At 36.1% G+C, this 66,574-nt stretch overlaps 1 long non-coding RNA gene across 1 annotated transcript; it reads left to right on the top strand.

Annotated features, from left to right (window-relative positions):
• Positions 1-16,265: 16,265 nt before the first annotated feature.
• Positions 16,266-32,498, top strand: LOC120876142. The gene is made up of 3 exons (XR_005724113.1): positions 16,266-16,424; positions 21,270-21,271; positions 32,483-32,498. It is a non-coding gene; the product is annotated as an uncharacterized LOC120876142 (long non-coding RNA).
• Positions 32,499-66,574: the final 34,076 nt, after the last annotated feature.

The following is a 66,574-nucleotide window of genomic DNA, read 5'->3' as shown; positions in this document are numbered from 1 at the left end:
AGCAGCAGCAGCAGCAGCAGCAGCAGCAGCAGCAGCAGCAGCAGCAGAGATCTCTTCAAGAAAATTAGAGATACCAAGGGAACATTTCATGCCAAGATAGGCACAGTTAAGGACAGAAACAGTATGGACCTAAAGGAGCAGAAGATATTAAGAAGAGGTGGCAAGCATACCCAGAAGAACTATACAAAAAAGATCTTAATGACACAGATAACCACAATAATGGTTATTTATCACTAACCTAGAGTTAGGCATCCAGGAATGTGAAATCAGTGGGCCTTAAGAAGCATCACTATGAAAATGCTAGTGGAGGTGATGGAATTCCAGTTGACCTATTTCAAATCCTAAAAGATGATGGTGTTAAAGTGCTACACTCAATATGCCAGCAAATTTGGAAAACTCAACAGTGGCCACAGGACTGAGAAATGTCAGTTTTCACTCCAATCCCAAAGGAGGGTAATGCCAAAGGATGTTCAACCTATTGCACAATTTCACTCATTTCACAGAGCAAAACAATGCTCAAAATTCTTCAAGCTACATGAACCAAGAGCTTATAGATGTTCAAGCTGGATTTAGAAAAGGCAAAGGAACCAGTGATCAAATTGCCAACATCCAATGGATCATTGAAAAATCAAGAAGAGAATTCCAGAAATACATCTGCCACTGCTGCTAAGTCGCTTCAGTCGTGCCCAACTCTGTGCGACCCTATAGACGGCAGCCCACCAGGCTCCCCCATCCCTGGGATTCTCTAGGCAAGAATACTGGAGTGGGTTGCTATTTCCTTCTCCAACGCATGAAAGTGAAAAGTGAAATCTACTTCTGTGTTATTAGGGCTTCCCTGGTGGCTCAGAGGTTAAAGCGTCTGCCTGGAATGCAGGAGACCTGTGTTCAATCCCTGGGTCAGGAAGATACCCTGGAGAAGGAAATGGCAACTCTCGCTTGGAGAATCCCATGGAGGGAGGAGCCTGGTAAGCTACAGTACATGGGGTCACAAAGAGAATCCTTTGACTTGTGGAATGACACAAACTGTGGAAAATTCTTAAAGATGTGGGAATACTAGTCCATCTTACCTGCCTCCTGAGAAATCTGAAAGCAGGTCAAGAAGCAGCAGTTAGAACCAGGCATAGAACAATGCACTGCCTCCAAATTGGGAAAAGAGTATGTCAAAGCTGTATATTGTTACCCTACTTATTTAATGTAAATGCAGAGTACATCATGCAAAATGCCACGTTGGATGAAACACAAGCTGGAATCAAGATTGCAGGGAGAAATATCAACAACCTCAGATATGCAGATGACATCACCCTATGACAGAAAGCAAAGAGGATCTAAAGTGCCTCTTGATGAAGGTGAAAGAGGAGAGTGAAAAAGCTGGCTTAAAGCTCAACACTCAAAAAACTAGGATCATGGCATCTGGTCCCATCACCTCATGGCAAATAGAAGGGTAAAGAATCGATACAGCGGCAGAATTTATTTTCATGGACTCCAAAATCACTTCAGATTGTGGCTGCAGCCGTGAAATCAAAGTATGCTTTGTCCTTGAATGTAAAGCTATGGTCAACCTAGACAGTGTATTAAAAAGAAGAGACATTACTTTGCCAACAAAAGTCCATCTTGTCAAAGCTATGTTTTTGCCAGTAGTCCTTTATGGATGTGATAGTTGGACCATAAAGAAAGCTGAACACTGAAGAAGTGATGCTTTGTAAGTGTGGTTTTGGAGAAGACTCTTGAGAGTCCCTTAGGCTTTAAGGAGATCCAAGCAGTCAATCCTAAAGGAAATCAGTCCTAAATATTCATTGGAAGGATTGATCCTGAGGCTGAAGCTTTAATACTTTGGCCATCTGATATGAAGAACTGACTCATTTGAAAAGACCCTGGTACTGGGAAAGATTGAAAGCAGGAGAAAGGGACACACAGGATGAGATGGTTGGATGGCATCATGGACTCAATGGACATTAGTTTAAGTAAGCTCTGGGAGTTTGTGAATGGACAGGGAAGGCTGGTGTGCTGCAATCCTTGGAGTTGCAATGAGTCAGACACGACTAAACCACTGAACTGAACTGAACAACTACATACAAATCAACCAATGAAACAGAATTATCTTTAAAGCAGGACAAGAAAATTTTTAAACATAAAATTATCTCTCTAGCCACTTCCCTGGTGGTTCTAGGAATGATATATATGAATTATTGAAGACTCGGGTTTCCACTGCAGGCAAAGTGATTTTGATCCTTGATGAGGGAAGTTCTGCATGCAATGATGTATGGCCAAGAAAAAAAAAAAAAGAATTGTCTCTCTGCCCATTTGAACTACTACTCCATCACCTCTAATGTGCTTGTGAATATTCATTATACATATATATTTATAAATTGAATCCCTTAGAAGACACAAGAACACCTATCCACTGGGGGGGGGGGGCAATTTCCTCTTGGTGTCAGTAAGGTTAACATTTCTTACTAAATCTTGTAGGAATCATGACAACCCACTACTTAACTTGCTGAATTATGTAACCTGTCAATACATCACTTTGATATATAACTCTTTGTCTTGGAAACTTAGATAACTGTGCCTTGTTCTCTAATACGTAGAACAGTGCTCAGAGCTTTCTTAAAGACTGTTTTACCAAGTATATTTCTCATGTTGGCTTATATAAAAATTTCCATGTCTTTCTTTGATTATTCATTAAATTATGTTGACACAGCTGTCACTGAAAATGATCTGAAGCAAAACAGCTCTTCTACAACAATGGCTGTATAGACAGAACCACATGGAGTCTGGTAGGAGGGGAGGAAAAGTCCTGTAGTTGACCTCAGTCCATGCAGGTGACCCTAAATAAGAGAGAGGTATCACAGCCTTGGGGGTTCTTCTCTGGGGAATGAAGGATTTGAGCCATGTCTTAGGCATCTCAGTCCTGAAGTCTGAAACTGGGAAGACAAACATCCTTACTTATTTGAAGTCCAGTGGGGCTTACTGGGGAGTTGTAAATAACCAAGACACTGCTCTTAAAGTGCATTCACAGAGTTGCTTCTCTTTGTCCCAGTGTAGAAACAGCAGACTGAAAACCACCCTGTGCTCTGCCTAACTTTCTAACATCACCCCAGCACATCCTCCAGAGTGCAACAGCTTCTGCTCCAGACTCTCCTGCTCAGGCACTGCTCCCTGCTAGTTCTGTGGCTACCATTGCCAGTGACAGTGTGAAAAATTGGAGAGAACAGAGCCAACTCCTGCCCCAGCCCTGTTTCTGACCAGAACAGAGGCAGTCATTGCCAACACATGCATTAGTACACACACACTGGAGGAAGCAAAACTAGCTTCAGGCAAAGGGTGCCATTATTGACTTACAGGTCCATGAAAAAACTTGGGAGGGAGTGGAAGCAGCTGCAGGGAAGAGCTTACCACATGTTCATGTCCTCACGTGGAAAATGGCAGAACTAGTTCAGTTCTATGGATCCAAATCTCTGGCCCCAATATAGCCTTTACCCAAGGTGTGTACATAGGGTAGCAAAAAACTGGACATAACTGAGCAACTAACACACACATACACACAAGCTGTGTATTCAAGGGAAACAGTGAAACAAACTAAGAAGTGCAGCCCCAAGACCACAGACCTGTCCATGATCTGAATCGAGGCAGACATTACCATCAGTTCAGTTCAGTCATTCAGTTATGTCCAACTGTTTGTGACCTCATGAATTGCAGCACGCCAGGCCTCCCTGTCCATCACCAATTCCCGGAGTTCACTCAGACTCACGTCCATCGAGTCAGTGATGCCATCCAGCCATCTCATCCTCTGTCGTCCCCTTCTCCTTCTGCCCCCAATCCTTCCCAGCATCAGAGTCTTTTCTAGTGAGTCAACTCTTCGTGTGAGGTGGCCAAAGTACTGGAGTTTCAGCTTTAGCATCATTCCTTCCAAAGAACATTCAGGACTGATCTCCTTTAGAATGGACTGGTTGTACCTCCTTGAAGTCCAAGGGACTCTCAAGAGTCTTCTCCAACACCACAGTTCAAAAGCATCAATTCTTCGGCGCTCAACTTTCTTCACACAGTCCAACTCTGACATCCATACATGACTATTGGAAAAACCATAGTCCTGACTAGATGGACCTTTGTTGGAGAAGTAATGTCTCTGCTTTTGAATATGCTATCTAGGTTGGTCATAACTTTCCTTCCAAGGAGTAAGGGTCTTTTAATTTCATGGCTGCAATCACCATCTGCATTTTGATTCCAGCTTATTTTTCTTGCAGCCCAGTGTTTCTCATGATGTACTCTGCATATAAGTTAAATAAGCAGGGTGACAATACTATAATACACTAAAAAAACTGAACTTCTTCAGAGATCCTGTTCTAGCACTTTGGGACCAATCTCTATGCCCAATAAGCCAATGAGCATATGATAAGCCCTCACTAGCACTGGTTCTGTCTACAGTTTCTCCAAACCATGCCCTCCAAGACAATAGCTGCAAGCACACCACAGGGAAAGATGCAGGCCATGCTCACTTTAGAATCAGCTTTCACATCAAGCCATAAGGCACACACAGATCACCTAGGGACACTCCAGGGCAAACCATCAAGACTAGCATAAGTAGCTATTCACCTAATTTCATAGAGACAGAGAAAGTTAAACAAAATGAGAAGACAGAGAAACATGTTTTAAAAGAAAGAACAAGAAAAAAACCCTAAGGAAAAAGAGATAATTTGCCTAGTGGAGAGTTAGTAATAATAATAAGACTGCTAACTGAATTAGAGAAAAGGATAGATAAACACAGGGTTTAAAGACAGAATTAGAAAATATAAAAATAAATGCATTCAGAGCTGAATAACACAATAACTAAAACAAAAAAATAAAACAGAAGAAAATAACAGCCTTAATAATACACATGTACTCATAAGAGATCTGGAAGATAAAATAGTGACAAACACCTAATAAAAATAACAAAAAGAAATATTTTTTTAAAAGATAATAGTTTATGGAACCACTGGGATAACAGCAAACATACTAATACATATTATAGAGTCCTGAGATAAAGAAGAACATTGAAAATATGTTTGATAAAATTATGGCAGAAAACTTTCTGAACCTGAAGAATGAAATAAAATGACTCCTAGTTTAAAACAAGTATAGTTACAAATGAACATTTATGAACTCAAATGTAATCACAAATCAAAAAGCTATAATATATACACAAAATTGATATAATATAAACATAATATTTTAGTAATAACATAATAGTAATATAAACATAACATACTAGTAATATAAACATAATATTAAAGAAAATAAACCACAAGGGAATAGATTAAAACAAGAAGAAAAATATAGAGAAGAGTTACATAAATAATCAGCAAACAAGTAGTAAAATGTCAATAAGTGCATATCTATTAAAACCTGTTTTAAATGTCAATGGAATAAATGCTCCAAACAAAAACACAGGTAATTCACAAGGAAAAAACAAAAAGCAAACAAAAACATTTTCTACATTCTGCCTACAAAAGACTCACTTAAGATCAAGAGAAACAGAAAGATTGTTAGTGAGGGAATAGAAAAAGTATTCTATCCAAATGGAAATTAAAGCAATTCTTATATCAGAAAATGTAGACTTTAAAACAAAGTATAAAAATTCAAATAGAATATTATAGGTGCTGGCTGACAGTAAGCTTTCATGCCTTGGTTCTTCTCCATAAGACCTTTAAATTTACTAGAGACTCAATGTGGAGAAGTAAGATATGATGGCAGGGAGTAAGGCCCTGAGATCACTTTTTCTTATGGGCACACCAAAATCACAATTATCTGCAAAATAATCATCATTCATGAAAAGAAACAGAACCTACCAAAAATATCTAAAAATTGTGATATAAAGAAGCTACCATAAATTGGGTAGGAGGGATACACTTGCAAAAGTCTTATATATCCAGGGACTAAATGAAAGTGAAGTCACTCAGTCGTGTCCAACTCTGTGACCCCGTCGACTGTAGCCTACCAGGCTCCACCGTCCATGGCATTCTCCAGGCAAGAATGCTGGAGTGGGTTGCCATTTCCTTCTCCAGGGGATCTTCCCTGACCCAGGGATCGAACCCAGGTCTCCCACATTGGAGGCAGACGCTTTAACCTCTGAGCCACCAGGGAAGTGATATATCCAGGGAAGTGACCAACAAAAAGGAGAAAAACTACACTGCAGAGCTCCAAAAGGTGTTAGAAATCTGAGCCCCAGGTTGGGGTCAGTTGGGGGTCCTGCATTCGGAAGATGAGCTGCCAGAGTGTTTGCCTTTGAAGACAAACAGGCTTACTTTTGAGAGTCCCAGTGGGCTCAGGGAAACAGAGATTTCACTTAAAGGATGCACACGAAATCTCACATGCTTTGGGAACCAGAGCAGAAAAAGTAATCTGAGAGGAATCCATATCAGACTTACCTCTTGATCTTCAAGAGTCATCTGGAAAAGCAGGAGTTGACTGCAGGTCACTGTGAGAATTAGACGTTAGTGGATGTTATTTCTGACAGCACCTTCTACCAAGTGAACACTGGAGCTAACAAGTGCCATTGTGTAATCCTCCCTCTAGCTTATTAACAGCAAGATCTGGCCCCACCCAACAGCCTGTAGGTGCCAGTGCTAGAATGTCTCAGCATAAAAATTTAATTGGGCAAGGATACAGCCCCACTGCATCATTAAGCAGGATGACTTAAGACCCCAGCGTCAACAGTTGTCTCTGCTTACCAGAGGGCTCAGGACCCAGTTCCATGCACCGTTGGGCAGGCACCAGTCTCAGAGTCTCATAAGCCGTAGGTACTGCCCCCCTTCCCAGGGAACCTGCTATAGCTTCTAGATGAGCCTCACCCAACAGAGGCAAACAACAGACTCAAGAAAATCACAAACCTGCAGACTGCTGACTCAGCCTGATATTTAGCAGGCCAGATCCTGCCTTGGGATGAGTTGGGCCTTGGCCCTGACAACAGAAGTTTTGGGACACCCCAGACCATTTATCCTATACTGAAAGAGGCAAACATATAGTAAATGTAGAAAATCATTCACAAAAAGCTATTAGGCCAAAAGTAGCTAAATCATTGATATCCAGAGTAAGAAATTAAGGGAGACACAAAACAATTAAATGTAAAATATGTTACCAAAAACAGTAATCAGGAGTGGAGGAGAGTACAAATGCAGGACTGTTAAAATGTGTTATAAAGTAAGAGAACAGCAACTTAAAAAAAAACGATATATGTGGTACATATTATATACCAATAATCTAAAATAGATACCCACACAAAAATGAAAAAGAAATCTAAACATAACCCAAAAGATTCATCAAATCACAAGATAATAAAATAAAAGAACAAAAAATAGCTAAGAAAACAACCCCCAAACAATTATCAAAATAACAATAAAAGGATAAATATCAATAATTACCTCAAATGTAGAGGGATCAAATGATCCAGTCAAAAAATATAAAGTGACTCAATGGATATAAAACATCTATATATTCACTGCCTACAAGAGACTCACTTCAGATCTACAAACATAGGCAAAATGAGAGAAAAATAATGAAAAAGGATATTTCATGCATATTGAAATTGAGAGAAAGCTGGAGTAGCAATATTTATCCCTAAGAAAATAGACATTAAAAAAAAAAAAAAACTGTTACAAGAGATAAAGAAGGGCATTATACAATGATTAAGGGATCAGTTCAAGAAGATGATAGAACTAATATAAATGTATATGCAGCAAACAAAGAAGCACTAAAATACATAAAACAAATATTAATAGACATAAAGGAAGAAACTAACAGTAATGCAATAATATTAATGGAATTTAACAATCTACTTTTATCAATAGACAGATCAACAATACAGAAATTCACTTAAAAAAAGAGAAGAAAAAAAAAAGAACATCAAAAGTTACATTAGACCAGATGAATTTAGTAGATATATATAGAATACTCCATGCAAAAGCACCAGAATACATATTTTTATAATGTGGACATAGAGCATCCTCCATGATAAATCACATGTTAGGCTGCAAAACAAACCTTGACAAATTTAAGATTTAATCAGATCAAGTACTTTGCCAACTATAATGCTCAGTTCAGTTCAGTTCAGTCGCTCAGTCATGTCAGACTGTTTGCGACCTCATGGATCTCAGCACGCCAGGCCTCCGTGTCCATCACCATCTCACGGAGTTCACTCAGACTCACGTCCATCGAGTCAGTGATGCCATCCAGCCATCTCATCCTCGGTCGTCCCCTTCTCCTCCTGCCCCCAATCCCTCCCAGCATCAGAGTCTTTTCCAATGAGTCAACTCTTCACAGGAGGTGGCCAAAGTACTGGACTTTCAGCTTTAGCATCATTCCCTCCAAAGAAATCCCAGGGCTGATCTCCTTCGGAATGGACTGGGTGGATCTCCTTGCAGTCCAAGGGACTCTCAAGAGTCTTCTCCAACACCACAGTTCAAAAGCATCAATTCTTCAGCACTCAGCCTTCTTCACAGTCCAACTCTCACATCCATACATGACCACAGGAAAAACCATAGCCTTGACTAGACAGACTCTAGTCGGCAAAGTAATGTCTCTGCTTTTGAATATATTATCTAGGTTGGTCATAACTTTTCTTCCAAGGTATAAGCGTCTAAGACTATAAATTGATATAAGAAAAGTAATTCAAAAATCACAAATATGTGGATGTTAAATAATATGCCACTTAAACTATCAATAGGTCACTGAAAAAAACTAAAGGGGAGATAATACCTGGAGAAAAATGAAAAGAAAACAATCCAAGTTCTATGGGGCATAGGAAAACAGTGTGTCTCCTAAGAGGAAACTTTATAGTTACATAAGCATACCTCAGGAAGCAAGATAATATTGAACAAATGACCTAACCTTACGCCTAGACTAATTAGATAAAAACAGTATCCAAAGTTAGAAGGAAAAAGTGAAAGTGAAGTCTCTCAGTTGTGTCCGACTATTTGCAACCCCATGGACCTAGCCTACCAGGCTCCTCTGTCCATGGGATTTTCCAGGCAAGAGTACTGGAGTGGGTTGTCATTTCCTTCTCCAGGGGATCTTCCCTACCCATGGAGTGGAACCAGGTCTCCTGCATTACAGATGGATGCTTTACCTTCTGAGTCACCAGGGAATCTGGTAGAAGAAAGAAATAAAAATCAGAGGAGAAATATGAAAAGGCAACTAAAAACAATAGAAATGATCAATGAAACTGTCATTTGACAAGATAAAATAGATAAACAGCCAGAAAAATGAAGAAAGAAAGAAAGGGGGCTCACAGCAATAAAATCAGAAATACAAAAGAAGTTTCATCTAACACCCCAGAAGTTGATTTAAAAGAGTATTATGAACAGCTATCTCCCAATAAAATGACAACCAAAAATAAATGGAAAAGTTTTTAGAAATGTTCACTTTCCCAAGAGTGAACCAGGGAGAAATAGAAAATATGAAAAAACCACAATTACAAGTAATGGTATTGAATCAATAATTTAAAAACTTCCTAGGACCAGATGGCTTCACAGTTGAATTATATTAAACAATTGGAGATAAATTAACATCTATTCTTCTCAAGCTATTCCAAAATATTGTTAAATAATGAACACTTCCAAATTGATTCAACTATGTCAGCATTACCCTGATACCAAAACCAGACAAAGATATCATAAAAGAATAAAATAACAGGCCAATATATTTGAAGAATATAGATGCAAAATCCTCAACAAATTATCAAACCAAATCTAACAATACATTAAAAGAATCATATACCTTAATCAAGTGAGATTTATCCCAGCAATAGAAGGATTTTGAAATATCTACAAATGAATTTATGTGATACATCACATTAATAAATTTAATAATACACATTATATGATCAATTCAATAAATATGAGAAAAGCTTTAGACAGAGTTCAATATCCATTTATATTAAAACTCTATCTAAAGGGAGTACTTTAAAAGGAGAGGGGCTGTTCTAAATCAAAGAAGAATTTATAAAAATTTTCAATATACCCAGATACAAAGAGTATGCCTGATTTAGATTCTAATTTATATAAACCAGTTATAAAAATGCATTTTTCAAAATAAATAATGAACTGACTATAAATTAAAGAATTGAATAAATATTTTTGAACTATAATGGCATAAATGATTAACTTTATACATTTATATAAATGTATAAACTTTACATCTACCTTATTTGAAAACTTCTATGGACTTTTAGACATTTACATACTTTGAAGGTTTACATTTGAATAACTGTAGTTATTGTTTTGACTATTTGTGCTTGTGTGTGTGTGTTAATGATAACACATTCTGACAATTAGCAACCTAATATACATACATATATTTTGTTTTCTTTTAAATAGTTTTGCTATCTCTAAAACCTCTTTGATAGAAACTCTTTTTTAAACCTAAAGATTTCCTAGATGATACTTATTTTCCCTACCTCAAACATGCAACCTGCAAGGAACTTTGATTTCTTTATGTAGAGACTAGTATTAGAGACAAAAATATTCCAGTTGTGGATTTATTATCAAACACCTGTTCAGACATTTGTTATAATGTTTTACATGATATTCAGGGTAGAATGAAGTATGGTATATCAACCATTTCTGAGATTAAATTTTCTTTTTCTTCAAAAGAGCCAAAATTTCACATTCATGTTCCAATTTAATCCTATTTCTTTTGATCTTGTTCTGATGTAAGAAGTAATTTCCTCTTTTTTGCTTTCTTTGATATATCAATTTACACTGATATCATACCATATTAAGGCATATATTTATGCTATTGCCTTCTCCCAAACTTAGGAGTATTGATTTATTTATTCACTGATTTCCTTATTTACTATTTTATATCAGGCTTAACCATCTCAGAAAATGCTAACAAATTTTATATATCCAGGTGATATTTTTTCCCTCATGATTGCTTAAATACTAATGCTTAAAAATAAAAATAGGTCTCAACTTCCCTCTTAGCTTAAAAAAATTTTCCAGAAACAGAAATCACCTAAATTGTTACAACAACTTCCAAACAGTTAAACCAAATCAATGGATAAGATGAAACAATCAAATACAAGACTTTGAGATTTTGTAGAAAACAGTCTTTTAAATGAGATTAACTCTCTGACTTTCTAGCTAGTTTGCCTGAATATTTCACTCCACTAAAATCAACTGGGTAAATGCATTTATATTTTATTTTATTATGTGTCCCACATATTAAAATCTACTTAATAATGACATAATGTATACCCAATGATAATAATAACAAGAAGGAAAACCATCTCAATCTTCTAGAATTTGACTAAAAATTTTCAACAAAATACTTTCTGTGATCTGAATATTCCATAAAGTCCAGTTCAAAAAAGAGAGCGTTATACATGGAAATAACATATTGATTAGGAAGCCAGTATGCCTTGCTCTCTGCCTGAGTCTATGTTGGGGAATGATCAATTATCCTTTTCAATTAAGAATACAGTATTTGGAAGTATTTCTCATATGGTATTTCTTATCTGGTATCATCTCTGTTGGGACTCATGTTTCCCTTTCCTTCTGGAAGTTAGCAGCACAATTTCTAACAGTTGTATACTTTATCCAATTCCTCAATGCTTTCTCTTAGCTTGAGTGTATCTGGACTGTCTGGGCAGAGTTTGGCCTAAGGGCTTCATCACCTTGACTCTAAGACCCACTCTCCTTACTTTCCCAATGCCAAAATTATTCCTATCACATTAATATTTTTATAAATAAATTTATATATGTAACTGAACATCTATTGTGCCATTTGGGTTTTCTGTCTTCAACTCTCATTAGAGATTGTCAGTTTCCCCACTCATTGTGCTAGTCAGATTATTAATAGAAGCCAAGACATTATGCTTGGGTTTGCTTGTCTTGGCTAAGCCATCTTCATTTGTCCAAGATCAACTGAATGGTATGTGTGAGCAGTTGTCAAATTCTGCTGATCCACTGATAACATTCCTTCAGAAACAACTTTCAGATTCTCAAGTCTCCCTCTGAACATCTCACTTTTTCACAGACTTTCAACAGCACTTCTAAAGTGAGTACTAAAAGGATTCTAAAGGGAGTGGCTTCATTATTATTACTCTGCTAGGGGCAATCTGTAGTGTTACTTTCTGAGAGAACTGTTCTAGACGAATGGAGAGAGATGAAACATGGGCTCTAGATATGAGGCCCATGAACTGAGTCAGAACTCCCTGGAAGTAGGGAGCTACAGAGCAGGCCTAATGCAGGATATCTCTGTGAATCCTTATTCTGGTCCCTCTTATCTGTGAATTTTCCCATGATGGTCTCTTCCAAATATCCTGTCAAGAGGTAAGAGAGATACTAAACTCCTATTAAACCACTGCCTCTCTTTTCTCAAACTTACATTACCATGTGTGAAGACTTTAAGCTGATAATCTAGAGACTTTTGTTGAGGGAATAATAAGACTGTGTAGGGAGACAGGCTTCAGTGGAAAACGAAAGGCAGCACAATTGTTCAGGGCTACCTGGCCTTGGCTTTGCTTTCTTATCCAGATTCAAGTTTGATTCAAACTATCAAGTACTTTTCTTATCTTTGCCATTGATTTCTGAGTGTATGTCTCCTTTGAACAATCTCAGGGGAAGGTGCGTGTGTATCTTCAACTTCATTCAGAGTCTTGCTTTCTCTCTATTGACATATTGCTGTCTTAAACTTGCAAAGAGAATTACAGTGCATACTAAAAGATATTAACAACAAGCTCTTTTTAAAAAGGTAGTTAAATATTTTTATTATTAATATTCTTTCCAGATAAGTACTTTCCGAGAGGAATACCAGGATGATTCTGATGCAGCCCTCTGTTTTGGAAACATCCTATGCCAGGAAACTTAACACTTCAGAAGTAGAATAATCTGTTGTTAAAATCTAATTGTAAGAAAGATACAAATCTGCATTCCATGTCTGTTAGCTTCTTAATTTCCATGTTTTTCAAATTGACACCATAATTTACAAATAATGTGTATGTTATGTATTATCGTCAGGAGTACTTAAAATATTTCAGATAACTAGTTTCTTTTTAGGCATTCTCTGTGTTAAGTAACCTGTCATGTTCAAGTTCACATGGTAAGTAAGATGTGAAAATGAAAGCAGAAACAATGGTCATCTGACTCCTGGTCAGTGTTTTTTCTACAATTCTAAGGTTTCCTTTAACATTCCCAGCCTCCCGATTTGTTAGTTTAGTAAAGATGCTCAGGTTTAAAAGGATTTCTCTTGTAAGAGCCACCATTATTTTTCAAGGATAAGTCACAGCTAAGACCATGATTGCTTCCTTTCTTGGGATTGAGAGCAAGAGAAATACTATAGGAGCTAGTTCTTGGTGACAATATTCAAGTTGTGACAGTGTTGCTGTTTTCCCACCTCAAACTCAGCCCTGAGATATAAACTAAACCTGAAAGTTATTGAGTAAACAGTTCTTAAAGTAGTTAAATTTGAATTATAAATGACCACAAATGGCTCTTTATTATTATTTTTTTCTAGAAACTTAAGGTACAGTTCAGAAAATGATCAGTAGCCTCTAATGAAGTATGCTTTCTGTTGGCTAATGAGCTGGAATTGGCTGACACCTCTCACTTAGTCCAAAAAGTACAGAAGGGAAGGAGTTAGGTCAGAGTTCTACCTCTCTCTGAGAGATGACTAAAGCAAATGCACCCTGTATCAATCAGAATACACACTGAGTGGATGGATAAAGTCCAAATATCATTGGCTTGAACAAACTAGAGTTTTATTTCTGTCTCAGTTAAGAGGCTAAGCAGTTTCAGATTAAGTATTCCAAAGCTGATATAGCAGGGTGTTCGGGATCCAGGCTAGCTCCATCTTGTCATGGTTGAAAATGATTGCTTCAGCTTATGTCAACTTACCTTCATTCCATTCTGAAGGAACAGAACAAGGTAAAAGGGAGAGTATATTTCATTCTTTTTAAGTATACAAACCAGAACTAGCTCATATAAATTTCACTAACTTCCCTTTGTATAAAACCTAATCATCTGGGCAAAGCTAAGTGCAAGAGGGCTGGCAAGAAAACTAATCAAACAAAAAATGCAAAGTTTAGTTGGACTGCCATGTGCTTAATTGAAAATTCCATTATTATTAAAGAATGAGAGATGGATATTGGAATGAGAATGAGAGATGGATATTGGAATGATCTCTTTCACAGCCTCTAAAAGTGCCTGAAAACTTACCCTTCACAATTTTAAGGGGTTTTAAGCTATGAAGCAGCCTTGTAACCCAAAGAAATCTTCCTATGTACTCTCATTATATCAGTTCTGGTCCCATTCCCATTTCCTGTAGGAACTAATAACTATGTCCTGTTAATCCATTATTTTGATGTCCTCCTAGAAAAGCATGAATTTTTCACTATCAAAAGTATCTCAGTTTGGCATATAAATTATATATTTACTTTATATTCCTGCCCTCCCTCCCCAGATCCCAAGCAGTGAAAGAAAACTAGATTAGCCATCTATAGAAAAAAAGAAAAAAAATGAGGCACACACTCCAGCTCCTACCAGAGAAGCATGACCTTTTTGTAAATAAAAATATCCTTTTATAGTTCTGGAATTAACAGAAGCCCTTGCACACATTAGTAGGGATCACAGGCCCCATCTTTAATTAATTTTTTTTATTGAGTTATAAAAATTGCCAAGTTTTAAGAAGGTAAGAATTACATTAAAACTTTTATTGTATTTCTTCTTTCAAGTTAAATAGCCAGTGTAGTACATTTCTTTCTGACATCTACATTCAGTGTTAAACCTGTGAACTGTCACCCATTTGATGAAATATTCTTTAAATACCAGACCAAAAGATTCTATATATGCCATTTATAACTGGCAGTTTGTTTCATTATAATCTTGCCATTACGGCTGTACCACCACAGGAAGCCTTTGAACTACCAAAGGTAGTCTGTTAACATCATCACCACTGAAACATTTTCTCATATAATGTTGGGAATCAATGTCAGAATAAAAGCCAACGCATATAACAGAAAAATTGGAAGGAAAAGATATATCCATCTTCCTGAACTCAGCCCTCAGCTTAGCAAAATGACCAATGTAAAAGTTGATATGTTTATCTTTTCTGCTAGGGTTATTGAAAACAACCAAGAAGAAGCCTCTGAAATATCCCCAAGACTTTGAAAATGGAGATATTCTGGGCAGAAAATAAATATTGATCTATAAAGCAAGAGAAAGAGATCTTAGAAGAATGTCACAGGAAAAAACCCCTGCATAGATCACTGCCTTGTCTGGGCAAAAAGGCTTGCATACCTTAATGAAGCTATGAGACATTCAGTGCAGGGCGAAGGTAAGCTTCCTAGGTCAGAAGGTGTCCTATATGCTACTGGAGCAGAAGGAAATTACTAATAACTCCAGCAGTAAGGAAGCAGATGAGCCAAGGCAGAAATGATGCTCAGTGTGGGTCTGTCTGGTGGTGAAAGTAGAGTCCAATGTAGTAAAAAACGATATTGCATAGAAACCTGGGACGTTAGTTCCATGAATCAAGGTAAATTGGATGTGATCAAACAGATGGCAAGAGTGAACATCAACATCACAGGAATAAGTAAAATAAAATGGGCAGGAATGAGAATGGGCAAATTTAATTCAGATGACCATTCTATCTACTACTTTGGGCAAGAATCCCTTAGAAGAAAGGGAGTAGCCCTCATAGTACAAAATGCAGTATTTAAGTGTAATCTCTAAAATGACATAATGATATCAGTTCATTTTCAATGCAAACCATTCACTATCACAGTAATCCAAGTCCATGCCCGAATCACTGATGCCAAAGAGGCTGCAATAGATAAATTCCATGAAGAATTGCAAGATCTCCTGTAACAAACATGAGGAAGATGTCCTTTTCATCATTGGGGATTGGAATGCAAAAGTAGGAAGTCAAGATATACCTAGAATAACAGACAAGTTTGGCCTTGGAGTACAAAATGAAGCAGGGCAAATGTTAACAGAGTTTTTGTTGTTGTTGTTGTTGTTATTGGTTTTTTGAGAGAACACACTGGTCATAGCAAACATCCTTTTCCAACAATGCAAGAGATGACTTTACACATGAACATCACCAAATGGTCAATACTGAAATCAGATGGATTATATTTTTTGCAACCAAAGTGGATAAGCTCTATATAGTAGGAAAAAACAAGAACTGTAGCTGGCTGTGGCTCAGATCATCAGTTCCTTGTTGCAAAATTCAGGCTTAAATAGAAGAAAGTAGGGAAAACCACTGGCCATGCAGGTATGGTCTAAATCAAATCCCTTATGATTATACAGTGGAGATGATGAAAAAATTCAGGGACTAAATTTGGTAGACACACTGCCTGAAAAACTGTAGACAGAGGTTCCTAACACTGTATAGGAAATAGTGATCAAAATCATCCCCAAGAAAAAGAAATGCAAGAAGGAAAAGTGGTTGTCTGATGAGGCTTTACAAATAGCTGCAGAAAGAAGAGAAGTGAAAAGAAAGGGAGAAAGGGAAAAATACAAACAACTGAAAGTAGAGTTCCAGAGAATAGCAAAGAGAGATAAGAAGTTCTTCTTAAATGAACAATATAAAGAAGTAGAGGAAAACAGTAGATTGGAAAGACTAAAGATCTCTGAGAAAATTGGAGATCAAGGGAATATTTTATGCAAGGATGGGCATGAAAAAGCACAGAAAGAGTAAGGGTCTAACAGAAACAGAAGAGATTAAAAAGAGTTGACAAGAATATACAGAAGAAATATACATAAAGATAATGACCTAGATAACCAAGATGTTGAGATAACTCACTTGTATCCAAACATCCTGGAGAGTGAAGTCGAGTGGGCCTCAGGAAGCATTATTGCAAACGAAGACAGTAGAGATAATGGAATTCCAGCTGAGCTATAAGAAATGCTAAAAGATAATGCTGCTAAAGTGCTGCATTCAACATGTGAGCCAATTTGGAAAACTCAGGAGTGGCCGAAGGACTGGAAAAGATGAGTTTTAATTTCAATCCCAAGAAAGGTTAATGCCAAGAATGTTCAAACTACTGTATTATTGCACTCATATCACATGCTAGTGAGGCTATGCTCAAAATCCTTTAAGCTAGGCTTCAATAATATTTGAACTGAGAACTTCCAGGTGTACAAGGTGGATTTGGAAAAGCCATAAAAACCAGAGATCAAATTGCAAACATTTGGATCATAAAGAAAGCAAGAGGTTTCTGAAAAACATCTAATTATCTTCATTGACTGTTTGAATCATAATAAATTGTGAAAATTCTTAGAGAGATAGAAAAAGCAGACTACCTTACCTGTCTCCTGAGAAACTTGTATGTGGGTCAAGAAACAACAGTTAAAATCTTACATGGAACAGCCGAGTGGTTCAAAATTGGAAAGGAGTAGGACAAGGCTGTATATTTTCATCATGTGTATTTAATTTCTATTCAGACTACTTCATGCAAATGTCAGGCTAGATGAATCACAAGCTGAAATCAAGATTGCCAGGAGAAATATCAACAACTTCAGATATGCAGATAACACCAATCTAATGGCAGAGAGTGACGATGAACAAGAGTCTCTTGGTGAAGATGAAAGAGGAATGCTGGGGTCCAGCCCTGGTGGATGCAGGGAATTTGAAGCAGGGATGAAGTCGGCGAGGAGAGACTTATTTATCAGAGATATAAAGAGGGATTAGGAAACAATAGTGTAGTAGGAAACTTAGTGGAGAAAAGATGCTGAATAACTTGGTATATGCGGAGAACAAATAAAACTCCGAGACAAGGGGTTTGCACCGTCTATGTAGGCCACCGGTGCCCTCTTGCGTGAGTCTTAGTTCAGTTCAGTTCAATCGCTCAGTCTTGTCAGACTCTTTGCGACCCCATGAATCGCAGCACGCCAGGCCTCCCTGTCCATCACTAACTCCCGGAGTTCACTCAGACTCACGTTCATCGAGTCACTGATGCCATCCAGCCATCTCATCCTCTGTCATACCCTTCTCCTCCTGCCCCCAATCACTCCCAGCATCAGAGTCTTTTCCAATGAGTCAACTCTTCACATGAGGTGGCCAAAGTACTGGAGTTTCAGCTTTAGTGTCATTCCTTCCAAAGAAATCCCAGGGCTAATCTCCTTCAGAATGGACTGGTTGGATCTCCTTGCAACCCAAGAGACTCTCAAGAGTCTTCTCCAACATCACAATTCAAAAGCATCAATTCTTTGGCCCTCAGCCTTCTTCACAGTCCAACTCTCACATCCATACATGAAGACTGGAAAAACCATAGCCTTGACTAGATGGACTCTAGTCGGCAAAGTAATGTCTCTGCTTTTGAATATGCTATCTAGGTTGATCATAACTTTTCTTCCAAGGAGTAAGCGTCTTTTAATTTCATGGCTGCAGTCACCATCTGCAGTGATTTTGGAGCTCAAAAAATAAAGTCCAACACCGTTTCCACTGTTTCCCCATCTATTTCCCATGAAGTGATGGGACCAGATGCCATGACCTTCATTTTCTGAATGTTGTGTTTTAAGCCAGCTTTTTCACTCTCCACTTTTACTTTCATCAAGAGGCTTTTTAGTTCCTCTTCACTTTCTGCCATAAGGGTGGTGTCATCTGCATATCTGAGGTTATTAATATTTCTTCTGGAAATCTTGATTCCAGCTTGTGTTTCTTCCAGTCCAGCCTTTCTCATGATGTACTCTGCATATAAGTTAAATAAGCAGGGTGACGATATACAGCCTTGACGTACTCCTTTTCCTATTTGGAACCAGTCTGTTGTTCCATGTCCAGTTCTAACTGCTGTTTCCTGATCTGCATACAGGTTTCTCAAGAGGCAGGTCAGGTGGTCTGGTATTCCCATCTCTCTCAGAATTTTCCACAGTTTATTGTGATCCACAGAATCAAAGGCTTTTGCATAGTCAATAAAGCAGAAATAGATGTTTTTCTGGAACTCTCTTGCTTTTTCCATGATCCAGCGGATGTTGGCAATTTGATCTCTGGTTCCTCTGCCTTTTCTAATACCAGCTTGAACATCAGGAAGTTCACGGTTCATGTATTGCTGAAGCCTCGCTTGGAGAATTTTGAGCATCACTTTACTAGCATGTGAGATGAGTGCAATTGTGCGGTAGTTTGAGCATTCTTTGGCATCACCTTTCTTTGGGATTGGAATGAAAACTGACCTTTTTCAGTCCTGTGGCCACTGCTGAGTTTTCCAAATTTGCTGGCATGTTGAGTGCAGCACTTTCACAGCATCATCTTTCAGGATTTGAAATAGCTCAAGTGAAATGCCATCACCTCCACTAACTTTGTTCATAGTGATGCCTTAGCCCACTTGACTTCACATTCCAGGATGTCTGGCTCTAGATTAGTGATCACACCATCATGATTATCTGGTCATGAAGATCTTTTTCTACAGTTCTTCTGTGTATTCTTGCCACCTCTTCTTAATATCTTCTGCTTCTGTTAGGTCCATACCATTTCTTTCCTTTTTTCAGCCCATCTTTGCATGAAATATTCCCTTGGTATCTTTATTTTCTTGAAGAAGTCCCCAATTTTTTCCATTCTGTTCTTTTCCTCTATTTCTTTGCATTGATTGCTGAAGAAGGCTTTCTTATCTCTTCTTGCTATTCTTTGGAACTCTGCATTCAGATGCTTAAATCTTTCCTTTTCTCCTTTGCTTTTCATCTCTCTTCTTTTCACAGCTATTTTTAAGGCCTCTGCAGACAGCCATTTTGCTTTTTTTTTTTGCATTACTTTTCCATGGGGATGGTCTTGATCCCTGTCTCCTGTACAATGTCACGAACCTCATTCCACAGCTCATCAGGCACTCTATCTATCAGATCTAGGCCCTTAAATCTATTTCTCACTTCCATTGTACAATCATAAGGGATTTAATTTAGGTTATACCTGAATGGTCTAGCGGTTTTCCCTACTTTCTTCAATTTAAGTCTGAATTTGATAATAAGGAGTTCATGATCTGAGCCACAGTCAGCTCCTGGTCTTGTTTTGTTTGACTCTATAGAGCTTCTCCATCTTTGGCTGCAAAGAATATAACCAGTCTGATTTCAGTGTTGACCATCTGGTGATGTCCATGTGTAGAGTCTTGTCTTGTGTTGTTGGAAGAGGGTGTTTGCTATGACCAGTGCATTTTCTTGACAAAACTCTATTAGTCTTTGTGGGTCTTAGAATCCAGGGCAAATAAGTAGACATGGTGAGCCTCCATTCTCCAGATTGGAATTCAGCCAGAAAAAGGAGAAAAGAATGCCATGGAGGAGCCAAGCATCGGTGCCAGACCCACAACTTTATTTTCAAAAGCAGCTTATATACCCCAAGTTGTACATAAAGAAATAATGGAATATTCAGAGTTATGCAGGGGCAGCCATCCTGACCCTTATTGAGACCAGGCTTTCTTTTTGCATACCTTCCCATATACAGAAGGTTTCAGGTGGTTTTACATCATCTTCTGGCCAGGGGGCCTGTTAACATTTTTATGGCTCTTTTCCTAGATAAATGTCTATCAACCAGAAAACTCATTTTCCCATGAAATGTTTTTTCTTTAATCTGCATCACCCTCAAAGTACTAAATAAAGTTACATTCCTGTAGAACAAAGGTGCAGTGGGTTATAACAGAGAAAGTACTTAACTCAGAGATGCAATGTTGCTACTACCAGGGCTACTACCTGTTTTTTCTACATACCAACTATATCAACAAAGAAAAGATATGAAAACTTGGCAGCAAGTATTGGCTCAACAATGAAACCCTTAATCAGTCCTATTCTAATGATTTTGACTCCTTGGAAGCCCTTACATTCCTAGGATGTTTTAAGCTTCCTGTGCCTCTCGCGGTCGGGAGGTCACAAACAATCACATGTGCAGCTGTAAGAGTCCAGCAGGCAGGCTAGAAAGCCATCAGAGGGGTTTTTGAATTGAAACACTCTTATTATGCCCAGGAGACTTATTATCTAAAAGTTCTAAATTAACTTTTTCCAGAAAAATGTGGTGGGGGGACAGCCCCCTGTTAATGTCAGAAGAGTAGGTGGAAAGCATAACACAGTAAAGCAGGCAGACTCTGATTCTGGGGGGTAGATGCTCGAAAAAATCCAGGGGGGACTCCTGAGGCCTGATCCCACCTTTGCGTTTTGTCAGGCCCCCTTCCTCATGACCTTTGCCACAGGCGGGATTCCCCATGTTGGCTCCCAGCAAGGAGAATGAAAAAGCTGGTTTAAAAATAAAAATTCAAAAAACTAAGATCATGGCCTCCAGTCCAATCACTTCGTGGCAAATTGAAGGGGAAAACCTGGAAGCAGTGACAAATTTTCTTTTCTCGGGTTCCCAAATCACTGCTGATGGTCTGCAACCATGAAATTAAAAGACACTGGAAGGAAAGCTATTATAAACCTAGACAGCATATTAAACAGAAGAGATATTACTTTGCCTACAAAGGTACTAATTGTCAAAGTTATGGTTTTTCCAGTAGTCATGTATGGATGTGAGAGTTGGACCATAAAGCAAGATGAGCACCAAAATATTGATGCTTTTGAGGTTTGAGGAAGACTCTTGAGAGTCGCTTGGACAACAAGAAGATCAAACCAGTTAATCCTAGGGGAAATCAACCCTGAATATTAATTGGAAGTACTGATGCTGAGGCTGAAGCTTCAATACTCTGGCTGCCTGATTCAAAGAGCCTTTCTGTTGTTGTTTTTCAGTCACCTGTCACATCACTCTGTGAATCCATGAATTGCAGCATGCCAGGCTTCCCTGTCCTTCACCATCTCCTGGAGCTTGTTCAAACTCAAGTCCATTGAGTCAGTGATGCCATTCAGCCAACTCATCCTCTGTCATTCCCTTCTCCTCCTGTCTTTAATCTTTCCCACCATAAGAGTCTTTTCTAATGAGTTGACTCTTTGTATAAGGTGGCCAAACTATTGGAGCTTCATCTTCAGCATAGGTCCTTCTAACGAATATTCAGGATTGATTTCCTTTAGCATTGATTGGTTTGATCTCCTTCTCAAGAGTCTTCTCAATACCACAGTTCAATGTATCATCCTTTGACGCTTGGCCTTCTTTATGGTCCAACTTTAACATACATACATGACTACTCTAAAAACCTTAGCTTTGACTAGACAGAACTTTGTTGGCAAAGTAATGTCTTTGATTTTAATATTTTATCAAATTTGCCATAGCTTTTCTTCCAATAGACAAGTGTCTTTTAATTTCATGGCTGCAATCACCATCTGCAGTGATTTTGGAGCCCAAGAAAGTAAAGTCTGTCACAGTTTCCATTGTTCCCTCATCTATTTGTCATGAAATGATGGGATTGGATGCCATGATCTTAGTTTATTGAATGCTGAGTTTTAAGACATCTTTTTCACTCTCCTCTTTCACCTTTATTAAGAGGCTCTTTAGTCTCGCTTTGCTTTCTGCCATTAGGGTATCATCTGCACATCTGAGGTTATTGATATTTCACCCTACAATCTTAATTCCAACTTATGTTTTTCCAACCCAGCATTTCACTGATATACTTTATATATATGTTAAATAAGCAGGGTGACAATGTACAACCTTGACGTACTCCATTCCCAATTTGGAATCTGTCTGTTCCTCCATGTCTGATTCTGTTGTTTCTTGACCTGCATACATGTTTCTGAGGAGGCAGGTAAGGTCTGGTATTCCCATCTCTTGAAAAATTGTTCACAGTTTGTTGTGATCCCCACAAAGGCTTTAACATGGTCAATGAAGTAGAAGTAGATGTTTTCTGAATTGATTTGCGTTTTCTATGATCTAACGGATGCTGGCAATTTGATCTCTAGTTTTTCAGGCTTTTCTAAATCCAGCTTGAACATCTGGAAGTTCTCAGTTCATAAACTGTTGAAGTCTGGCTTGGAGAATTTTGAGCAACACTTTGCTAGCATGTGGAATGAGTGCAATCCTGCAGTAGTTTGACTATCTTTAGCATTTCCCCTCTTTGAGATTCAAATGAAAATTGACCTTCTCCAGTCTTTTGGTCACTGCTGAGTTTTCCAAATTTGCTGGCATATTGAGTGTAGCACTTTAGCAGCAGCATTTTTTAGGATTTGAGATAACTCACCTGGAATTCTGTCACCTCCACTAGTTTTGTTTGTAGTGATGCTTCCTAAGGCCCATTTAACTTCACATTCCAGGATATCTGGCTCTAGGTGAGTGATCACACTATCATGGTTATCTGTGTCATTATGATCTTTTTGTATAGTTCTTCTGGGTAGTTTCCCACCTTTTCTTAATATCTTTTGCTTTTGTTAGATATACAGTTTCTGTCTTTCATTGAGCCTGTCTTTGTATGAAATGTTACCTTGGCATCTCCAGTTTTCTTGATGAGATCCCTAGTCTTTCCCATCTGTTGTTTTCCTCTATTTCTTTGCATTGTTCATTCAGAAAAGCTGTCTTATTTCTCCTTGTTCTTCTTTGGAACTCTGCATTCAGATGTTTATATCTTTCCTTATCTTCTTTGCCTTTCACTTCTCTTCTTTTTCAGCTATTTGAAAGGCTTCTTCAGACAGTCATTTTGCCTTTTTCATTTCTTCTTCTGGGGGATGATTTAAATCACCACCCCCTATACAATTTCATGAATGTTGGTTCACCGTTCTTTAGGCATTCTCTCAGATCTAGCCCCTGAATCTATTTGTCATTTCCACTGGATAATCGTAAGGGATTTGATATAGGTCGTAACTGAATGACCTAGTGGTTTTCCCTATTTTCTTCCATTTAGTTCTGAATTTGAGCCACAGACAACTCCCATTCTTGCTTTTGCTGACTATATACAGCTTCTCCATCTTTGACTGCAGGTATTCATAGCATCATTCAGCTTGCTCAGTGGCTTTATGGTGGTGCTAATGATGACATCTCCCACAGGAACTTATGGCACATGCTCTGCCTCTCAGGTCTCCTGCAGCCAGAGCCCCTGTCACCGCAGCAGGTCACTGCTGGCCTTTGCCTCCACAGGGGACACTTGGTCACTCATAGGCAGGTCTGGCTCAGGCTCTTGTGCAGGTCACTGTTTCTTTACCTCCGTCCTGGTGGGCAAAAGGTTTTGTTTGTGCCTTCTGAGCATCTACGGTAGGTCTGAGATTTGATTTTAAATGCAACTGTGCCCCTCCTATCCTCTTTTTGGGGCTTCACTTTTGCCCTTGGATGCACAGTATTTTTGGGGGGAGGGATCCAACATTCTCCTGTTGATAGTTGTTCAGTAGATAGTTGCAATCTTGGTGTTCTCACAGGAGAGATGAGTGCATATTCTTCTATTCTGCCATCTTGTTCTTAAACCAAGAAAGATTGAAGGTAAAAGGAGAGGAGGGTCATAGAAGATAAGATGATTAGATAGCATCACCAACTCAATGGACATGAATTTTAGCAAACTCTGGGAGAAAGTGAAAGACAGGAAGCCTGGTGTGATATAGTCCACTGGGTGGCAAAGAATTAGACACAACTTAGTGATTGAACAACAACAGCAGCAGCAAAAAGCACATGGGGCTTCTTACCCCAGAACATTGTTAGATGCAGGAACTTGGGTTTGAGCATAAAGAATATGAGACTAAATTGAGATACTGGATGATACGTGAGTTGACAAACAAAATATTAAAACCAGATATTGGGCTCTATGATACAGTGTCTATTTCATCCTGGCTTTAGAAGAATATATTGAAGTTTACTGGGAAATAATTCTAGGTTGTTGAGTCTATGGCCTACTGTACAATGATAGCATCAATCAGAGGTCAAGTGAAGTCCATTGCTGTATAATTTTTATTTCCCTTTTTGTCTACTTCTCCTGATTTAGCACTCTGTCCTCTAATAAGCCACTGCTTATATCACTATCTATTGACTTTATAAAGAGGACCTTATCTGAAAGCAATAAATTGCCAAAAGTTATGAGAATGTTGGGAAGTGCCATCCAATCCCTTCATATCATGGTTCAGAAATCTCACAAAGATGACCTGTTAGTAGTTGAATTTTCCCCCTTTTAATCTCTTTTGTTTGGACGACTCCTATTTGTACTCTAATGCTGTCAGAACTGTTTACATGTGTTCCTCTTCTTGGTCTTCCTCAGTGAGTCATTTAATTAGTTGTTTGTTTGTTTTTTAATGCAGCAACTAACTTCCATTTCGGAGAGCCCTCAGCTCATAACAACCATTACTATTCTCCTGTAAGAGGTGAAAAAATACCCAAAGGCCTTCCTAATGAGTTCAACAGTCCCTGGTGTTCTCTGCATGCAAATAAGGTGACCTCAGTCAAACTTGGTTCATTCAAGAAAAAAAAAAAAATCACAAAAGAAGCAACATGCGTTAATAAAGACCAGACTCCTTCCGGGCTTTCTATCCTCTTTCAGAATCCCAGGAGGATACTTGGCTCATTATCCTATCCCTCAATAGCCAAAGGAAGCAGAGTCTCCAGCTCAAGAAGCAAAGTTGCTGAGGCAAGTTTCTTCCATATCTCTGTCCCTCTCTATTATATTCCTTCTCTCCAGCTATCAGCAACTTTAGAATGATTATTTCTAATATAGAAATTATCTTTCTCAAAGATATCCTCAAATAACAGTCTTTTTAGATGGTAAAGTCTCATTGTTCATAGTTTTCCATTCAAGAGTTTGGAAAAGTAAAAGAGAAATTAAGGAAAAGTGTATTTTCCTTTTATTTTTCATCTCAAGGCATTTAGATTCTCTTACTATTTCATTTTTGGCTTCTTGTGGGACAGAAATTTAAGCAAATTCATATGAACTTCCTAATTACATTCAACATGTTCCTTGTCTTTACTGATGCTCAAATTTATGCAGTGTAAGATTGTCTTTGGCAAAGAATAAAACACCTCTGCACAGTTGTATATCAGAAATGTCCTTGGATGTGCAGTTTTTCAGAGTCTTCTTCCCTGATAGGGGTTCCCTTGTGTCTCAGATGGTAAGAATCCACCTGCAATTCCGGAGACCTGGGTTCGATCCTTGGGTCTGGAAGATCCCCTGGCGAAGTGAAAGGCTATCCACTCCAGGATTCTGGCCTGGAGAATTCCAGTGACTATATAGTCCATGGGGTTGCAAAGAGTCGGACGCTACTGAGAAACTTTCACTTTCATTTTCCCTGATAAGGTAGAAGTCCACTTTTAGACTTTTCCCAGTGAGAGAGAAGAGAGGGCTCAGGGGGAAGGGGGGGGGTGTATATAGACCACAAGAGACTCTCATTGTATGCTAATTAATTAACCTTACACATGGGGAAAAACTGAGCTGAGAAATTGCAGACATGGGAAAAGTATAATATCTTTAGCTTTTGTACTAAAAGGTTGCTGCTGCTGCCAAGTCGCTTCAGTAGTGTCCGACTCTGTGCAACACCATAGATGACAGCCCACTAGGCTCCTCTGCCCCTGGGACTCTCCATGCAAGAATACTGGAGTGGGTTGCCATTTCCTTCTCCCATGCATGAAAGTGAAAAGTGAAAGTGAAGTCGCTCAGTCATGCCCGTCTCTTAGCGACTCCATGGACTGGAGCCTACCAGGTTCCTCTGTCCATGGGATTTTCCAAGCAAGAGTACTGGAGTGGGGTTCCATTGCTTTCTCAAACTAAAAGGTTAGGCTTGATAAATATGACTGAGCAGTACATCTTGATGAACAAACTGAATATATGGCTGAATATAACTCAAGAAGTATAGACCTAGAGGGAGGCTTTAAGTGGCAATTCTAAGTGATTGTGGTTATTGTGTGAATAATATAGAAAAGGTGAAGTCTAGGAAATTAGACTGCACAGTTTCTTCTTTGTTTTGGTGGATGAGATATGTTAAACCTCAAGATTAATGAGAAGATCTGAATGTTGCCCATGATTTTCCTACTTTCACATTCCAGTCCCCTAGGATGAAAAGGACATCTGTTTTTGGTGTTAGTTCTAGAAGGTCTTAGAGGTTTTCATGGAACCATTCAACTTCATCTTTTTCAGAATTAGTGGTTGAGACCTAAACTTGGATTACTATAATGTTGGATGGTATCCCTTGTAAATGAATCAAGATCATTTTGTTGATTTTAAGGCTTCGTTGATGGAAGCCTGGTCCATGTGGTAGCAAAGAGCCAGAAACGACTGAATGACTGTACAACAACATGATGTTCATTGCCCTAACTATCTTCCAAACAACTAAATGCACTTTCAACCAATTGAGAACATAGGATTCATCCTGTGGAAGTAGATTGAACTGAAAGGCTAATAGTACTTTCTAGAGGAAAATTAGTTAACCTGCTTGATTGCAAACTCTGCACTGCTCACTGCTGTAACTCCTTTGTATTACAAATGTGATTCTTTATTCATCTCAGCTTAATATAAATAGAGATGTTGACAAGTTTCTCCAAGAAAATAAATGAGTCATGATAAACCTCTTCCTGCATGAAGATGAATGTGGAGTACATAACCATTATCTGAACAGGATGTTCCTTTAAAAAGCAATTGAGATTGCACATTTCAACACTATTTGGATGCAACTGAATAGGTCTGGCAATGGAATAGTTTCTGCTATGCTTTTCAGCAATATTTTCAGAAGTCAGAAAATTAAATACTTTGACAAAAAATGCCAAAGGATTGTCTTCTTTTCTCTACTTAGACATAGTGACCAAACTCTTAATCTTTTGCCCTTGCTTGTATAACCTGGTTGAATGTGCTTTAACTTTGTACTGTGTGGTCTGTTCAGTTTAAAAAGTGACATCCTAAAGTACAAGAGGCTGTGATGAAAACCATCCCCAAGAAAAATAAATGCAAAATATGCAAAATCATTGTCTGAGGAGGGCTTACAAAAAGCTGAGAAAAAGAGAAGTGAAAGGCAAAGGAGAAAAGGAAAGATACATCCATCTGAATGCAAAGTTCCAAAGAATAGCAAGAAGAGATAAGAAAGCCCTCCTCAGTGATCAACGCAAAGAAATAGAGGAAAACAATCAAATGGGAAAGACTAGAGATCTCTTCAAGAAAATTAGAGATACCAAGGGAATATGTCATGCAAAGATGGACACAATAAAAGACAGAAATAGTACAGACTTAACAGAATTAGAAGATGTTAAGAAGAGGTGGCAAGAATACACAGAAGAACTATTCAAAAAAGATCTTCATAACACAGATAAACACTATGGTGTGATCACTCATCTAGAGCCAGACGTTATGGAATGTGAAGTCAATGGGCTTTTGGAAGCATCACTACAAACAAAGCTAGTGGAGGTGATGGAATTCCAGCTGAGCTATTTCATATTCTAAAATATATCACTGATAAAGTGCTGCACTCAATATTTCAGCAAATTTAGAAAACTCAGCAGTGACCAAAGGACTGGAAATGGTCAGTTTTCATTCAAATCCCAAAGAAAAGCAATGCCAAAGAGTGGTCAAATTACTGCACAATTGCACTTATCTCACATGCTAGCAAAATAATGCTAAAAAATTCTCGAAGCTAGGCTTCAAAAGTACATTAACTGAGAACTTCCTGATGTTCAGCCTGGATTTGGAAAAGGTAGAGGAACCAGAGATCAAATTGCCAATATTTGTTAGATCATGGAGAAAGCAAGAGAATTCCAGAAAAACATCTAGTTCTACTTCACTGACTATGCTAAAGCCTTTGACTTTGTGAATCACAGCAAACTGTGGAAAATTCATTAAGAGATGGGAATACCAGACCACCTTAACTGCCTCCTGGGAAATCTGTATACAGTTCAAGAAGCACTGGACAGCTAGAACTGGACATGGAACAATGGACTGGTTAATAATTGGGAAAGGAGTACGCCAAGACTATATATTGTCACTCTGCTTCTTTAGCTTATATGCAGAGTACAGCATGCTAAATACTGGACTGGATGAAACACAAGCTGGAATCAAGATTGCCAGGAGAAATATCAACAACCTCATATATTCAGATGACACAACCCTTAGGGCAGAAAGCTAAGAAGTACTAAAGAGCCTCTTGAAAGTGAAAGAGGAGAGTGAAAAAAAAAATGGCTTAAACCTCAACATTCAAAAAACAAGGATCATGATATCTAGCCCCATAACTTCATGGCAAATAGATGTGGAAACAATGGAAACAGTGACAGACTATTTTTTGGGACTCCGAAATAATTTCAAATGGTGACTACAGCCATGAAATTAAAAGATGCTTGTTCCTTGGAAAGAAAGCTATTACAAACCTGGCAACATATTAAAATACAGAGACTTTTGTTTTCTTACAAGCTATGGTTCTTCTGTTAGTCATGCATTGATGTGAGTTGGATATTAAAGAAACCTGAGAGCCAAGAATTGATGCTTTTGAACTGTGGTGTTGGAGAAGACTCTTGAGAGTCCCTTGGACAGCAAGAGATTCAACCAGTCCATCCTAAAGGAAATCAGTCTTGAATATTCATCAGAAAGACTCATGCTGAAGCTGAATCTCCAATACTTTGGCCACCTGATTGGAAAAACTGTCTCGTTAGAAAAGTTCCAGATGCTGGGAAAGATTGAAGGCTAGAGGAGAAGGGGATGACAGAGGATGAGATCGTTGGATGGCATCACTGACTCGAAGGGTATGAGTTTGAGCATGTTCCGTGAGTTGGTAATAGACAGGAATCTTGGCGTGCTGCAGGCCATGGGTCACAAAGAGTCAGACATGACTGAGTGACTGAACTGAACTGAAAGAACAACACAATGCAAAAAAAAGTTTATAGTAAGAATTTAGAGATAGTTATAAAATGCTGTAAATTTTCATTCTGATGTGTGTGTATTCATTCTTGATTATGGTGACTATAGCAAATTTTCTGTAGTGACAATTCTAAAAAGGAAAAATAGTATGGTTAATTGATTTTATTACCTTAAACCATAGAGTTTTATGGTAGAAAACTTGGAAATTATGGAAAAGTTTTAAACAGAAAGGAAATACCACCTGGATTGCCAGTATATGCACATACTGTAGTTTCTCTAAAAAAAAGTTCATCATGATAAAGTTGTGTTTTTTTTCTATTTAATGGGTGTTATATAACCTATATATTAATGTTATAATGTTAAATACACTTGAGCAGCAGTTAAAAAATTAGAAACATTACCAAAACGTTAGAAACTTACCAAAACGTTAGAAACTTACCAAAACAATGCTCATGGCATCATTCTATAATACTGTTTCCTCCTCTGTGAGTGAGTAAACAAAAAAAGAGTAGAGACAGAGCAGAAAGAAAGCAAGGAGTAGATGCGCTATAAACAAAACTTTAAAGAAAATATTTTAACAGAAAACATACAAATGGAATAAGATCACTTGATATTATTTTCCAGTGGTTCTTTAAATGTTTCAGGTTGAACTTTTAACTTTCCTGTTTTTCTCATAATTTGAATTAGCCATCTGTCTGCCACAAAAGTTTTGTGTAAGAATAATCTAAAATTGTAAAGCTTTTTAAGTTGTTAAACACAGAGGGTACCAAAAAATATTATAATGCCTAGATGCCATGTTAATTTTATGTGGATTGAAATTAGTGATGTAGAATTTCTTCTTTCACTTATGTAGCATTTAGTCTATTTAGAGCATAATATTTTATTATTTTATGAAAATATGAAAATGCATTTGAATTTTTCTAGAAAAACAATAAATGAAATAAGCACAAGGAACCCATTAAATTTCATAAATATTTGGTAGAACTAACAACAAAGGTAAAATTTTATACTTTTATAATCAGGAACCATTTGGATGTCTATCAATCACTTATCCATTTCAATGCTATCTCATTGTCATGTAAGAAAAACTTACTGGTGTGCATCATATAACTATAATATTTTAACACTTGACTTCTAGATTTGTAATGTAACCTTGGCCAAAATATGAATGATATGCTATATATCAAATTGGAAATATTAACTGTACAGAAATGGAAAATATCATAGTAATATAATTGAAATATATGGCACTAGTCAGAGAAACTGATATGCATATTGTAAAATTATTCTAATGAGGGGGAAGGAAAATATTATGAGAAATTCAGTGTTGGACAGAACAGGGAAAAATAGCAAGCACCAGTACGAAAGGCATGGGTTAGAAATAGTCATTTTCTAAGAAATATAGGAAGGAAAAAAATTAAAATGATATTATCTCTGCCTTCTTATTTTTACTGTTACATAAGTAAGTGATGGCATCTGATAGAACAACAACAATAACAACAACAACAACAAAAACAAATTACTTAGAGTTCCACACTCTTTTCCTATTATATATCCAAACAAAATTATTATAAACAGGTCATTGCAATATAATACTTTTTTTTAATATAAAAATGCAGTCAAAATTTGGTGTTGAAAGTAAAGGAAAATGCTAAGATGTCTTATAAATCATAATGGGTGCCAATCTCATAAGTCTAAGAAATTATGTATTAGAAAAGACTTTGGAATTAGCTTTGGAACAAATATCTTCTCTCTCCTTTTCAAGATCAAGATATCAGTATTACCTCCAGCTTCTTGAAAATCATAACAAATTAGATGAAAAATAACAAGCAGGATCAAGACCCTGACTCAGTAAGCAGCACCATATGCATTTCAAAAGTGTACTCCTACTTGAAAACAAAAATAACAGTGTCTCAAAAGTAGACTTAGGTAGATTAATTGGTTAAGATTGCTTATATTTCTTTCCTTAAAAAAGTGCATAATTTTAATCACTAACATTCACCTTGATCTTGCAAACATGGTTTATTTTTCTATGATTTTTTTCTACCAATTGCTTAAATATACACAGATATATCTTTATAAAATTGCAATAATAGTTAAGAGAATGAGAAGACAAGCCAGAAACTTTCAGAAAATATCTGCAAACGGTATATTTGCTGATGCACTGATAGTCAAAACATTAAAAAAAAAAACTTTTAAAACTCAATAGCAAGAAAATCAATATTCTAACTCTTTAAATGGGCAAAATAATTTAAGAGGCACTTAACCAAAAAAATACATGAATAGAAAGAATGTGTATTAAAAAAAAATGTTCAGCATCATGTATCATTAAGGAATTGAAAATTAAAGCAATGAACTAACTCTCCACATCTATTGGGAGGATGAAAATCCAAAACACTGAGTACAGAATAAAGCAGGGCAAAGGCTAATAGAGTTTTGTCAAGAGAACACACTGGTCATAGCAAACACCCTCTTCCAACAACACAAGAGAAGACTCTACTCATGGACATCACCAGATGGTCAACACTGAAATCAGATTGATTATATTTTTTGCAGCCAAATGTGGTGATGCTCTATATGGTTAGTAAAATCAAGACCAGAAACTGACTGTGGCCCAGATCATGAACTCCTTATTGCCAAATTCAGACTGAAATTGAAAAGAGTAGGGAAACTAGTAGACCATTCAGGTACGACCTAAATCAAGTCCATTACAATTATACAGTGGAAGTGAGAAATGGATTAAATGGACAAGATCTGATAGACAGAGTGCCTGAAGAACTATGGGCAGAGGTTTATGACATTGTACAGGAAACAGGGATCAAGACCATCCACAAGGAAAAGAAATGCGAAAAAGCAAAATGGCTGTCTGAGGAGGCCTTACAAATAGCTGTGAAAAGAAGAGAAGCCAAAAATAAAGGAGAAAAGGAAATATATACCCATTTGAATACAGAGTTCCAAAGAAAAGCAAGGAGAGATGAGAAAGTCTTCCTTGGTGATCAGTACAAAGAAATAGAGGAAAACATCAGAATGGGAAAAACCAGAGATCTCTTCAAGAAAATTAGAGATACAAAGGGAATATTTCATGCAGAGATGGGCTCAGTAAAGGACAGAAATGGTATGGACTTAACAGAAGCAGAAGATATTAAGAAGAGGTGGTAAGAATACACAGAATAACTGTACAGGAAAGATCTTCATGACCTAGATAATCATGATGATATGATCACTCACCTAGAGCCAGACATCCTAGAATGTGAAGTCAAGTGGGCCTTAGGCAGCATCAGTACGAACGAAGCTAGTAGAAGCGGTGGAATTCCAGTTGAGCTATTTCAAATCTTAAAATACTTTTCTGTGAAAGTGCTGCACTCAATATGGCAGCAAATTTGGAAAACTCAGCAGTGCCACAGGACTGGAAAAGGTCAGTTTTCATTCCAATCCTAGAGAAAGGCAATGCCAAAGAATGCTCAAACTACCGCACAATTGCACTCATCTCACACGCTCAAAATTCTCCAAGCCAGGCTTCAACAGTACCTGAACCATGAATTACCAGATGTTCAAGCTGGTTTTAGAAAAGGCAGAGGAACCAGAGATCAAATTGCCAACATTCACTGGATCATCAACAAAGCAAGAGCATTCCAGAAAAACATGTACTTCTGCTTTATTGATTATGCCAAAGCCTTTGACTGTGTGGATCACAATAAACTGGAAAATTCTTAAAGTGATGAGAATAATAGACCACCTGACCTGCCTCTTGAGAAATCTGTATGCAGGTCAGGAAGCAACAGTTAGAACTAGACATGGACCAAGAACTTTATTCCAAATAAGAAAAGGAGTACGTCAAGGCTGTATATTGCCACCCTGCTTATTTAACTTATATGCAGAGTACAGCATGAGAAACCCTGGGCTGGAGGAAGCACAAGCTGGAATCAAGATTGCCAGGAGAAATATCAATAACCTCAGATATGCAGATGATATAACCTTTATGGCAGAAAGAAAAGAAGAACTAAAGAGCCTCTTGATAGACGTGAAAGAGGAGAGGGAAAAAGTTAGCTTACAGATTAAGTTTCAGAAAACTAAGACTGCAGCCATGAAATTAAAAGACGCTTACTCCTTGAAAGAAAAGTTATGATCAACCTAGATAGTATATTCAAAAGCAGAGATATTACTTTGCCGACTAAGGTCTGTCTAGTCAAGGCTATGGTTTTTCCTGTGGTCACGTATGGATATGAGAGTTGGACTGTGAAGAAGGCTGAGCGCTGAAGAATTGATGCTTTTGAACTGTGGTGTTGGAGAAGACTCCTGAGAGTCCCTTGGACTGCAAGGAGATCCAACCAGTCCATTCTGAAGGAGATCAACCCTGGGATTTCTTTGGAAGGAATGATGCTAAAGCTGAAGCTCAGTACTTTGGCCACCTCATGCGAAGAGTTGACTCATTGGAGAAGACTCTGATGCTGGGAGGGATTGGGGGTAGGAGGAGAAGGGGACGACCAAGAATGAGATGGCTGGATGGCATCACTGACTTGATGGAAGTGAGTCTGAGTGAACTCCGGAAGATGGTGATGGACAGGGAGACCTGGCATGCTGCGATTCATGGGGTCGCAAAGAGTTGGACACGACAGAGCGACTGAACTGAACTGAACTGAACTGAACTGAACTGAAGATGATGGCATCCAGTCCCATCACTTCATGGGAAATAGATGAGGAAACAGTGGAAACAGTGGCTCATTTTATATTTTGGGGCTCCAAACTCATTGTAGATTGTGACTGCAACCATGGAATTATAAGATGCTTACTCTTTAGAAGGAAAGGTATGACCAGCCTAGACAGCATATTAAAATGCAGAGACATTACTTTGCCAACAAAGGCCAGTCAAGTCAAAGCTTTGGTTTTTCCATTAGTCATGCATGGATGTGAGTTGGACCTTAAAGAAAACTGAGTCCCAAGAATTGATTCTTTTGATCTGTGGTGTTGGAGAAGACTCTTCAGAGTCCCTTGGACTGCAAGGAAATCCAATCAGTCAATCTTAAAGGAAATCAGTCCTGAATATCCACTGGAAAAACTGATGTTGAAGCTGAAACTCCAATACTTTGGCCACCTGATGTAAAGAGGTGACTCATTGGAATCACCGTGATGACTGAAGGTAGGAGGAGGAAGAGATGACAGAGGATGAGATGGTTGGATAGCATCACCAACTCAGTGGACATGAGTTTGAGTAAACTCCAGGAGTTGGTGATGGACAAGGAGACCTGGCGTGCTGCAGTCCATGGTTTCGCAAAGAATTGGACACGACTGAGTTACTGAGCTGAACTGATTACACTTTAGGTTGACAAAGAAGTAGAGCAACAGGACCTCTCATTCACTTATGGTGGGAATGCAGGACAACAACTTGGAAAATAGATCACCAGGTTCTTATAAATCTAGTCGTATTTTTCCCATAAATCTCAACAATCTTACTTCTTGGTATTTATCCAAACAAGTTGACAACATGTAAAAAATGTTTTTTTCTATGTAAGATAATCATGTTTCAGAGAGATATTGTAAATCGTATGATTATTATCAGTAGTATTGTTTCCTGTATTGATATTTATTGAGACATTAGATCCTAAGTGTTCTTACTACCTCACTCCACCCCACACACAAAAGGGTGTGTGATGGACTTGTTGTATGATCATTTCACAGTGTTTACATATATTAATACTAATACATCAAGTTCTACACCTTAAATATATACAGATTTTATTTATCTATACATGAATAAAGCTAAAAAGGAGCAAAGAAAACATGATCACACAAAATCCTGCACAAAGGCATTCATAGAAGCTTTTTGCATAATTGCCAGAACTTTCAGAAAGGAGATGTTCTTTGGTAGGTGAATGATTAAATAAACAACTTCACATGTCAACAGTGATTATTCAGTGTTAAATTATTCAGTGTTAAAAAGAAATGAGGCATCAAGCCATAATCAGTGAAAGAAGCCAAAATGAAAAGGCTACATGTAGTATAATTTCAACACTATGATCTTCTGCAAAAGTAAAATCTGTGAAGACAGCAAAATGATTCGTGATTTCCAAGAGTAAGGGAGCTGAGGGAGGTGTATGCACAGAGAATATAGGTATTTTAGGGTAGTGAAACTATTGTGGTAGTTTTGTGTCACGCATTTGTCAAAATCCATAACCTGTGTAACACAAGCAAATGCTAAAAATGATGCATATTTCCTAGGCTATCATACCTAATGGCTGTATATTTTCTTTAAAAGTAATGAGTTGATTTTGGCTTTGTACCAACTTTTTAATGTCTTGAAAACTGTATCTAAATTATTGATTATATTTTATTATGATGTAAAAAATATGGTTTTATATTTTTATTTTACTTACAGATCCATATTAAATTAATTTATTTTTAAAGGTTTCTTTTATATATCACTTTATATTTTATTATGATTTATAAAATTATGATGGTATGTTAATTTCAAGCAATTGCTATCTTAAAAAAAGATTTAATTGTCCCCGGATTTGGGAATATTTTGACTCAATTTTTTTTAATGGATTTTGTAAAATTATACCTGGTTATGCAGCTGGAACACTCTTTTATATGTAAGAAGATGTGACATTACAAGCAACATAGACTTTTTGTCTAAAAGGAAGTCACTGTAAGGAAAATGGCTTTGAAAACCATGGAAGGAAAACTGCTATGCTTTTTTATAGGAAGTAGGAATGAGGATATAAGAATTGAATTTTATCACAGAAATAGCAAGGTGAAAAACCAATTTTTTCAGGAAGTATGATGCATAATCAAAAATGCTGCTAATTGTCACTTCCCTAAAAACAGGATAGCATAATTCTATACTGTATGCTACCACACATGCTTCTGCCACTTTTTTTTTTTTACCCCCAGTCTAGACTTGAAAATCCTTCTAAAGGCCTTTTTTAACCAGTGTCTGTTCTAAATTTAAGTAAAAGATGGATTAAAATGTTTCTTTTCCACCATTCTCCATTCAGTTTTTGGTAACCAAATAAACAGAAAGCAGTGTTTCTCACGTCTGTACAGTTTTTTCATACTTACTTCCAGAACCAAACAAAATTTTGTCTAACCAAATGTTGTTTCCTTTGTACTTTGGCTTTATATGCTAGTCACCACTTTCTTGTTATAGAAGAAATGTTCTTTGATCAAAAATTTGTGAAATTTGAAGTTAATATAATTTTTTTTCTTTGTTAAACACAATGGACACTTTAATAATATATTTTGTAATTTTTGAAGGGGAACTGAACTGTGCAACATTTCCTAACCACTATTTTTAGAACAAGTTTTAAACTTTTAAAAACTCTTCATTTTGAAACAATCATTCTTTAAGAGCCAGTTAGCTCAGTTGGTTAGAGTGTGGTGCTAATATAATGTCATGGTTGCAGATTTGATCCATGTATGGGCCACTTTCTTTGGTCATCTTAACCTGGAGGCTACCAACCATTTGGGACTTCCCTAGTGTCTCAGACAGTAAATGATCTGCCTGCAATGTAGGAGACCCGGGTTCAAACCCTGGGTTGGGAAGATCCCCTGGAGAAAGAAATGGAAACCCACTCCAGTATGCTTCCCTGGGAATTTCCACAGGCAGGAGCCTCGTGGAATACAGTCCCTGGGGTCACAAAGAGTCAGACATGACTGAATGACTAACACTGATAGATGTACAGCAAATTACAAATACAGCATCAAAAATTTCCCTCTGTGGGATGACCCAGAGGGATGGTATGGGGAGGGAGGTGGGAGGGGGGTTCAGGATTGGGAACACATATACACTGTGGTGGATTCATGTTGATGTATGGCAAAACCAATTCAATATTGTAAAGTAATTAACCACCAATAAAAAAATAAATTAAAAAAATTCTCCTCTACTCTTTACTTTCTTGTAATACTTATTTTTTACATAAGTATAGTACAAAATGTCAAAGCCAGAAAAATGATGATAGATTGATGTATAGACAGATAGATGTCAATTAATAATCTGTGAGATGAGATGGTTGGATGGTATCACTGACTTGATGGACATGAGTTTGAGTAAGCTCCGGGAGTTGGTGATGGACAGGGAAGCCTGGCGTGCTGCAGTCCATGGAGTCACAAAGAGTGAACTGAACTGAATCACATGTGTAGGTTCCTATAAACATCACATCAATCAAGATACAGAATGTCATTCATCATAGTTCACTCATTACACTCTAACTTATATAATACCTTCCCTAGCCCTTCCCTAGCCCTTCCCACTATCCCTAAACTTGACAAATCTTAACCTGTTCAGCATTTTTGTAATTTTGTCAAGACTGTTACATAAATAGAAATACACAGTATATAATCTTTTGAGATTTTTTTTTTCACTCAGCATAATGTTTTTGAAATCCAGCCAAGTCATTGAATATATTTATAGTTCATGTATTTTTTATTGCTGAGTAGTATTCCATGATACAGATATATGACTGTGTTTAACAATTTACCTTTTGAGGAATATTTTAGCTGTTTTCAGGTTTTGGCTCTTACAAATAAAGCTTCTAAGAACATTCATGTGCAGGTTTTGTGCATACTTTTATTTTTTATTTTTTTCCTTTGGAATAATGTCCAAGATTGCAACTGCTAGGTTCTAGAATAACTGCTTAAAGAAACTGTTAAATACTTGCCACATTTACTGTTTCATTTTATATTCCCACCAGTCACGTATGCCAGGTTCAGTTTATCTATATTCTTGGCAGTATTTCTGCTGTCCTTTTTTTTTTTTCCTTTAGCCATTCTGATTGGTGTATAATAATATCTCCTACTGAACTTTAGCTTGCATAATTTTTTTAATATATTCCCATGTGTGTTTATTTTCATATGAATATGCTCTTTGCTATTAGCTCCTTATTCCAAAATTCAGACTTAAATTGAAGAAAGTAGGGAAAACCACTAGGTCATTAAGGTATGACCTAAATAAAAAAACCCTTATGATTCTGCAGTGAAAGTGACAAATAGATTCAAGGGATTAGATCTGATAGACACAGTACCTGAAGAACTATGGACAGAGGTTCATAACACTGTACAGAAGCTGTTGATCAAAACCATCCCCAAGAAAAAGAAATGCAAAAAGGCAAATGGTTGTCTGAGGAGGCCTTACTGAAAGCTGAAGAAAAGAAGAGAAGTGAAAGGCAAAGGAGAAAAGGAACAATACACCCATCTGAATGCAGAGTTCTAAAGAATGAGACATAAGAAAGCCTTCCTAAGTATTCAATGCAAAGAAATGGAGGAAAACCATAGAATGTGAAAGATTAGAGATCTTTTCAAGAAAATTACAGATACCAAGGGGACATTTCATTATGAACAAAGCCAGTGAAAGTGATGCAGTTCCAGTTGAACTATTTTATCCTAAAAGATGATGCTGTGAAAGTGCTGCACTCAATATGACAGCAAATTTGGAAAGCTCAGCGGTAGCCACAGAACTGGGAAAGGTCCATTTTCATTCCAATCCCAAAGAAATTCAATGCCAAAGAATGCTCAAACTACCACACAATTGAATTCATCTCACATGCTAGTAAAGTAATGCTCAAAATTCTCCAATCAGGCTTCAGCCATACGTGAACCGTGAACTTCCAGATGTTCAAGCTGGATTTAGAAAAGGTAGAGGAACCAGAGATCAAATTGCCAACATTCACTCGATTATCAAGAAAGCAAGAGAGGTCCAGAAAAACATGTACTTCTGCTTTATTGACTATGCCAAAGCCTTTGACTTTGCAGATCACAACAAACTGTGAAAAATTCTTAAGGAGATGGGACTATCAGACCCCCTGACCTGCTTCCTGAGAAACCTGTATGCAGGTCAGGAAGCAGCAGTTAATTGCACATGGAAAAATAGACTGGTTCCAAATCAGGAAAGGAGTATGTCAAGGCTGTATATCGTCATCCTGCTTATTTAACTTATATGCAGAATACATCATGAGAAATGTTGGGCTGGATGAAACACAAGCTGGAACCAAAATTACCAGGAGAAATATTAGTCACCTCAGATATGTAGATGATACCACCCTCATGGCAGAAAGTGAAGAAGAACTAAAGAGCCTCTTGATGAAAGTGAAAGAGGAGAGTGAAAAACTTGGCTTAAAACTCAACATTTACACAACTAAGTTCATGGCATCTGATCCCATCACTTCATGGTAAATAGATGGGGAAACAGTGGAAACAGTGCCAGACTCTATTTTGGGGGGCTCCAAAATCACTGCAGATTGTGACTGCAGCCGAGGAATTAAAAGATACTTACTCTTTGGAAGGAAAGTTATGACCATCCTAGACAGCCTATGAAAAAGTATAGTCATTACTTTCCCAGCAAAGGTCCATCTAATCACAGCTATGGTCTTTCTAGTAGTCATGCATGGTTGTGAGAATTGAACTATAAAGAAAGCTGAGCTTCATAAAATTGGTTCTTTTGAACTGTGGTGCTGGGTAAGACTCTTGAGCAGCTCTTGGACAGCTAGAGGATCCAACCAATCCATCCTAAAGGAGATCAGTTCTGGTGTTCTTTGGAAAGACTGATGCTAAAGCTGAAACTCCAAATGTTTGGCTGCCTGATGCAAAGAACTGACTCAATGGGAAAGGCCCTGATGCTAGGGAAGACTGAAGGTGGGAGAAGGGGATGACAGAGGATGGGATGGTTGTATGGCATCACCAATCAATAGACATGAGTTTGAGTAAGCTCTGGTAGTTGGTGATGGACAGAGAGGCCTGGCGTGTTGCAGTCCATGGGGTCGCAAAGAGTCAGACTCAAGTGAGAGACTGAAGTGACTGACTGAACTGATAACCTGTTTCTTTCCTCTTGAACTATCTTTTGTAGATCAAAATTTTGTTTTATTTTTTGTTAATTTCAGTTAATCATTTTTTGTCTTATGGATTATGTTTTTGGATTTATGTCTAAGAAATCCTCATGAAGCTCCATCCCCAAAGATCTTTCCCTAACTTGTTGTATAAACATTTTATCAAATTCTATTCTACAAATTTTGCTATTTGTTTTGAGTAAACTTTTATGAGTTGTGAGATTTGATACAGGTTAATTAATTAATTTCATTTCTGTTTATAAAATGCTTATGAGTATCCAAGATTTCAGCACCATTTGGTTCAAAGGTTATTTTCTTTCTATTAAATAATTTGTGTAGAAAAATCAGTTATACTTGCTTGTGGTCTATTTCCAGAATCACTCCTCTCGACCATTTATCTGTGTATGTATCTATCTCTTTGCCAGTACTTATCAAACTTAATTACTATAGTTATATAACATCTTAAAAAGCTTATTCTGTTCACTTTCTTCCTTTTCTAAGTTGTTTTAGCTATTCTAGTGCTTTTACTTTTTAAAATAAAGTTTAGAATAATCTTGGCTATGTCTATAAAATTTCTATCTGGAATTTTCATAAACATAACATATTACACACATATTCATGTATATGAATTTATATATTACAATTTATAAATAATTATAAATTTTCAAGAGAATTAACATATTTAGTGTTTATATTTTCTTTTTCATGGAAATGTTATGTCTCTTCATTTATTTAGGTCTTTTTATTTTTTTCATAGTTTACAAGTTAGTACAGTCATCTTTCCCAACTTTCTACAGATTTTAAACAAAGTATTGTATTTTTGTCATTATATATGGTATTTTATATTTAACTTTTGTTTCTACACATTGTTTAATTTTTATTTTTCACTTTTTTCATCATATTTCTAATTGCTTGTTACAGCATTTTTATGGTGGCTGTTTTAAAATTCTTATCAGATCTTTCTAATATCTATATAATCTCTGTGTCTCTGTATTGGTATCTTTTGATTGTCTTCTGTCATTCAAGTGGAAATATGTCTGCTTCATGTTATGACAAGTGATTCTGATTGAAATTTGGCATTTGGAGTATTATGCTATCAAACTACAGATCATATATAAATCTTGTGTTTTAACAGTCTTTCTCTGACACTTCCCAGTTAGAGACTCCCACTGTTTTTATCTGGTGATAGCTAAAGTCCAGCTTTCTCAATAAATTTCTATTGACCCTGAGGATGAGTGGTGCTTCTACTACTGGGTGGGGATAGAAGTTTAGGTCACACTGATACTAATCTATAAGTGATGCGGAGGACATCTTGCTACTGCTCCCTACCTGCATGATGATAACTGACATGGCAGACATGACTTATTACTATTTATGGGTGTGAAAAGCCCAGTTTTTCACTAGGTTTCCTCAGATATTACCCAGTGGGGAGTGATAGGGGTCCCCTACTGTTCGAGTCAGTTCACTTCAGTTCAGTCCCTCACTCCTGTCCAACTCTTTGTGACCCCATGGACTGTAGCATGCCAGGCCTCCTTGTCCATCACCAACTCCAGGAGTTTACTCAAACTCATATCCATTTTGTCGGTGATGACATCCAAGCATCTCATCCTCTGTTGTCCCCTTCTCCCTCCTTAAATCTTTCCCAGCATCAGGGTCTTTTCCAGTGAGTCTGTTCTTTGCATCAGATGGCCAAAGTATTGGAGTTTCAGTGTTAGCATTAGTCCTTCCAATGAACATTCCAGACTGATATCCTTTGGGGTGGACTGGTGGAGTAAGGCCAAGTTAAAAGTCGAGGCTTCCCACATAGTCTACACTGACACCACCTTGGAATGAGATTCAGAAGCTAGGAAATTCCTGGATTTTCATTCCTTCTTTCCCATCAAGAAGGAATGAGGGGGTGGGAGATGCCTGTAAAATCCTCCAGGAAGAAAATGTAAATTTCTACTTTGACTTTGCTAGAGGGAGTGGGATGTTTTATACAATTTTTGATCTGGAGTAGGGTTGCCATTGCCTGAAAGTTTTCTGTTTTGTCTGGCTTCCTCTTTTCTTGGTCCTTTGTATAGAAAGAATAAAATTTTCTTTTTTTTTTCCTTTTAGTCTCTGCATACTGATGTTTCTGGATTACCAGCTTCTCAGATACCCAGTCTGGCATGAACAAGTCCTATAGAAGTGTCCTACTCATAACTAGAATCACAGAAAAATAAGAAATTTGTGACTACTTGAGAAAATATGAATGTTAGAGAAAAAAATTATTAAAACTTCAATACTTATTGAAGCACAGAGGGTTTTTAGGGTAGTAAAACTACTATGAACGATGCTATAATCATGAATGCATTTGTCAAAACACGTAAAATATACACCACCTAAAGTAGACCTTAATGTAAACTATGGACTCTGGATGGTAAAGTTGTTTCAGTGTATAGTCATTAATTGTAAAATAAGTACCACTCTGGTGAAGGATGTTGATAATGTGGGAGGTTATGCACCTTTTGGGACCAGAGGTATATGGGAAATCTCTGTGCTTTCCACTCAGTTTTGCTTTGAACCTAATACTGCTCTAAAAAGTAAAATATATTATTTTTAAAGGCTTATTATGTAAGCTAACATTCCATTAAAAGGTAACTACAAAACTTTTATCTTTTCTCCTACAAGTACCTAGAGTGGGCCTAAATTTGAAAGATTGAATTTGTTTAATATACTTTTAAATGATATTCTACTTTAAGAAAACTAAATCTCCCACAGCTTATAGTAATGAATCATCAGCTCATGGTTATAGTTATTTCGAGAGTTGCCGTGTCAACCAAACAGAGCTATCTGGACCAATCTTCACTTTTATATTAACTAGCTTTTGGAGAATAATTTAGAGAAATCAAATGTATGACTTTATTTCCCATAATCCCTCTTGAGGAACATTTTCCTTGCAGAGGGGCCCATTTACATTGTCTTTTAAATGACTCAGAATTGCATTTAGCACTACAGCAAAACAGAAAAGCTGTTAAACTAAATCTGAAAGCTGGAAACCTATACAGAGATGAAAGTTTTATGTATTTTTTAAAGACTTGGTATCTTCCATTTTTGCAGGAATCCTGTAAATCTCACTAACTGCTATTTCAATTATATGAATAAACTACTGAAATTTAGCAGTTAAAAACCACCATGAAGATCATATGAGCTTCCCAGGTGGCACTAATGGTAGCAAATCCGCCTGCCAGTACAGAAGATGTAAGGGAGGCAGTTTCAATCCCTGGGTCAGGAAGATTTACTGGAGGAGGGCATGGCAACCCAGGCCAGTATTCTTTCCTGGAGTATCCTGTGGACAGAGGAAGATTGGCAGACTATAGTCCATAGGGTAACAAAGAGTCAGACACGACTGAAGCAACTTAGCACACATGCATGTAGATTGTAAAAGAAAAACTCATGTGTTGAGGTCTAGATATGGAAGCCATTTTGCCTTTAAGAGAACTCTGTGATCTAACTGTGATGCTGAGAAGGAAGTTTGTTTCATTCTATTTTACTAATAAAAATGCATAATGGCTTAATGAACTGACATAATTATTTTAGATGCAAGGATTACATGATATAATGAATGAACATCTTAGGGATTGGTAGTTTTTAAATTAGTCTTTTGATTCCATAAATATAGTTTGTATTCAAGAAACAGTTCAAAAATTGAAATAAAAGAGAGTTGTGTGTGTGTGTGTCTTGTCACTTTAATCATGTCCAACTATTTCTTTCAATACCTTAACCTTTGCCTTAGCCCTTTCTAAACTGTAAATACATACTTTTATGAGAATTATTCATTTATTGATTTAACTGATAAGACATCAATAAATAAATTCATTTATTTATGTGTAAATTATATATATACATACATATATATAATTTCATACATGTCTGAAATTATATATATTTTATATGCATATATTTATTTCAGATATGTCTTAAACTATATACATTATATAAATATATATTATATACCAGACATGCAAAAATTATATATATTATGTGCACATAATATTTCAGATATGTATAAAATTATATACATTATATTTGCATATATTTAATTCAGACATGTCTGAAATTACATACATTATATAAATATATAATATTTCAGACATGCAAAAATTATATATTTCAGACATGTATCAAATGATATACATTATATATATGTATGTCTATTTGAGACATGTGTGGAATTATATATATATATATAAAATATTTCACAGATGTATGGAATTATATACATATATAAAATATTTCACAGATGTATGGAATTATATACATTATATATATAATATTTCAGATATATGTGAAATTATATATAATATAGAGACAAGTTTCCCTGGTGGCTCAGATGGTAACGTGTCTGCCTACAATGAGGGAGACCCAGGTTCAATCCCTGGATCAGGAAGATCTCCTGGAGAAGGAAATGGCAACCCACTCCAGTATTCTCGCCTGGAAAATCCCATGAACAGAGGAGCCTGGTAGGCTACAGTCCATGGGGTCACAAAGAGTTGGACACGACTGAGCAACTTCACTTCACTTCATATACTATATATATATATATATACATATAAGAATTTCAGATATATATGAAATTATATGCATTATATATATATATTTCAGACATATATGAAATTTTACACACTATATATACATATATTTATTTCAGACATATCTGAATATACATACATTATAAATGCATATTTACATATTTCAGATATATATGACCTTATATGCAATATATATATATTTCAGACATGTACTAAATTATGTACATTATATATACAATTCACACATAAATTAATGAATTTATATATCAATGCCTTATCAGTGAAATCAATAAATGAATCACTTCCATAAAAGTATGTATCTACAGCTTTAGAAAGGGCTAAGACAAAGTTTAAGTCATTGAAAGAACAAAATCTGACATGAATGAAGTGACTTTGCACACACGCACATACACAACTCTTTCTCTTATTTCAATTTTTGAGCTGTATCTTCAATACAAAATATCTTTGTGGAGTCATGAGGCTGACTTCAAAATAACCAGTCCCTAAGAAGTCAGCTCATTATCTCATGTAATCCGTGCATCTAAGACTAATTAAGACAGTTCATTAAGTCATATGTATTTTTAATCGTAAGATCAGTTCAGTTCAGCTCAGTTGCTCTGTCATGTCCAGCTCTTTGCAACCTCATGGACTGCAGGATGCCAGCTTTCCCTACCCATCCCCAACTTCCTGAGCTTTCTCAAACTCAAGTCCATTGAGTTGGCAATGCCATCCAACCATATTATCCTCTGTCGGCTTAACAGTAAGATAGAATGATCCTTCTGACCTTTGGGATTTTTAGCAGGAGGTGTCAGAAATTACCACAGGGGTAATTGACTGGTGGCAGCCAAGTTTTCATAATGACATTGCTTTTTAATCCTTCAATGTTAGCTCTTTATATATATATATATATATATATACACACACACATAATATACATGTCTAAGACAGATAAATATATATACTTTATACAAATTAAATATAATATAAACATAATAAAAATAACATAACACATTATAATATATGTTATATAATATAACATATAACATGTTCAGTTCAATTCAGTTCAGTCGCTCAGTCGTGTCCAACTCTTTGTGACCCCATGAATTGCAGCACACCAGGCCTCCCTGTCCATCACCAACTCCCAGAGATCACTCAAACTCATGTCCATTGAGTCGGTATGTTATAACATGTACGACTCTTCACATGTACGTTATAACAAACATAACATAATATATTTTATATTATATATAAAATATAATATAGTATATATATATTTCATACACACTAAAGTATATAAATTTTATTTCAGGGAATTACCTGAGTACAAATAAAATTTTCTGGTATAATCTGAATATCTAGGCAATATTTTCTGTCTATCTAAAACACATTTTTAAGATCTTGGCCATAAAACCTACTTAGATGTGTAGGTTTACAATAATTTTGTTATTGTTAAGTCATTAAGTCATGTCTGACTCTTTTGCAACCACATGGACTATAGCATGCCAGGCTCCTCTTTCCTTGGGATTTCCCAGACAAGAATACTGAAGTGGGTTTTCATTTCCTTCTCCAGGGGATCTTTCCAAAACAAAGATCAAACCCATGACTCCCACATTGGCAGGCAGATTCTCAACCACTATGCCACCAAGGAAGGCTTTGTGATAGTTTAGAAGCGCAAATTTTTAAATTTTGCCTCAGACACAGTTCCATCATTTCAACCCTGTTCTGAATCTGCATACATCTCAGGATCTTTCTGCTCAGATTAAGCCAATGAAACTCTAAGAAAGTGATAACAAAATATCATATGGCACACTGAATGACATAGCATTTTTAAAGGCAGGAAAATGACACCTTTTCAGGATTTGTTGTGACTTCCAGATTTATTCTGATGATTTTGGTAATGAATTCCCTGGTCAGTTTTATAAACACTAAACATTTAAACTCTGGTTATTTTCATTCACATAGCTTTAGGCATGTGGGCCACATGCTTTGCTTTTATCCTTTGGAACTTCCCTATGCACCTCTAGAATAGAGCATGTGCAAGGAACCTATTAAGATTAATGATAATAGATTCACTGGGAAATTTCATAAAGGGCGAAAAGCACAAATACATGAACAAAATGAAATTATGTATTGTTAAAAAGACTTTATATAGTACTAGAGATGTATTTCCTCTGTGCTTATTTAAAAATAAAATGTAGCTCTTTAAAGTGTTAATTAATATTTCAAGTTTAGGTCCATGAAACACCCCAGAAGCATCTGACTACTTTTTTTTTTTTTTAAATAAAGTCCTTCATCTTTGTTCAGTTAGTTCCACAAATAGTACATTGCTCATAGTACACATTTGTCATATGCTAACTGTCTGCCCAGAATAACCTACTTAGATGAAAGTGGACACACAAGGTAGGTCAGGAGCACATTTAGATGAATATTAACAGAACAATATTCATCTTCTGGCAGGCTTTTAATCATTTAGTTATTGATGTCATTATATCTGTGAGCTTGTCTCTCTTCTAAATGTTTTGAAAGTGTGCTTGCTTTAAAAGTCAAATAAAATATGTTAAAATAAAATATGATAATAACTGAGCCAATTTTTTTTTAATTAAGAATTTTTTATTCTAGTTCCTGAGAGGATCCTTCTAACCAAATAGAGGTTCTATGCTCATCCTCTTCTAACAATGGTACGTTCATTTCTTCACTTATTCAACTATTATTTTTGGTTGCCACTATATTAAGGACTAAAGCGAAGTCTTAACAAAATATTTTTTATGACTGCATATTAATAGTAATTATATTTATATGTATACATTGCTAAGCATATTACTTAAGGGTTTATTGGTATTACCTTGTTTATCTGTCAAAAGAATCCTGTATTTTGAGCTTCCATACCTTAATATCAGAGATAAAAAAATTAAGCTGTGAGCAAAAATGTATTGAATTCACACAACTAACAATTAGCAAAACTAGAGTTTAAACTCAGGACTAATTCCAGAGTACTAATTTTAAGTACTCACAAAGGTTGTTTGCATTTGTATTTTCCTTCAAGTAAGTTATTGATGTAAAAGTTAACATATTACCTATTACTTGAGATATTTTATTAAGATGATTTTTTATCTTTTACAAAGGTAGAACTAAAATAAGATCCTTGGAAATTCCTCTGAATACCTTGCCCTTGACCCAACCCAAGTCTCAGAGACTGCGAATGATTCAGCCTGTGCCTTATAGCTGAGATCCAGAAATAGCTTTGAAACTTACACAGAACTAAAGTAACATTCTCTAGCAGACAATGGATAGTATTGAAATTTCAATGGGCCATATGGAAATAGAATTTTATGCAATATTTTAGCTTATTTTAAATTTTAAACATTTCCAAAATATTTCTATTTATCCATTTACCACTATTCAGAGAAAAACTGTTGCTGAAGCCCCAATATTTTGGCCACCTGATGTAAAGAGCCAGCTCGTTGGAAAAAACCCTGATGCTGGAAAAGACTGCGGACAAGAGATAAAGGGAGAGACAGAGGATGCGGTGGTTGGATGGCATCACTGATTCAATGAATATGAGTTTTAGAAAACTCCAAGAAATAGCAAAGGACGGGGAAGCCTGGCTTTTTTTTTTTATGAAGTCTTTTATGTTTCTTCAGTTAGTTCCACAAATAGTAAATTGCTCATAGTACACATTTGTCATATGCTAACTGTCTGCCCAAAATAACCTACTTAGATGAAAATGGGCACACAAGGTAGGTCAGAAGCACATTTAGATGAATATTAAAAGAAGAGTATTCATCTTCTTGCAGGTTTTTAATGTTAGTTATTAATGTCATTATATCTGTGAGCTTTTCTCTCTTCTAAATTTCTTGAGAGTGTGCTTGTTTTACATATATATATTACATGTATATATTATACACACATGATAATACATTATAATACATATTATGGATTGCCCAGGTGGCACTAATGGTAAAGAATCTGTCAATGCAGAAGATGCAAGAGAAGTGGATTCAATCCCTGGGCTGAGAAGATCCCCTGGAGTAGGAAATGGTACCTCATTCCAGTATTCTTGCCTGGAAAATTCCATGAGCAGAGGAGCCTGGTGGACTGTATACACATTATAGTACACATTATATATAAAACACATTATAATGTATCAATATAAGACATTGCAATGTATTATAATGAATATATAAAAGATATTGTACATATATAAACATATATAAAATTAAGCATTTCATTATCATTTTATTTTTTATTTTTTGTATTACAAGAATTTTATTATCATTATTTACTTCACTGTCTCTGACATCCATACATGACCACTGGAAAAATATAATAGTATATTATGTTATACATACATATAATATATATAATATAATATAATATATAATAATATAATTTTATATTTTATTATAATTATATTTAAAAATATAATATATTATAATACACATATTATAATAATTTTATATTTATCATAACTTATATTTTATATTATATAATAATATAATATACAAAATGTATATATTATTTATACATAATATATAATATTAAATTTATTATAATATAATAATAGCATATACTATATTTATATTTTATATGTATAATATACTATATATAATATACTAAATTTTATTATATAATATATACAAAATATAAATATACTATAAAATATATACAATGTATATTTTATATAATTATTTAATATAATAATATTTTATATATTTATATAATCATATGATATATTAATATATGTAAATATAAGTATATGATATATAATAATAATATAGTATAATATATAAAATAATAAACATTATATTATGTTATATAGATTATATAATAATATAATAATATTCTATCTTAAAATATATAATATATTGATGTTTTATATAACTATATATAATTATATAATATTTACATATAATTTAGTATTATATTTATAATTATATATTATTTAGAATTATTTGTAAGTTATATGATATTATATATAACATGTAATTATATATAATCTATTAATATAGTTACTATTAATGCATTTATAATAATATGTTATATAATATATTTTATATTCATATTTATATGATATATGATATTTATCATGTAAATATATATATATTCCTCTCCCTCTATTTTCCTAAAGAAATTTGGAGTTCATAGAACTAACGTACCTTTTGCTAGGCCATGCAGTTAGTAAGTGACAGAACCAGGTCTTAAATTGAAGTCAAATTCCACTGGCTGTTCTGCTTATCTAAATAAAGACTATGCCAATGAGAAGGAATATTAGTTGACCATTGAAATATTAGATGTTACAGAGGTTTTGAAAACGGATCAACTATTAGCCTAGTCCTATATTTCCTATATTATTTTATGGGGAGAAATAGTGTGCAAATAATATAATGGCTGGCACTCAAAAATGGAAGGTAGATAGGGTTACTGCAGCCATTGGAACACTTTTGCAGGGGAAAAAGGGCATTAGTATATGAAATATAATTATTTTTTCTGTTGGTAAGATAATCTGACTCTGAAAGCAATGAATCAAGTCACAGTATCCAGATTCCTCCAGTATCAATTAAATAAATTAAAAATCTCTTAACTCCCTGAACAAGCTTCTCGAGTTGATTTGACTGCCTTTATAGTTCTACCTGTAAGGTAAGATTATGATGTTCATACTTTCATATATAAGTATGCAGGCCTGCATGAAAGTTACTTTCTATTCAGTTCAGTTCAGTTCAGTTCAGTTCAGTCGCTCACTCCTGTGCAACATTTTGTGACCCCATAGACTGAAGCACGCCAGGCTTCCCTGTCCATTATTACCAACTCCTGGAGTTTACTCAAACTAATGTCCATTGAGTTGGTGATGCTATCCAACCATCTCATCCTCCTTCATCTCTTTCCTCCACCTTCAATCTTTCCCAGCATCAGGGTCTTTGCCAAAGAGTCAGTTCTTCGCATCAGGTAGCCAAAATTTTGGAGTTTCACCTTCAACATCAGTCCTTCCAATGAATATTAAGGACTGATTTCCTTTATATGGACTGGTTGGATCTCCAAGGGACTCTCAAGAATCTTCTCCAACACCACAGTTAAAAGCATCAATTCTTTGGTGTTCAGCTTTCTTTATAGTCCAACTCTCACATCCATACATGACCACTGGAAAAAAAATAGCTTTGACTAGATGGACCTTTGCTGACAAAGTAATGTCCCTGCTTTTGAATATGCTGTCTAGGTTGGCCATATCTTTTCTTCCAAAGAGTAAGCGTCTTTTAATTTCATGGCTGCAGTCACCATCTGCAGGGATTTTGGAGCCCCCAGAAATAAAATCTCTCACTATTTCTATTGTTTCCCCACCTACTTGCCATGAAGTAATGGGACCGGATGCCATGATCTTAGTTTTCTGAATGTTGAACTTTAAGCCAACTTTTTCACTCTTCTCCTTCACTTTCATCAAGAGGCTTTTTAGTTCCTCTTCACTTTCTGCCATAAGGGTGGTGTCATCTGCACATCAGAGGTTATTAATATTTCTCCCAGCAATCTTGATTCCAGCTTGTGCTTCATCCAGCCCAGCATTTCTCATGATAAACTCTGTGTATAAGTTAAATAAGCAGGATAACAATATACAGCCTTGATGTACTCCTTTCCTGACATGGAACCAGTGTGTTCTACGTCCAGTGCTAACTGTTGCTTCTATACTTTCTATTATAAACTGGTTAATTCATGCAGTATTTATGTACCACCACATTAATTGGTGTGAGTTTGATTAATTGGGGTGAGAGATGGGTATCTTTGATAAGCTGAGCTATCCTTAGTTGTGCTATTCAAAGTAGGTTCTCAGCTTCTCCACCCAGGTGGAGACACTTGAGAAAAAGTCAGTTCACCCTCTTTTGCCCCCATTTCTCCTCTCCAGGATCACCTTCATCCTTATGTATTAGTAGCAGCCATGCTGAGGGACTTGTAATACAAAGAGCCATACTCAACCTCAGCTCTGACCTTCACGTGTACTATTTCTACTCGTCAATTCTTTTACTTTTATTCAGAAATTCTAGTCATTGCTTCTTCCAAGAAAATTACTTTGACCTTGGACTTTGACTTATGTGGGTTAAACCCTTCTCCCATGTGTTTTCAGTCACTTTGTGCATAATATAGCAGTCAATGGGTATAATTTTAAATGTCTGCTAGCACTATTATCTCTGTGAACACAGGCATGACCTTAATTATCTTTGAATCCCAAAACTGTACTTTGTATTTTAGCCAGAGGTGGTAATTCCATTTTTTTTGTAATTTTTTGAGGATTTTCCAAATTCTTTTTCATAGTAAATGCCTCAATTACACTCCCACCAACGGTGTACAAGTTTCTTATTTTCTCCATATCCTCTGTAACATTTGTCATTTATTGTCCTTTTGATAATAGCCATTCTAAGAGATGTGAGGTGACATGTAAATGTGGTTTTGATTTGCATTTTCCTTAGAATAAATAATGTTGAACATCTTTTTATATTCATGTTGGCCGTCTGTATGTCTTCCTTGTAAAATGTCTATTCAGATCATCTGCATATTTTTAATAAGACTGCCTATTTTATTGCTGTTGGGTTATATGAGTTCTTTATATATTTTGGATATTAACCTCTTTTCAGGTTTATGGTTTACAAACATTTTCTTCCATGTAGTAGATTACCTTTTCACTTTGATTATGAGTTCTTTTACTGTGCAAAGGGTTTTGGTTAAATGTAGTCTCACTTGTTTATTTTTATCTTTGTTTTTCCTAACTCAGAATACAGATACACAAAAATATTGCTAAACCAATGTCAATGAGATCTGTTTTATTCTAGGAATTTTATTTATTTATTTTATTTATTTATTTATTTTTTATTTTTATTTTTTTTTTACTTTACAGTTCTGTATTGGTTTTGCCATACATTGACATGAATCCACCACGGGTGTACATGTGTTCCCAAACATGAACCCCCCTCCCCACAACATCTCTCTGGAATTTTATAGTTTCAGGTCTTACATTAAGTTTTGAGTTGATGTATACATGTGGCATGAGATAGTAGTTTCCTTCTATTGCATGTGGCAGTCCAGTTTTTCAGTACTCTTTATCAAACAACAAAACAAAACAAAAAGACCTCTCTTTCTCCATTGTATGTTCTTTGCTTCTTTGTCATAGATTAGATATTCAAATATACGTGAGTATATTTCTAGGCTTTCCACTTTGTCCTGTGGATCTGTGTTTCTATTTTTGTACTATTATCATGTAATTTTGTAGTAGTTTGACTATTCAGGATCTTCTGTAGTTTCATACATATTTATAATTATTTGTTCTTGTTCTGTGAATCAGGCCATTGGAAATTTAATAAGGATTGTATTGATTCTATAAAATGATTTGAGTATTATGAACATTTTAACAATACAAGTCCTTCAAAGCATGAGCACAAAATATCTTTCTATTATTGTGTATACTTCAAAATATTTCATCAATATCTCATACATTTCAATGTACATATCTTTCAGGTCCATAGTTAAACTAATTTCTATATGCTGTAATCTTTTTGATACAATTGAAATTGGGCTTACTTATTTTTTGATAATCAATTTTAGTGCATAGAAACACTTTATGTATTATTTTTTTGTATTTATGTATATTATTATGCATATATATATTATTATGGATATTATTTGATTTATGTATATTAATTTTGTATTCTGTGACTTTGCTGAATAACTCATTAATGCTAGCATTTTATGGAGCCCCCCCCCTTTTTTTTAAGTTTACATATGACATCTGCAAATAGTGATGGTTTTACTTCTTTCTTTCTGAATTTGATGCTTTTTATTTCTTTTTTAGATTCTGATTATGGCTGTTAGTACTTTTATTTTTTTAAGGATCTTTTACAGATTTTTCCCCCATATATGTTATTACAGAGTTACTTGTGCTATACAGTAGTTCTTTGTTGATTACCTATTTTATATATAGTACTGTATATATGCTAATACCAGACTCTTAATTTGTTCCCCACCTCCACCACACTACCTTTTGAAAAACAAAAGTTTTTTTCTTTTTTTAAAGTCTGTTTCTGTTTTGTAAATAAGTTCATTTCTATCATTTTTAAGATACCACATACAAATAATATCTTATGATATTTGTCTTCGCTCAGTATGATAGACTCCAGGTCTATTCATGTTGCTGCAAATGGCATTATTTCATTCTTTTTAATGGCTGAGAAATATTCTACTGTATAGGTGGACCACATCTTCTTCCCTATTTCTGTCAACATATACTTAAGTTGGCATAATATTCTTGGCTATTGCAAATACAGATGCTGTGATCATTGGGGTGCATGTATCTTTTTAAATAATGATTTTCTCTGGAGATATGCCCATGCATGGAATGCCTAGATAGTATGGTGTTTTTAGTTTTAGTTTTTAAGAAACCTCCATACTGTTCTCCATAGTGGTTGTTGTTCATTTGCTCAGTCATGTCTGACTCTTTGTGACCTCATGGACTGTAGCACACCATACTTCCCTGTCCTTCATCATCTCCCAGAGCTTGCTCAAACTCATGTCCAGTGAGTACCATCTCATCCTCTGTTCCCCTTCTTCTCCTGACTTTAATCATTCCCAGCATCAGGGTATTTTCTAATGAGTCGGCTCTTTGATTAGGTGGCCAAACTATTGGAGCTTCAGCTTCAGCATTAATCTTTCCAATGTATATTCAAGGTTGATTTCCTTTAGAATTGACTGGTTTGATCTCCTTGCAGTCCAAGGGACTCTCAAGAGTCTTCTCCAATACCACAGTTCAAAAGCATCAATTCTTTAGCGGCCAGCCTTCTTTATGGTCCAACTCTCACATCCATACATGACGACTGGAAAAATCATAGTTTTTACTATTTGGACCTTTGTCAGCAAAATAATGTCTCTGCTTTTTTAATATGCTGTCTAAGTTTGTCTTTCCAAGGAGCAAGCATCCTTTAATCTCATGGCTGTAGTCACTATCTGCTGTGATTTTGGAGCCCAAGAAAATAAAGTATCTCACTGTTTTCATTGTTTCCCCATCTATTTGTCATGAAGACGTGGGATGGGATGCCATAATCTTAGTTTTTTGAATGTTGAGTTTTAAGCCAGCTTTTTCATGCTCCTCTTTCACCTCCATCAAAAGGTTCTCTGGTTCCTCTTCTTTTTCTGCCATAAAGGTGGTTTCATCTGCATATCTGAGGTTATTCATATTTAACTTGGCAATCTTTATTCCAGCTTGTGCTTCATCCAGCCCAGAATTTTACATGATACACTCTGCATATAATTTAAATAAGCAGGGTGGCTTTATATAAGTACAGCCTTGGTGTACTCCTTTCCCAATTTTGAACCAGTCCGTTTTTCCATGTCTGGTTGTAACTGTTTCTTCTTGACCTCCATAGAGGTTTCACAGGAGCCAGGTAAAGTGGTCTGGTATGCCCATAACTTTAAGAATTTTCCATAGTTTGTTGTGATCCATACAAAGACTTTAGTGTAGTCAATGAAGCAGAAGTAAAGGTTTTTCTGGAATTCTATTGCTTTTTCTTTGATCCATCAGATGTTGGCAATTTGATCTCTGGTTCCTCTGCCTTTTCTAATCCCAGCTTGAACATCTGGAAGTTTCTGTTTACATTTCCACCAATAATGTAGTAGGGTTACCTTTTCTCCACACACTCTTCAGCATTTTTTGTTTGTAGACTTTTTTATGATGCCGTTTGTACTGCTGAGAGATTATATCTAATAGTACCTTTGATTTGCATTTCTCTAATTTTTAATGTTTAGCCTCTGTACATGTGCCCCTTGCCCATCTGTATGTTTTCTTTGGAGAAATGTCTATCTAGATCATCTGTCCTTTTTTTTTTTTTTGAACTATTTGATTGTCTTTTTAAATACAGAACTACATGAGCTGTTTACATATTTTGGAGATTAATCCTCTGTTGACTGATTCATTTTCTCTCATTCTGTGGGTTGTCTTTTCTTATTTTTTATGGTTTATTTTGCTGTGAGAAACTTTTAAATTTAATTATGTCCCATTTGTTTATTTTGATTTTTATCATCGTTACTCTAGAAGGTGTATCCATTAATATATTGCTACAAATTATGTGAAAGTGTGTTCTTCATGCTTTCCTCTAAGAGTTTTGTAATATCTGGCATTATATTTATGTCTTTAATATATTTTGAGTTTATTTTTTTATGTATGATGTTATAGAATGTTCTAATTTCATGATTTTGCATATAGCTGTCTAAGTTTCCAAGCACCAGTTATTGAAGGATTGCCTTTCCTTCATTGTATATTCTTTCCTTTTTTGCCATAGATCCACTGACCACAGATATGTGGGTTTCATTCTGGGCTCTCTATCCTGTTCTGTTCAGCTATATTTCTGTTTTTTGTCTGCCAGAACCATATTTTTTGATGACTATGGTTTTATAGTGTAGTCTGAAGTCAGGGACCCTGATTCCTTTAGCTCCATTCTTTTCCCCTGCCATGATTGCTTTGGATATTTTGGGTCTTTTGTGATTCCATGCTAATTTTAAATTTCTTGCTCTAATTCTATGAAAATGCCAGTGGTAATTTAATAGGAATTGCATTAAATCTATGTATCACCTTGGGTAGTATAGTCATGTTGACTCTATTGATTCTTCTATTCCAAGAACATAGTATATCTTTCCATCCGTTTGTGTCATCTCCATGGTCTTTCATCAGTGTCATAGTTTTCAGAGTATAGGTCTTTTGCTTCCTTAAGTAAAAGTATAACTAGGTATTTTATTATTTTTATTAGAGATAGTAAATTTGATTGTTTCTTTAATTTTTCTTTCTGATCTTTTGTTGTTAGTATATAAAAATGCAACATACTTCTGTGTATTAATTTTGCATCCTAAAACTTCACGGAAATTATTGATGAGCTCTAGTTTTCTGGTAGCATCTTTAGAATTTTCTGTATGTAACATCATGTCATTTGCAAAGAGTGACAACTTTATTTCTTATTTTCTAATTTGGCATTGTTTTATTTCTCTTTTTCTCTGTTTGCCATGTCTAGGACTTCCAAAATTATGTTAAATAAAAGTAGTGAGAGTAGACATCTTTGTTTTAGTTTTTCTTCTGAGTTTTTATCTTGTTTCTTTTTTTGGACCATATTTTTGTGTTCTCTCATTTGTCTAACTTTCTGTATTTATGGTATCCTTTCCACAAGCTTCAAGATTGTAGTTCCTCTTGTTTCTTGTCACTTCCCTTTTGTGGCTGAGATTGATCCAAGGAGTTATACATGCTTTTTGGTTGGAAGGACTAGTGCTTGCCAACTTTTGGGTGGAATTGGATTTTTTGCCCTCCAGTGGGCAGGCTGTGACAAGTAGTATGTTTAGAAATATCTGTAAGCTCAATATAACTTTAGACAACCTGTTTGCTCATGATTGTGGCTGTGTTCCCATCCTATTGGTCATTGGGCCTGAAGTGTCCCAGAACTATAATCTGAAGTCTATTGGATGGGACCAAGTCTTGGAGCCAAAATGTTTACCTCTGGGAGAGCTCATGCCAATCCCTAAATCCTGGGATCTCTGTCACCAGTGTCCTTGCCCCAGACACAACTCCCATCTGTCCAAAGGCACTCCAAGGCTTGCTGGTAGTTTTGACCCTGACTTCTATAGAGTCACTGTTTAGTGCTTGGTTCCAGTGCATATGAAACTTTGTGTGTGCTTTCCAAGAGTGGAGTATTTGTTTCAATCTTAAGAAGTTTCTGTACTCAAGCCTTCCTGAGCTTCAAAATCAAATGGTCTCAGAACTCCTCTTCCAATTGCTAGACCTCCACTCTAGGTAGCCTGGTGTGGGACTTAGAGCTATTACTCATGTTGGATAACTTCTGTGATATAATTATTTTCCAGTGTGGGGGTTGCCTACTTGGCAGGTATGGGATTTGATTTATAGCCAAATTACTCTCCCACCATTTTCTGTGGCTTCTTTGTCTTTAAGTGTAAAATATATTTTTTGTTTGGTTACAGTCTCATTTGTTGATTATTGTTCAGCATTTCATTTTCATTTTGATGTATTCAATACAGCGGATGAGTTCAAGTTCCTTCTACATCTTGCATGAAACTAAGAGTCTGTTTTTAGTTTGGATATTGTCTGTCTCTAGTTTAGATATTGTCTGTCTCTTTCCTCACCCTATGTTACCTCCTTAATATGGAGGTGTAACGGTGCAGTGGCCCCTTCAAGCATCATGGATGGCAGCAGTAGTCAGTACTTTTATTATTATGTCAAATAAAAGAGGTGAGAGTGGATATTCTTCCTCTGTTCTTGATCTTAAAGGAAAATCTTCCAGCTTTCCACCATTGAGTATGATGGTATCCATTGGTTTATCATATGAAATCTTTATTATGGTGTAATATATTCTCTCTATACCAATTTTGTTGTCCAATTTGTTGGTATTTAATTGTTCATAGTTATCTCATCAGTTCAGTTTCAGTTCAATCGCTCAGTCATGTCAGAATCTTTGCAGCATGAATCGCAGCACGCCAGAACTCCCTGTCCATCACCAACTCATGGAGTTCACTCAAACTCATGTCCATTGAGTTGGTGATGCCTCTGTCGTCCCCTTCTTCTCCTGCCCCAAATCCCTCCAAGCATCAAAGTCTTTCCCAATGAGTCAACTATTCACATGAGGTGGCCAAAGTATTGGAGTTTCAGCTTTAGCATCATTCCTTCAAAAGAACATCCAGGAGTGATCTCCTTTAGAATGGACTGGTTGGATCTCCTTGCAGTTCAAGGGACTCTCAAGAGTCTTCCCCAACACCACAGTTCAAACGCATCAGTTCTTCGGCACTCAGCTTTCTTCACAGTCCAACTCTTTGTTGGCAGAGTAATGTCTCTGCTTTTGAATATGCTATCTAGGTTGGTCATAAATTTTCTTCCAAGGAGTAAGCATCTTTTAATTTCATGGCTGCAGTCACCATCTGCAGTGATTTTGGACCCCCCCAAAATAAATTCTGACACTGTTTCCTTTGTTTCCCCATCTATTTGCTATGAAGTGATGGGACCAGATGCCATGATCTTTGTTTTCTGAATGTTGAACTTTAAGCCAACTTTTTCACTCTCCCCTTTCACTTTCATCAAGAGGCTTTTTAGTTTCTCTTCACTTTCTGCCATAAGGGTTGTGTCATCTGCATATCTGAGGTTATTGATATTTCTCCCGGCAATCTTGATTCCAGCTTGTGCTTCTTCCAGCCCAGTGTTTCTCATGATGTACTCTACATAGAAGTTAAATAATCAGGGTGACACTATACAGCCTTGACCTACTCTTTTTCCTATTTGGAACCAGTCTGTTGTTCCATGTCCAGTTCTAACTGTTGCTTCCTGACCTGCATACAGATTTCTCAAGAGGCAGGTCAGGTGGTCTGGTATTCTCATCTCTTTCCAAATTTTCCACAGTTTATTGTGATCCACACAATTAAAGGCTTTGGCATAGTCAATAAAGCAGAAATAGATATTTTTCTGGAACTGTCTTGCTTTTTCCATGATCCAGCGGATGTTGGCAATTTAATCTCTGGTTCCTCTGCCTTTTCTAAAACCAACTTTATCATCAGGAAGTTCACGGTTCACGTATTGCTGAAGCCTGGCTTGTAGAATTTTGAAAATTACTTTACTAGCGTGTGATGGTCTTTTTATTTCTGTGTTGTATTGTAATTTCTTCCCTTTCTTGTCTGATTCTATTTACTTAAATCCTCGTTTTTGTTGTGTGTAGTCTAACTAAAGTCTTGTCGATTTTATATTTTGAAAGACAAGCTCTTAATTTTATTGATCTTTTTCATTACTTCTCTGGCCTCCGGTTTATTTATTTATGCTTTGGCTTTTATTATTGCCTTCTTCCTATTAAATTTTTACTATGTACTTTTTAATAGCTCTTTTATGTGTAAAGTTATATTATTTTGGGGACATTTTCTTATTTTTTTTGAGGTAAACCTGTCTTGCTATAATCTTCCCTCTCAGAATCAACTTTGCTGCATCTCATAGATTTTAGTATGTTGTATTTGTTTTTGTTCCCTTCTACACGCTTTTTATTTCTCCTCTTTTTTGAGGACACATTACTTGTTTGGTAGCATATTTTTTGTTGCTTTTTCTTGTGATTGATTTCTAGTTTCATGCCATTGTGATTGGTAAAGATGCTTGCTGTTATTTCAGTCTCCTTTATTTTACTGAGAGTTGTTTTATGACTAACATGTAATGTTACTTGGATAATGATCCATGAGCTCTTGAAAGATAAATGTGTATTCTGATGCCTTCAGATGGGATATTCTATAAATGACAATTAACTCTAAATATATAATCTGAAATGGCATTTCTTATTAAATTACTGTAGGAATGATCTACCATTGATAAAAATGAGGTTTTAAAGTTTCCTACTATCATTGTGTTGTTTTAAATTTCTCCTTTTAAGTCCATTAAAATTTTCATTATACACTTTGGTGCTCCTACATTGAGTGCATTTGTGAAAGTCATATCTTCTTATTGGATTGATTTCTTTATCATTATGCAATTTCCTGACGTCCTTTATTTGAACAAATTATTCTTGACAGGGAGTGTCTCTGTTCCTAGGGTGTTTCCCTACTTGTCCCTGCCTCTCCAGCACATGCTTCAAGATTAGTAAGTGGGTCCTCATTCATTTGTTGTCCCTGTGCTTTTAACCTTGGTGTTTTCATGTTGTTTTATAGGTTAACTGAGTCTGCACATGGTTCTATTAAAAGTTGAGGTTTTGTTTCCTGAAACTCTATGAAAGTGAAAGTTGCTCACTCATGTCTGACTCTTTGTGACCCTATGGGCTATACAGTCCATGGAATTCTTCAGGCCAGAATACTGGAGTGGATAGCCTTTTGCTTCTCCAGGGGAATTCACCCAACCCAGGGATCAAACCCAGGTCTCCTGCATTGCAGACGGGTTCTTTACCAACTGAGCCACAAGGGAAGCCCAAGAATATTGGAGTGGGTATCCTTTCCCTTCTCCAGCAGATCTTCCTGACACAGGAATCAAACCAGGGTCTTCTGTATTGCAGGTGAATTATTTACCAACTGAGCTATGAGGGAAGCCTTGAAACTCTATAGTTTTTCTGAATATATTTCTTATTGGGTTTCAAAGACATGTGTTTATGAGGGGGCCATCTTTCTGGTGCAGGATCCAAGATATGGGGTATCTGATTTGGAGGTTAAATCATCTGCTCCCCAGGGAAAATAACTGTAACTTTGTAATCCTTCCTATATGAGGGTTACCATGGACAGAGTGTTGATTTTCCTTTGGTAAGTCCATCTTTCTGCTCTTCTAACCACCAAGATACTGTCCTTTTTTGTTGTGTTGTGAAGACACTGCTTATCCAGATTTCAGATCAATTTCAGGAGAATTAATCCATATGTAGTAATAGAGTTGTTGTGTCTGTGGGAGGAGGTAAGTTCAGGATCTTTCTAAGCCACCCTCTTGAATCTTATCTCAACTCATTCCTTTTTAAAGAAATTTACTCCATGGCTTACTTCCAAAAACTCAAATGATAGTTGTTCTTACAGAAATTTATTTTTACCTTATTACTCCCACTTGACATGGGACTTCAATGACATCCCCATCAAAATTCAAGTAAGTTATTTTGTGGATATCAACAAACTTATCTAAAGATTATACAGAAAGGCAAAAGATTCAGAATTACCAACACAATATTGAAGTAGAAGAACAAATTGGAGAACTAGCACTACTTGTGCTACTATAAAACTACAGTATATCATAACAAAATATGAAAAACTCTTAAACAGATAGGAGAAATATCAATAATATCAGATATGCAGATGATACTACTGTAATGGAAGAAAGTGAAGAGGAACTAAAGAACCTCTTCATTTGAGTGAAAGGAGAGAGTGAAAAGGCTAGCCAAAAACTCAATATTTAAAATAAATAACTAACTAACTAAGATCATGGCATCTGGTATCATAACTTTAGGACAAATAGAAGGGGCAAAGGTGGAAGCAGTGACAGATTTCCTCTTCTTGGGCTCTAAAATCACAGAGGATGGTGACTGTAATAATCAAAGTAGAATATGATTGCTTCTTAGAAGAAAAGCTATGATAAAACTTGGGCTCTAAAATCACTGTGGATGGTGACTGTAATAATCAAAGTAGAATATGATTGCTTCTTAGAAGAAAAGCTATGATAAAACTAGAGGTCAAAACATCATTTTGACAACAGAAGTCCATATAATCAAAGGAATGGTCTTTCCAGTAGTCATGTATGGATGTGAGAGTTGGGCCATAAAGAAGGCTGAACACTGAAGAATTGATGCTTTCAAATTGTGGTGCTTGAGAAGATTCCTGAGAGTCCTTTGGACTGCAAGAAGATCAAACCAGTCAATCCTAAAGGAAATCAATCCTGAATACCCATTGGAAGGGCTGGATGCTGAAGCTGAAGTTCCAATACTTTGGCCACCTGATGTGAAGAGCTGACTCATCAAGGAAAGACCCTGATCTTTGGAAATGTTTAAGGCAGAAGGAGAGGAGGGAGACAGAGGATGAGGTAGTTGGATGGCATCACCAATTCAATGGACATGAACTTGGGGAAACTTCAGGAGATGGTGAGGGACAGGAAAGCATGGTGTGCTTCAGTCCATGGGGTAGCAGAGTCAGACATGACTTAGCAACTGAACAACGAAAACAATTCAAGATAGTTGATACTGGCCTCAAAAAGAACAGAATAGAATGACAAGAAATAGACCCTCTAAACATGGGTGTTCATTGGAGGGCCTGATGTTAAAGCTGAAACTCCAATACTTTGGCCACCTGAAGCTGACTCATTTGAAAAGACCCAATGCTGGGAAAGATTGAGGGCAGGAGGAGAAGGGGACGACAGAGGATAAGATGGTTGGATGGCATCACTGACACAATGGACTTGAGTTGGGGTGGACTTCGGGCATTGCTGATGGACAGGGAGGCCTGGCATGCTGCAGTCCATGGGGTCACAAAGAGTCAGACACGACTGAGTGTCTGAACTGAACTGAACTGAAACATGGTCAACTCATTTCTGACAAAGAAGCAAAGATATTACAATGGAATAAAGACAGTTTTTTAAACAAATGATGCTGACTGGAATAAATTAATATGTATATGCAAAAAAGTGAGCCTGGACACATATCTTCACATAAATTAACTTAAAATGGATTAGAAGACCTAAATATCAAATGTGAAACTATAAAACTCTTAGAAGTTAACATATGAAAAAACTTAGAGGTATTTCAGTATGCAAAAGTCTTTTAGGTATAACAGTGGCACATGATACATGAAAAAGCAAATAATAAGGTGAATTTCATTTAAATTAAAAACTTCTATTTGGTGACAGACAATGTCATTGACTAAGAAAATATTTAGAAATGATACATCTGATAAAGTATTGTTATTTAAAATATAGAAAGAACTCTTACCAACTTTAAGAAAATAAACAGCTCAATTAAGAATAGGCCAAAAACCTAAATAGATATCTCATCAAAGGATATAAAAACAGAAAATATGCACATGAAAAGATATTTAACATTATATGTCTCTAGAAAATTGCAAATTAAAGCATGACAAACCACTCTAACATCTGTTAAAATGGCACCTGCTGTTGAGGATGTGGAGCAAGAACTCACGTTCGTTGCCATGGGGACGCAAAATGATGCGGCTACTTTGTAAGACAGTTTGGAATTCTCTTACAAAAATAAACAAACTCCTTGGAATTTACCCCCCAAAATAGAAAATTACATCCACACAAAAACCTGCACATGGATATTTATAGTAGTTTCAGTAATAATTGCCAAACTTTGGAAGACACCAATATATCTTTCACATGATGAATAAATAAACTGTGGTACATTCAGACAATGGAATATTATTCAGCACTAAAAATAATTGAGCTCTCAAGCTATAAAAACATCAAGTAAACTTAAATGCATATTAATAAGTGAAAGATACTGTTCTGAAAAGGCTACATGTTGTATTATTCCAACCATATGAGATTCTGTAAAAGGCAAACCTATAGAGACAGTAAAATGATTAGTAGTTGCTAGAGGTTGGCAAAGTCCCATGAACGGAGGAGCCTGGTAGGCTGCAGTCCATGGGGTCGCTAAGAGTTGGACATGACTGAGCGACTTTACTTTCACTTTTCACTTTCACACATTGGAGAAGGAAATGGCAACCCACTCCAGTATTCTTGCCTGGAGAATCCCAGGGATGGGGGATCCTGGTGGGCTGCCATCTATGGTGTCGCACAGAGTTGGACATGACTGAAGCGACTTAGCAGGAGCAGCAGTGCAGCAGCAGCAACAGCAGAGGTTGGGAGGGAGGGAAGGATGATTGGCTAACACAGAGGAAGTTTAGAGAAATGAAACTATTCTGTATGCTACTTCAGTAAAGGATTCATGTCATTATGTATTTGTCAAAACCCATAGATTGTAATGGAGAAGAAAATGGCAGCCCACTCCAGTGTTCTTGCCTGGAAAATCCCAGGGACAGGGAAGCCTGGCAGGCTGCCATTTATGGGGTCGCACAGAGCGGACATGACTGAAGTGACTTAGCAGCAGCAGCAGCAGCATAGTTTGTAAAACACCAGTAATGAACCCTGGTGTAAACTAAGGACTTTGGATGATTATGATGTATCATTCCAGGTTCATCCTTTGTAACCAATGCATGACTCTGGTGGGAAGGATGTATGTGTGTGTGTGTGTATTTAAAAAAAAGGCAAAAAATCCACCTGTGTACGTTCTGCTCAATTATACTATGAATCTAAATCCTCTTTAAAACATAACATTTAGTAATTGATTGCAAAACTAAAGAACAACAACAACAAAACCCCTATTGGATTGGGTTAATTTAGGTACAGAAGTGAGATATGGTGAAAGAATACAGTTTAAAGAATCAAGTATGGGCTTCATGCATGGCCCCTGCAGGTGAATTTCTCTGATACAGAATTAAAGATTCAGCCTCTCTCAGCATTTTTTTCTTTACCTATACTTTGAATCCAAATTATATTCTACTTCTGAGGGTCATTATAAAAATCAATTAAATGTTATGAGTAGTAAGCATTAACTTTAGTGAAAAAAAATATGTATGTTAACAAAGTACATAATGATCATAAAACAATTGCCTCAGTGATGGCAGTCAGTGGAAGTTGGATCTTAAATTATTTCTAACACTATTTACACTTAGGTAAGTTATTAAGTGTCTCAGTTATTAAACATTTCAGTTATTGTACAGTTTTCTCATTATAAATTGACAATATTTGTCCAGATTATTTTTTGTTTACTTTATTATTTTTTAAGTTATTTATTTTAAATGAAACATGAATATTTTTATAATAATAATTTCACAAAGAAGATAGACATCATAAGCCATTGACACCTTAACAGCAAAGAAACAAAGATACATAAAGCAGAAGTCAGAATAAAAGAAAAAGAAAAAAATATGTTAATAGTGAGACACATTAACATTTCTCTGTAAATAGTTTATCAAGTGCTGAAAAATAAGAATAGGAGCATCTTGAATGATGTCATTAATAATTAAATATAATAGACTCATATTTAATTTATATTAATCATATCATACAAAAATATACTTAAATTTTTAATCTCATACATTGTTATTAGATGTCCACAGGACATTTAGAAAAACTAGCAAAAATATAAACATTACTAAATTTCAAAAAGTAGAATTAATTTTTTGTGTGTGATTCAGTTATACTTATACACATATGCTCCTTTTGAAAATCTTTTCCATTATAGGTTATTACAAGATATTGACTGTAGTTCCCTGTGCTATGTGGAAAACCTTTGTTTCTTGTTGCTTATATATTTTTAAAATTATAAATCTAGCATTCTATTCATACTAAGTCAAACAAGTGGATCAAAATGTCATGAGCTTTTCAGTTCAGTTCAGCTGCTGAGTCGTGTCCAGCTGGTTGTAACCCCATGGACTGCAGCATGCCAGGCCACCCTGTCCATCGCCAACTCCTGGAGTTTACTCAAGCTCCATGTCCATTGAGTCCGTGATGCCATCCAACCATCTCACCTTCTGTCATCCCTTTCTCCTCGAGACTTCAATCTTTCTCAGGATCAGGGTCTTTTCAAATGAGTCAGTTCTTTGCATTAGGGGCCCAAAGTATTGGAGTTTCAGCTTCAACATCAGTCCTTCCAGTGAACACCCAGGACTGATCTCCTTTAGGATGGACTGGTTGATCTCCTTGCAGTCCAAGGGACTCTCAAGAGTCTTCTCCAACTCCACAGTTCAAAAGCATCAATTCTTCTGCACTCTTTACAGTCCAGCTGTCACATCCATACATGACTACTGGAGAAAACATAGCTTTGACTAGCTGAACCTTTTTTGGCAAAGTCATGTCTTTGCTTTTTAATAAGCTTTTTACTTATGCAAAAAATTCATAAGTTGTCTAAAGTACATCTATATTATATGAATTATATATATATATGTATACAAAAAGTATTCTACTATGCTTGATAAAGACATGAGAAACAACAACAAAACAACAACAACAACAAATATAAACAGAGTTGGAGAAATTGAAAAACATAAACTAAATGAAGTGGAAGCACTGAATATGAAAT

The sequence above is a fragment of the Oryx dammah genome, unplaced genomic scaffold, assembly GCF_014754425.2.
Source record: "Oryx dammah isolate SB20612 unplaced genomic scaffold, SCBI_Odam_1.1 HiC_scaffold_17, whole genome shotgun sequence".
NCBI lineage: Eukaryota > Metazoa > Chordata > Mammalia > Artiodactyla > Bovidae > Oryx > Oryx dammah.
The sequence above is the reverse complement of the archived record's forward strand: the minus strand, read 5'-3'. Positions and strand labels throughout refer to the sequence as shown.